The following is a 72,089-nucleotide window of genomic DNA, read 5'->3' on the forward strand; positions in this document are numbered from 1 at the left end:
TCAAGGCAAACTGGCTTTCTGCGGCGAAGAAGGTGGACAAGGTAACTGTACAAAATCTGATGGCAGGGGTCAAGCGTAAGGCCCGGCAATTCGGATTTGGAAAAGCGGAAGCCTAACTGAATATTTTTCCTGAATTTTATACTAATTGAACTTGAAAAAGAAATTTAATTTGATTTTTTAAATAAACGATTTCACCGATTTACACGCGTTTTCCCTTGACCAAATTTTGACCGTATCACCCTTTACGAACCTAGAAACCTACTAGCTGCACAAGCAAATCCGAAAAATAATACCTAACCACCATAAACATGCACTCATATAGGGCATCTTTAATTGATTAAATCTACACCTAACTCACCGCTTGTCATAGATTTTCTCAGAGATGCCTTTATGGAGTGTGTGAATTTGCTAGCGCTAGTGTACACTGAACCAATATGACATATTCCTGTTATGTGGAAGTCTTTTAAATTTGCGCTATAAGATAATCCAATGAAAATGATATGATTGAAAATGTGTCAGGTAAATTCTATATGAATATCTGATACATTTACAATGCTGATAATTTGGTAACTTTTATATGATCGTCATAAGACAAATGAAAATCGGTCAAATTATAATAATTAACTGAAATGGATTTGAAACCCATAAGCATAAGCTTTACTTTTCACCACAATATAATGTATGTGTCATAAATAAATCGAAGTAAAGTTTATGTGAAAATCACATTAAATTTACTTCTTCTTTTGGCACATATATTTAATCGATTTCTAAAAATTAATCGAAAAATAAACATCAGGCAGTGGGAGCTTTCACAGTTGTGTCTTTTTTATTGTAGCTGATTTGGGATTCGATCAAGAACTGTTGAGGTGTGATGCTTTCGGCGTCTGCGCTTGATTCCACTGGGCTACGGCTGACTTCAAGATTGAGCTCGTTCAATTAGCATGAAGTAAGAACAGCTCTCCCGACATGAAATGTAGTGCAACGTTATGCTCGTTTTGCTAGAGTGAAGAAAAATAGAACTGACAAATTTATGCTCCGTTTCGGTGGTGTCGTGTATTCAAATCTTGCTTAATGCTCCTGTGTGCAATAAAACAACGACTGCATTATTTGAGTTCATGGAACTAGTTCATGAAGTTCGAGTACTAGTGCTGGAATCTGAATCAGCCGTGTAGTAGGCTTACAATTAGAATCATGGCTAATAAATATTGCAGTAGAATCATTTTTTTTTTTCGATCTCAATACATTATTTTCCCCTTATCTTATGGAACAATAACAAACAAGGATTATTTCATGCAGTATCATTGTTGTTAGCAATATTTAGTTTCACTAATCATTTTAATTCAATAATTTATGAAGAACAATCATGTAAGATGTATTTTATTGGGAGCAATATTCATCCCAGAAAACCATGCCAATACAAATGTTTGCTGTTGGATTTCTTAAAAGAGCGGTTCCATATCATTAAAGCAACGAGTAATTTTCATCTTTTTTGATTTGCATGAAACCTTGCATACAAGTTTTTGGAGAAGAAAAACGCCGTTTTGCATACTTGGTTCGCCATTTTGAATCTAGCCTTACTTATGAGAAGGGCCTATGAAAAATGCACATGATATCTTCAAAAAATTGTATCTCGGAAACGGTTTGTCCGATTGGTTTGGTCTCTTGGGCGAAGTTTTAGACAATTGTTGGTGTTATATGGATAAAATATGCACGGTAAAAAAAAAGTTTGATATTTGTGTTTTGAACTAAAATATAAATTTTCCGTTTAAAGTGACATGTCAATAATTTTTTTATTATCCTTATGTTATAGCTGACTAAAAATGCTATCTAGTACACAGTAGTTTGTTCTGGAGAAAAATAGGTTACAATGAAAAAAATTGTTTTTAAAAAAAATACAATTTTCAAAAAAGCTATTAAGAAAAGTCAAAAAAGTTTGTCACCCTAATTTTATGAAAGTACATCAAATTTGCAAACAAAAAGTACTTCGGTAACATTTTTCTAAGATGCACCGTTTAGAAGATATTACTGATTTAATATTGTTTTTTTTTGATAACTTAATAAGTTTTGGCCCTTTTCGGATGTACTTCGTGTTTTTCCAGTTTCAAAAGTATTTTTTCGGAAAGATTGGCAAATTTTGAGTTAAAATGACACTGACAGCTTAAAGATTCGAGTGAAATTCTCTGCCTTAAAAGTATTTTGAAAAACAAGTTACAAAATCCCACTATCAGGAACAATGATTTCTTCAAGTGATTTTTGGTGCGTTGTGCTGAAAATGTGCATTCAACTCTTGCATATCGCCTAACAGTTTAATCCATTTAAACTGGATGTGTTTATACTGTGCATATTTTCTCTCTATTGCCGAACATCGCCACAGACATCAAACCGATGAGACAACTCGATTTCCAGATACACCTTTTTGAGAACTGCAAATGTAAGCTCCTCAATTAGCAAGATTCAAAAGAGCGAATTAAGCTTATTTTTCAGGGATGGTGATTGTGCGCAATAAAAAATAACATTATATGTTGGATATCATCAGTTTATTTTTATTCCTGTATTTTTATAAAATTATTGTTTACACAACTTTCTTAACAATATTGAATATTTTGGCATCATTGTCAGGACAGTTTGAATAAAGCTTTGCCTTTATTGTATTTTCTGATAGAGGAAGAAATGAGTGGAATTTTAGAGTTCCTTGAATTGTTTTTGCATTATTATATTGATTATTTAGCTGCAAAGACATATTTTCGTATTCTTCTGTAGTAGAATAACAAAATGACAACTTTGTAAGTTCTTCTTCTTTTCGTTTGTTTGCCCAATTAAACAACTCTCTTGCAGTCTTTATCGGGTGTTCGCGTTCTTTGGCTAAACTTGCTCTGGTAGCCATGCGTTTTATCGTACCTCCAATAGCATCGCATGGACCTTTCCGTGCGATGTTGCGAAGAAATGCCATTCAGCGTCAATACCATACTTTGACTTAAATTTACAAAGGCTAGAAAAGTTTTTTCGGTTTTTATACTGTGAAGCAGCACCATCTGACATAAAATATTTTTTTTTTATGTTTTTATTTTGATCAATTTGTAAAAAGTTTATCATTTTATCAATAAACAAATTGACAGCGACTGAATCATGTCTTAGTTCTTCAGAAATTATAATGAAGCTAAAATGTTTAATTTGCATATTTTCAGTATAATATATGAAAGGATGGATTGTGGCCTGTTGCACGTTCCAATGGTGTGATTGAACTTCATCCTGCAAAACGAAGCTGTAATTTTCAGAAAAGTCACAAATAGCTAAAAATTCACCATCTTGCATTTCTGTTTAAGCGTCTAATTTAAAAAGATTTCTTCGTACACCTTCGACGATTTCAGCGCACTTTTTTTCAGGATAGTGAACATTTTTAACCTTACCTAAATCTATAGGCGAAACACGAATAGCTGCTATTCCTCGGTTGAATATTTCGACGTCTACAGGCATCGTGAAGTCTTCATTTGATTTAATTGTGCTTAGCGTTGACTCTGATGGTATCGTGACCAAACTTTCATAGCTTTGCGAATCAGGTACATCAGGTATGGTCTGAACAGTTGGCATCCTTGAGCCGCCGGCTACGCTTTGTTCCTCGTTTTGGGTGAGGTGAGCTCTTGAATCAATATGTAGACGGCAAGACGAACAAACACGAAAATCCTTGGTGTTCAGTGTGGATACCTTGGAAAATCCAATTGATTTTAGTTTTTGGATGATACCATCCGTGAGATATCGCAGCTCTTTCGAACACTGAATGTCTTTGAATGGGCGAATACATCTTATTTTACTCATTTTGTAATCTGTAACATAGAAAATATTTTCCAATTGTTAGTTTTGTACGAAAATATCACAAAACATATAATTAAAATGTGTATTTAAAACTTACCTTTGCACCAAAACGTGTTACACTTTCCTTTACAATTATTATGTTATCAAACAACACTGGATCTCGTTCAAAAACACAGGATTATGAGCTGAAATTACTATAATCACTATGTTACTAGCAACCTTTCTGCATTTACTGTTTGGTTTTCCCTAGTAGATACTGGATGAATTCAGAACCGAGTCAGACATTATTATACAGCTCACGGGTAGAAATCATAGAATGCTGGGTAAAGACTGTTGGAAGATAGGTAGAGTTGAACGCTCAGGTATCGTCGAACCTTCAGGTACGAGTTTGGAGAGTTGGAGCGAGGTAGATTTGCTGGCGTAGGTATATTGTTATTGAAGAAGATTGTAAATTGTATATACCTGGAATGAATAAAGAGTGCGGCGGTTGTTGATTGAGGTATCAGTCGACAGCCCTCTAGTTTGATGGAAGGTGACTACTGCGTTCTTTTTATTTATTATTAAGGAACGGTCAACGACGGAGCTAGCCTCGTTATGGCCAGCGTGGCCATGGTGGACTAGTTCCAACAAAGACCATGTTTACAATCACCAACTGTACGTAGTACAGCTAACTGGTATCTGATTACCTGTATCTAATACTTGTTAGCACGTTTTCAGCACAACGCACCAAAAATCATTTGAAGAAATCATTGTTCCTGATAGTGGGATTTTGTAACTTGTTTTTCAAAATACTTTTAAGGCAGAGAATTTCACTCGAATCTTTAAGCTGTCAGTGTCATTTTAACTCAAAATTTTCCAATCTTTCCGAAAAAAATACTTTTGAAACTGGAAAAATACGGAGTACATCCGAAAAGGGCCAAAACTTATTAAGTTATCAAAAAAAAAAACAATATTAAATCAGTAATATCTTCTAAACGGTGCATCTTAGAAAAATGTTACCGAAGTACTTTTTGTTTGCAAATTTGATGTACTTTCATAAAATTAGGGTGACAAACTTTTTTGACTTTTCTTAATAGCTTTTTTGAAAATTGTATTTTTTTAAAAAACAATTTTTTTCATTGTAACCTATTTTTCTCCAGAACAACCTACTGTGCACTAGATAGCATTTTTAGTCAGCTATAACATAAGGATAATAAAAAAATTATTGACATGTCACTTTAAAGGGAAAATTTATATTTTAGTTCAAAACACAAATATCAAACTTTTTTTTTACCGTGCATATTTTCTCCATATAACACCAACAATTGTCTAAAACTTCGCCCAAGAGACCAAACCAATCGGACAAACCGTTTCCGAGATACAATTTTTTGAAGATATCATGTGCATTTTTCATAGGCCCTTCTCATAAGTAAGGCTAGATTCAAAATGGCGAACCAAGTATGCAAAACGGCGTTTTTCTTCCCCAAAAACTTGTATGCAAGGTTTCATGCAAATCAAAAAATACAAAAAATAAAAACTGGAAAAATTTCCCACTTGTTCGTGGAACCGCTCAAAAGGCAAATCTATATGACTATATAATGATTGGGATAGATCTGTTTACAATCTTTAAACGTCAAATTCAAAGGAACCTATTACAATGAGATATACATGTTTTCCTATACTGCAATGTTAAATGACTGTCCAATAGTTTCTACATGTCTGTTTACACGCGACATATCAACAAACGTCAAAAATCGTTAAAAGCAACTCCAATAAAATAAACATAATTATCTTATAAGATATATCTTTTAGTGAGCAATATTCATCATGAAAACAGGTATATTTTACTGAATTTTCTCATAGTGCAAACTTATATGATTTTCCATTAGTTTCTAGATGTCTGTTCCCACCCATTACATATCAGCAGTTTTTCACCATGAAATATAACAGACAATATTCATATACATCTTATCTATCGCTAACCACGCTCAAAGCAAAGTATTATCAAGTACTAAGTATGTGAAATTACGATAGAAATCATTCCATATCGCAGTCATAGTTTTTAAGTGATAATCCAATGGAATCTATCAATCATCACATAGAATGAATAAATCTGCTGACATTGCTATGTTATAAGATGGATCCAATAAACGGTACATGTTGATTTGTTTCAGTGTACTAGCACGAATTTCAGTTCATCCTGAAATCTTATGCAAGTAGAAGCGGGTGCCCTGTTTATATTATGCTGGTGAGCTTTGTTGCTAGCTGCTGGCTCATTAGCGCTAGTGAAATAGCATAAGTGAAAACACTTCATTAGCATTCCACCAACACCAGAACACCACATGTACCCACCGACCCTCAGGCTCTCCTTAATTTCCCGTACCCTGGGTCAGCTACTACACAGCTCTGCAGTCCACAACACAATAACGGAATATATCACCTCTATAGAATGCATCGTAGCAAACACATATCACTCGGTCAAGAAAAATAATAAAGCGCAGTTCACATTACCCGACAGAACTGCAGTGGCATCATAAAGTCAGTGAAAACAGCTGTCTCCCGCATACCATCGCATCGGTGCAATGTGTAGAGCCTTTAAAGATTAAAAAAGTGTTGTCAAACATTATGGACACACACTAGGAAAAACTTATTTTACACGGGACAGAATCCGACTTACATGTTTGCTAAAGTCTCATCCTTTATGTCAAAGATGGATTCCGTCACGTGTAAGATCAGTCGTGGAAGTGTGTTATTCACTCGAATTTATAAAACAGATGTGTACCGTGTAGACATCATACTTTGCGAAGTTCCTACACCCAACCGAGGGATGTAAGATTCGCTTACAATTATGTGGGATTCATCATCAGAGGATGTTAGTGGAGACCGCATGAACCAAGAATGTGATATACCTAGCTGCGGCCCAATGCAAAAAAATTGGAGACCGAAAAATGTAGAGTGTATTAGTGAGGTAAATAAGTTATGTCGATAAAAATAGGAATCCGATTGCCGACTGGACTCGAACCAAGAACGCTTCGATTATCAGACCTGTGCTTTCTCCACTGCTCTCTCCATGCTCCTGAATATGGATAGCCTAAAAGCAAACATGAAGCGCTCATTTTCTCGCATACTCGACTTCGTATGCTTTTTCTGCTGGAGAGATTCAAGGCAAGTGTGTGCGTCGTTCTACAATGTTCTACAATGTGCGTCGTTCTACAAGCTTACTGGTATAGTCGAAAGCGTAGATAGAACACGAAATGAAAAAGACAAAAAACCATTACATCGCCTGTAAGGTCAACTTCTAACATTCGCTGCGATGTTCATGAACAGAGGATGATAGGAAACGGAACTAACAATCATTGTAATAGATTTTTGGTTTGCGTGTAATGCGCAATCATACACACTACGGAAAAAGTCGTGTAAATTACGGTTCCCTGAGATCAACACACACACTTAGAAATAACAAATTTTACACGTGACGGAATCCATCTTTGACATAAAGGATCAGACGTAAACAAATATGTCATGTAAAATTTAGTGCTCCGAGACTGAAAAGTGCGTTACTCGACGAAAAGTACTTAATTACTTTTTGCACGTCTGCTTTGACTTAATTTTATGTCAAATTTGACGCTCGTATGTGTCAGTCTCAGAGCACCTAAATTTACATTATTTTTTTCTAAGTGTGCATGTAAGTGGCCCTTTTGACATGCACACTTAGAAAAAAAAATATTGTAAATTTAGGTGCTCTGAGACTGACATGTACGAGCGTCAATTTTGATAACGAACTTTTCTGTCTCGGAGCACTTAATTTTACATGACATATTTGTTTACGTCTGGATTCCGTTACGTGTAAAATTAGTTATTTCTAAGTGTGTAAGAATCAGTTGAAAGAAACGAGAAAATCAATTCAATCAAACGTTCTCTTCGTCGAGTTGCTTATGTTTCGGTTTGAGAACACCTAATTTCACATGAAAAGTTTTTTTTTTTACGCTTCATAATTTACGTCAAAGATGGATTACGTCTCAAGTAAAAATAGTTATTTCCAAGTGTGTAGTTGCAGTAGCAACATTTCAAAACTATTGATAGAAAAAATTTCAAAGTTCTCAGAATTATAATATTTGTTTCGTTCACGGTTCGCGTGTAATATTATATGTTATGATACTCCATGTATTTTCTATTTTTTATGGCTATCGAGATTTTTAGCCGCAGGCTATTTTATCTCCCAGTATTTCTATTCAAATTTCAAAACATTATAGCTTTTTGAACGAGTTTGCATACAATCGAACTGATTGTCAAGTACGTGGAATAATCCACCTTCACGATACAGTACATACCCTACACTTCCACCACTGCATCAAAACGATCAATCAGGAGAAAAAAGGAACACCGAGCGCACTTTTGAATGTTTTTGTATTTTTACAAATCAAAATTTTTGATTTTTGGAACGAACTAAAAGTGCTCTCTGTGTAAAACCACTTTAATCAATTGTCTGTCAAAAAATCTGGCTAGCTAGTTATAGACAATTATGCAAAAAACGGTTAAAAATACAGCTTTGAAATTTCCACCAGAACAAGATAATTTTGAGGCATAACATCTCTGATCACGCCTTCCTTCGGATGGGAAGTAAAGCCGTTGGTCCCCGGTTCATGAGTTGATGGGTCGATAGGTAGGGTCCAGATGTGGGAGCTGCCTTCCTGGCACGTCGGTAGCATTGGTGCTCAGCACGGAAAACAAGATCGACGGAAAAAACAAACCAAATGAAAAAAAAAGATAATCTTGTTTTAAATATGAATAAAATAGTTTTAAAAAATCATTAATAAAAAAATCCTGCATTTATTTGTGATTTGCATCCACGATGAAATTGTTCGTAAGAAACATTTTTCAGGTTATATTTTAAAGACTGGAACGCGCAAAAATTGGTCGGCAAAAAAATCGTTTCTTTCAGTCAAAATTCATATCACAAAAATCATCTTATTTTTCTTTTGGTAGCTCAATTCATATATTTAAAGGAAAAAATGTTCGTTTATTCTTTTGGTTTGCCAAATCCAAACTGCTGTGCCTAGTGCTTAACCCCTTCCATTAAATTTTGCACAGTGGTCTCATCGACGTTATTGGCCGCCGAACGCCAGTTAGATTTAAACTGCTGCTCGTTTTCCATGGATTTATTAGTTTTTTTGAGATTCCGTTTGACCAAGGCCCAATACCGTTCAATAAGGCTGAGTTCTGGGCTGTTGGGAGGGTTGTGGTCTTTGGGTCCCACAACCACATTGTTCGCATCGTACCACTCGATTGCCTTTTTCCCATAGTGGCAGCTCGCCATGTCCGGCCAGAACAGCACAGGTCTATTATGTTGCTTTAGGAATGGTAGCAGTCGCTTTTCCAGGCACTCCTGGACGTAGATCTCTTGATTGATGGTTTCCGTAGTAATGAAAATGCCGCTTTTTAGACCACATGTGCATATGGCCTGCCAGACGATACGATAGAAAACTTCGATAGTTTGACGGTTTTGAAAATTTCAGCCACCTTCCCTTTGCCAGATGCGGTATAAAACTCCTGTCCCGGAAGCTGTTTGAAATCCACCTTCACATAAGTTTCGTCGTGAGTCGGATTCTCTTGCTGCGCGAGCAAAATTTTGACACGCTGCTCCTCTTGCTTGGACGTAATTTTGAAAACTGGAGAGCAAACGGTGAAAACTCATCATAGCAACCATTGTATATACACTCAACTTCCAAATGCAGCATTTCCGGGTTTTTTATGCATTTTTAACAGAATTACACCAATTTCAAGTTGGCCAATTTTTGCGCGTTCCAGACTTCATATGGATTGCTGAGATAATTTCTCTACCATTTCATGAAATTTTTTCTACGATGTACGTATGTACGTAACTAAGCAAAGAAATGGTGCTTCAAAAATTTGCAAACTAATCCATTTCAACTGTGTATGAAATAGATGTGAACCGATGCTGTCGAATAATTAACTCATTGAAATGACATTTGTGACATAAAATTCAGTCTAAATAGAGGCAAAAGTCTATTAAAAATAATTTTTGCATTGTGTTATTGTGCATTTTGGACCAAAGTAGACTCCTGCGCTGAAAATAATCTTCTATCATACAAGAAAATAAATAATAATTAATGATTTTTTTAATTTTATACACACGACCATGTCAATATGCCACTCTTCTGTCAAATGTAGCATTTTTTTTACATTCAGAATGGTAAAATTATATTTTTAACGAGCTGAGCGAAAAAATTGGGGTTATTTTAACTCCAGAAGTCTACTTTTATGGAAAAGACTTTATTCGTTTTTTTGTTTCCTTTGAAAAGTCTACGTTGCAAAATGTAACGAAACAAAATTATTTGAATCCTAATTATTCTTGGCACCTATAGTGCACTACAATGGAATACTTATAAAAAGCAATAGAGAAGGGTTAGTAATTTCCTTTCTACCATAGTTTGTTATCCTAGACAGATACTTGTATTTCGTCTACAATGTGCAATTTTCATCAGTGTCTGTCGTATCTGTCAAGAGTAAGCAATCACGATAGTGGATTTAAATGTAAATTACTAACACTTCTCTCATTCTGTATAAGTTAGTATATACATTGTATCATTGCAATGAAAATCATGCAATAGACGTAAAGCAGACAATGAGCAGTACACGATTAAGATATGGGTACTGGCTGCCCTTAATATTTATTACTGATTGAAAATTTAAAACTGTCAAATTCTTGAGTTACCAAAACTCCGTAACAGCCATACAACACCACATCCATCAAAGAAGCAACCGCTCACGCGTTCAGATACAGGGTAAATAAGCTCGGGTATCAAATCCATGGACCATCGTCCCATTGAAACTTTGGGCATTCGCACAAGACATACAAGTGCAACTCCCTCGCTCGCATTACATCCAAGTGACTCCGCAAAAAATACATCATCCGGTTGATCAACCCTTCGTAAAACCAACAGAGAAATAAAATCGAATCACCACCAAGCACATGTCCCATCAACCACCGATCAAATCTCCCAACTATGCCGCCTCACACGATCGGAAGGAGTACGATTTACTACCTAGTAACATTGTGATTGCTTTTTAATTTAACCATGGACCGACCAAGCGCGACCATGCCAATTCGGAAGGCCAGCCTCTCTTCTTCGGTTAACCGGCCATCATCATCTTCGTTGGAGGATCGGAGCGGAGAGCATTCGAAGTGTTTAGATTTTTCATATAAATATTGGACCCAACTGGTCGAACTGTATCATTACTTCAGTTAACTTTAATTCGACTAAATCGTTTCGTTGCACGCATCCCAAGTGCAAGTTTCCTTCGACATAATGGCGTTTAAGGTGAGAACTAGGCAGCAAATTGTAGGAGATTAGTGCAGTGTTTTTGATTTGAAGTGATTGAATAATAGTGAAATTTTCAAAAATGGACTGTTCTGAAATATCAGAGGCTCAAAAATACCAATCAAAAAGTGTCAACCCAGACAGATGTTCAAAATTAAAGTGAAAAAGATTTGAAATTGACTGCATTACTCCCTCTGAAATGAACTATTGAATACTGTGTGCATTAGAAAATTCACGTAGATTCTCAACATGCAGTTTTATGAATCAATCATTCAATCAATGGTAACATGTATAGCAAACAATACTTAACTAAACTTCCTTTTATCTCAACCCAAAAGATGGTTGCCCTGTTTGCCACTCTGGCCTGTGCCAGCGCTGGCTACCTTGAAGCTGATCACCACTCGGCACACTACTCCCCAGCCTCGGCCGTCAGCTACAGCTCGATCACCCGTGAGCACCATCCAACTAAGATTGCAAAGACGGTGTCCTATGCCGAACCAGCTGTCCACTACGCTGCTCCAGTCACCAAGACCGTATCATACGCTGAACCAGCTGTCCACTACGCTGCCCCAATTACGAAGACCCTAGCATACGCCCAACCAGCTGTGCACTATGCCCAGCCATCGGTCCAGTACGTCCATGAGCCAACTTACACCAAGACTGTTGTTGCTGAACCAACCTACGTGCACCAGCAGCCATCCGTCTACGCTGCCAAGACTCTGGCCTACCAAGCCCCGATCGTCAAGAGTATCATTCCAGCAGCCAAGACCTACGTATCCGAGCCAATTTACGCCAATACCTATGCTTCTGCACCAGTCTATGCCAAGAACTACGCTTCGGAACCAGTCTATGCCAAGATCTATGCCTCCGAGCCCGTCTACACCAAGACCATTGTCCAACAGCCGACCTACGTCAAGACCGCCCAGTCTTTGTACGCCCATTCTGCTCCAGTTGTTGCCGCCAAAACTCTGAGCTATGCCCCAGAATCCTCGGTTTCGCACGTTAACTTCCAGGATTCCAGCGCACACTACGCTTGGTAAACACGAGGATTCTTCTCAATTTTCCATCACTCAGTTAGAAGGAGTTCCAAGCCGTCGTTCTGAACAAACTCAACCACCAACCGCCAAATATGTTACGTGATATTGTTGAATAAATCAATTTTTGTGACTGAACACGTTGTTTGCTTTTTTGTCACCTTTCGAAGTGGACTGCTTGATTTGCTCAGTCTATTATTGTTAGCTCGGCTAATTTATCATTATTTTCTTTTTTGTGACAAAAATCCTATTTTTAAAAGCAACAACACCCTGACAAACTTATATAGATCTAGTCTTGACGTTACTCAAATCCCTATGCAAGCATTACATTTATTTTACAGTCATGAAGAATTCTAAGTTTGGGTTATATTGAAGAAACATAACTCAAGTAAATCGATAATATAATCACCTAACCAGTCTCCAATGCGCCAGGACAATGCACTAGTTTATTACTAAAAAAAACTTCAATGTAATCCTAGCGGCAACCAGACTTGATATAAATAGGCTTACTCGCAAGCCTAAAATTAACCGAGCTTGCACACTTAGATTTTTTTACAGGAGTCAGTATTTTTTACTGGATTTTTGGATTACTGAAAAACTCGGTTAATATTCAAATGACTGTTATTAGAAAAGATTGGATAAAATTGACAAATTTTATTTTTCATCATTACACGGGGTTAACAGAAGTAAGTCTGTAAATTTTCGTAACACATTTTCTCAACTTTGAATTTTTCGCAGATTTTTTAAATTTTACCGAACAGTTCCGCAATTCAAAAACTCGGTAAAAATTACTGACTGGATAAGTGTGTGGCATTACTCTGAGCAGTAGACTCAGGAATTATTCCACCAAAATTTACAGCTTGTGAGCGAGAAGGCATAAAACGAGAATAAGGTTAATTGACATTGATGGTAGGCTCTACCAGGAAATCAAGCAATTTGACAGAAATTTGCCGTTGACCAAGGCAAAATTAAACATTCGCTCAGAATGGAAATTTTTTCCATTGACCTTATACACTGGAGGATGATGATACCCCATTTGGTATATGAACGTTTAGCTGAATGGAAGTTTTGCCAAATGGACATTTGGCCGAATTGAATAATATCGAAGACAACAAATCATGAAGACTGGCAACCTTGCCAGAATCCAAGCGACAGATACAATTGCGCTGCGCTTGAGTGAAGGAAGAAAAATTAGCAAATACACAAACCCTTCTTCTGAGGATGTAATCTTTGCTATCAAATTCGTTGGAAGCATTTACCTTTGAGCGGCAGATGACGCGATTGTACCTGTCTCATAGCGTTCGTATGAGAAAATGGAAGAGTTGCCAGTCTTCTTGATCGGTTGTCTTTGATAATATCCTTTATACATCTAATCTAATCTAATCTAATCGAACACCAACACAGCCAGTTCTTGAAAGCATCCTGGAAAATGATTGATATACGTCCATTTGTGAATATGACTTATGTTTCACATCGAAGATGCGTCACACATACCAAAACGGCCAGGCCTACTGTGCAGCATTTAAGGGGAAAGATGATTCAAAAAACGTTACGATGCTTCAGAATCCAATAAATGTTGAAACGTTGACGTTCCGTTTTTGATACACACTTAGAAATTACCATTATTACACGAGACGTAATTCAGCTTTGACGTAAATCATGGAACGTTAACAAACATGGCATATAAAATTAAGTGTTCGGAAACCGAAACACATGCAACTCGATGAAAAGTACGTTTGATTGAATTGATTTTCTCGTCCTTTTCAACTGATTCTTATGTCAAAAGGGCCGCTTGCATGTGTCGGTCTCAGGGCACTGAAATTTACATGTATTTTTCGTAGCGTGTCATTATATGATTGATTGGTCGGTGGAAGCATCTAAGCTGGTTGAGTGGTTAAGTGATTTTCCTTTTTTTTTTCCTCTGACTTTTGGGATATGAGCATTAACTATTGTCCTAGCTTTTTATGGCTTATGATTATAGCGCCATTACTCACTTTCTGAATAGAAAATGAAAAGAAAATATAAGTATACAGGTTATCTCAAAATTGAGCGTACAGTTGTCCGTACATTTCAGTAAAACAGCTGTACGAGCACAACTTTAAAGGATAGATTTCTAAATTGTTGGCTGCTGGCTCATCAACCATTTATTGGTTATCGGTATAGTATTGGACTTATTTGGATGAGTGTGTAAGAAGTTAGAGCTATTTTAGAAAAACTAGATTCCCTAAAAAAACACATTATCTTGGAATACAATGAGCCAATCATTTTGAAATTTTCCTCATTTGTAGTCATAATAAAGATCTTTAAAATGCCGCTAATTTTACTAAAATTCGCCTACTATGAGAAAAGTTGAAAATCGACCGTTTTACAGAAGTTACTCAAACTTCATACATACTCTGCCAATAAATTCCAAAGCTGTACTGGTAAATCAATAAATAGTTGTTCAACCACTAGCCAAGATTTCAAAAATCCATCTTCTTACAGTTTTTCAAAAAAATGAAGGTGTACGCTCACTTTTGAGATAAACTCTATGAACATAAACAATATTTTTGAATTGAAATATACACTTATGAATTTCTTTTCAAAAGAAACATCTTAAGAATAGTAAATTATCGTTCCACGATATATTCACTGTAAAGTCTAAACTTGAAGTGATCTGCTCGATCAACCTGTGACCATCTAACAACCTAACATCTATACTAAATTGATGCGGTCAGCTTGGAATAGTTGATGCCGCCGCGATGTCTTCCGTCTAATTGTCACGTACCAGGATTCCGGTTGCTAGTTGCGCTAAATTATGATGAGGTTGTAAGAGGGCTGAGTTCTTCTTCTGTTTTCCTTTATTTAACGTCAGTCTCTGTTCCACAATCTAGTGCCAATCACCGCGGACATCGATTGTTATCCATTAAAGGCAATCGAATGTGCAGGAAGGCAGCTTCCACACCTGCGTAGGATATCGCACCCATTCAACACACATGGGCCGGGACCAACGGCTTTACTTCCCTTCCGAAGGAAGACGTGACCAGAGATTTCTATGCCTCAGAAAAATACCACCGACCTCGGCTGGGATTGAACCCAGACCCATTGGGGTGTGAAAGCAGTCACGCTTACCACCGGCGCCGGCTAAAGAGGGCTGAGTTGGTTGGGATGATATCTCACCTGATGGAGGCACTGCGTGGGAACGCCAGCTTGGGATAATCTGGGTCATAGCTGTTGTCTTAGGATACCACACCGTTTAAAAAAATCATATAAATTTCTGCGAGATATAGCGCACATAAAATTAACGCTAGATTGGCATACATTAGCAATATTGTATGCAAGCTCAAAACGATTTAGTTGTTCATGCCAAGTATAGCTCAAAATTAAACGAAGGGAGGTTTTACGCCATAGTTAAAATTCAGATTTTTTTTCTGTGCATACGGTCACCGCCAGAGGCTTAAAAAATAACAAGGACCAAAATGTGTTCCATTGATTACTGAAAAATCCTGATCCCCTAGTTTGAAGTTATCAGAAAGGTGATCTACCAACGTTATTGGTTGGAATAATCTTCATTATACATTAAGATAAATTAAATGTACGTAAGAATTTTAGGACAACGTCCCTTTCTAACAATTGGGCGAATATATTAAATTATTAATTTCACCATAATCCCTTAAACTATTGGCATAATTACAATTATATACTCCTGACCAATTCCACCCTGGTTTTTGTTTGAATAAAATATATTGTTTGAGTCAAATCCAAATAGCTCAAATATATCTCAGTGTACCTCTGAGACATTTTGAGGAATTAATGTCTATTTGATGTAAACTTTGAATAATTAATGACACTTTGCGTTCACTTGCGCATTTTTTTAAAACTAAATGAGAAAATCCTGTTATTTTCTCAAAATTTAACTTGATTTATATTTTTTAGTACTCTAAAATGTATAGCCTTGATCTGACAAAGATTTAAATGATCAGGAAAAATCATAAAATTATGCCTTTGAAACTGAACCTTTGATTATTCAAAATTTAATACTAAAAACGTGAATTTTAGGCAAATTTTATAAAATTTCGTACATCTCAGTAGTTTAAAGATGAACAGCTTTTATGTTTTTCATAAAATTCTGCGTTCTACAAATTTGTTCAAGAGGATAAACCTCTATCTTGCAAAATAAAATAGGTTGTATCGCTGCCCCATATTTGTGGCCAAAACTTGAAATATTTTGTCCACCAAATTGTAGTCTTAATTAATTCAAGAAACTCCTGCTAGATTTAATTCCTGGCTCACTGTGCAATGTAATCAGACCAAACATGACACTACTGCTGACAGTGGACCCCTCCACAAAGTCAGCTGTCGACAATTTCTACGTCAAAACTGCGAAGTACCACAAACCACGACCACTGCTACTCAAACAAGTAAAACGAACCAAACATTCAAATATACCACGACTAGACAAGAACTCGTACAACCGACCACGCAACGAAAACGACACCCCTAACCTAAACGACCCGACAATATCGACGGATATCAAACGACTATAGATAGCATAGACAGTGAAGACAGCTTAGGGCACTCCCTTTTGGAGGGCCACCAATCCTTGGGATGGCCCTTCTGGACTCCCCAAATCACAAGGAAGGTCCCTTTCGGGCTCCTCAAGCCTCCTTTAAAAAAAAAAACTCTGCAACTTGGGAGTCCCCATCTGCATCGGCTGAAAGTCTCTTAAGGGGGGAAATACAAGTAACACGTCAAAACTCGACGATTTTCGGAATTTTTGTGAGCAAATGAAACAACGCAAACGTTTGGGGTTTTTGCATTAAATTTTTGAGTTATCTTTCACGCCAATATGGAAAACACCGTTTCGAGAAAAACGCGTTTAAAGTTTTGGGTTGTGTAAAAACATGATTTCTTGAACTTACGGTTAATCGGCGATACCAGGGCCAAAGATCACTCCTTCCTCGTGCTCGTATTTCCCCCCTTAAAAAAAAGAAACCCAACCAACCGACCCTACTATTTACCGTAGTTCGTTATCAATAACAATGTGCAATCTTCATCAGTATCGGTCGCATATTTCAAGAGCAAGCAATCGATAGTAGATTTAAATGTAAATTAATAACGCTTCTCTCTTTCTGTTTAATTTATTATAAACATTGAATCATTGCAATGAAAGTCTTTCAATAGAGGTACAGCAGAAAATGAGCAAAACACGACAAGGATATAAGTACTGGCTGCCCTCAACATTTATTACTGACTAAAAAATAAAATAAAATTGACGCCTTCTTGAGTCACCAAAACTCCGTCACAGCCATAGAACACCACATCTATCGCAGAAGTAACCGCTCACGCATTCAGATACAGCGCGAATGAACTCGGGTCCCATTGACATTTTGGGCATTCCAACAAAACTTCTGAGTGCAACTTCCTTGCTCGCATTACGTCCAAGTCACTCGCCACAAAAATACACCATCGGGTTGATCAACCCTTCGTAAAACAGATAACTGAACATGTCCCATCAACAGCCGATACCATATCGTCCAACTTTTCCACCTCGCACGATCGGGGGGAGTACGATTTACTACCTAGTAACATTGTGATTGCCTTTTATTTCAACCACGGACCGACCAAACGCGAGCGTGCCAATTCGGAAGGCCAGCCTCTCTTCTTCGGTTAACCGGTCATCATCATCGTCGTTGGATGATCGGAGCGGAGAGCATCTAAAGTGTTTAGATTTTTCATATAAATATTGGACCCAACCGGTCGAACTGTATCAGTGCTTCAGTTAACTTTAATTCGACTAAATCGTTTCGTTGCACGCATCCCAAGTGCAAGTTTCCTTCGACATAATGGCGTTTAAGGTGAGAACAAGGCAGCAAATTAGTAAAGATTAGTGCAGTGTTTTTGATTTGAAGTGATTGAAGAACCGTGAAATTTTCAAAAATGGGCTGTTCTGAAATATAAGAGGCACAATAATACCAATCAAAAAGTGTCAACCCAGGCAGATGTTCAAAATTAAAGTGACAAAGATTTGAAATCGACTGCATTACTCCCTCTTAAATTAACTATTGAATACTGTGTGTATTAGAAAATGCACGTAGATGCTCATCATTCATGTTTATCAATCAATCAATCATAAAATTGTATTAATATGGAATCAGTTTCCCGTAACCTTCGAATGTTCTATAAAGAAGAGCTTAACTTCCTTTCATCTCAACCCAACAGATGGTTGCCCTGTTTGCCACTCTGGCCTGTGCCAGCGCTGGCTACCTTGAAGCTGATCACCACTCGGCACACTACTCCCCAGCCTCGGCCGTCAGCTACAGCTCAATCACCCGTGAGCACCATCCAACTAAGATTGCCAAGACCGTATCCTATGCCGAACCAGCTGTTCACTACGCTGCTCCAGTCACCAAGACCGTATCATACGCTGAACCAGCTGTCCACTACGCTGCTCCAATTACGAAGACCCTAGCATACGCCCAACCAGCTGTGCACTATGCTCAGCCTTCGGTTCAGTACGTTCATGAGCCAACTTACACCAAGACTGTTGTTGCTGAACCAACATACGTGCACCAGCAGCCATCCGTCTACGCTGCCAAGACTCTGGCATACCAAGCCCCGATCGTCAAGAATATCATTCCAGCTTCCAAGACCTACGTATCCGAGCCTATTTACGCCAACACCTACGCTTCTGCACCAGTATATGCCAAGAACTACGCTTCGGAACCAGTCTACGCCAAGACCTATGCCTCTGAGCCCGTCTACGCCAAGACCTATGCTTCTGAGCCCGTCTACACCAAGACCATTGTCCAGCAGCCGACCTACGTCAAGACCGCCCCGTCTTTGTACGCCCATTCTGCTCCAGTTTTTGCCGCCAAGACTCTGAGCTACGCACCAGAATCCTCGGATTCTAGCGCTCACTACGCTTGGTAAACACAAGGATTGCCAGATTCCTCAGAACTTTCCATCACTCAGGTGGAGTTCGGAGTTCGAAACCGTCGATCTGAACCAACTCAATCACCAACCGCCAAATATGTTGACCGATATTGTTGAATAAATCTGTTTTTACGACTGAAGACGATGTTTGTATTTGTATTACCTTCCAATCTTTATTGGAACTGCTTTACGTGCTTAGTCTGCAATTTGTAGCCTGGCTAATTTGTTATTATGTTCTATTATGTGACATAAGCTATGAAGAACCGTTACAATCTTTTGAACGTTTTGTCGTTGACGTTAGGGGATTTGGTCGTCGATTTTCCCGCAAAACTTTAGTTAAAGGTTTCTGATTTTCCCGGTCATCTTGGTCTTTGAAAATTCATAACTCGTGAACCAAGCATTGTACATTAAAAGTTCCGTGAAAAATGGTAAGGAAACTATTTCAGCAATCCATATTAAATATAATTTGCATAATGTTTTAATTGGAAATTTTCACGCTGGAGGAAAGTCACAAAGAAAAGCAGGCAAACAATTATCTGAGTGATGAAAATTGTTTCAACTATTGTTTCATCCTTATAAAAAAAAATTACACTGGTGAAAATTACTAAATGGTGTCTCATGCCGGTTCTGAGTTATGAACAAAAAATAACTGCCAGGACACGTAATTTTAATTTTTTTTTTTCGAACATAAAATAATTTAAAAATTCATAACTCAAAAGGACAAGACATACCATTTGTAACCGTTTAGTTACAATGTCCTAGGCTTTAATTTGTGCATGTTGTTTTAGGAAACTGTAGTGTTTGTTTAGTGTCAGTGTTGGGTTAGTAGGATTTGTAGGATTGCAGGTAAAATTGCTGTTATTGAAAAATGTATAAATTTGTCTTAGTAGGTAGTTTGAAAATGATATTTGTTTAGCTTAATTGGATGTGACACGAAACGGTGTTATAATCAACTGTGGTAGAAAAACTCAATAGGCGAAGGAGATGATATGGATGGGTGGTGATAAGCTACAAGGAAGGAAAATGGAGGAAATAAGGAACGAATTGTAAACTGGATGGGAAAAGGAGGGCTTTTGATAGCTGGGATGGTCAACCATTGCCCAGAAGTAAACCGGCGTTTGTGCCTAGAAGACGTGAGTGGAGTGCAAAAGTGAACCAAAGTGCAGAGAACAACCTTTTTATGTTCCTGGTGTTCATTCAGGACCTTTTTTTGGTATTCCACGGATATCCTCACGATCGGCACTTTTCGACCAAGTCAGTCTCGACTGTCTTGGTCTTAATGTCAAGGACCTTCAACTCTCCGGCTTAATAATTGCCAGAAAGGAGAGCATCCTCGGACTCGGTAGTCCTAATTGTTAAGGAGGAAGACCCTTCTCGGCTCGACCAAGGTGGCCTTGTCACGGTTAGCTGATGTTCGCCAACGAAGGGAGACGCCGTTGACACCGAAAAGGCTACTTCAGTAGCTGAACAGGGATTGCTATATTCCCTGGTTGCGAACCGCCATCGCAACGCGCAAACCCAAGCCTCAAACCCGCCATTGTAGTGACCACAGCTACAGTCACCAGGCACCATCTTCCAGACCAGTTATAGACACCGATCCGCCATTGTCGACGGAGTGATCAAGCCACGGATCGCCATCGCGGTCAAACAACAGCTGCCCAATATAATCACCGCCATCGTCAAGCAAACACCACCGGTACGTACCAAGGAAGCAGAAACCCATAGAACACACCCCATAATAGCCCAATAAAACCATCCGCACCATAGTTCCATTTTAATAAACTTCTAAACTTTTTCCACCCACACTTTATCTTCCAATTAATTTCACTATCACTTAAGAAATCCCACAGTTTCTGCACAGTTTGTTTCACGTACCCCTCCGAATTACCAAGTAGCACAGGGCCACACAGTTCAGGGGTCTCATGCTACTGAGCTAGATATCCGGGAATCTTGGTTGAGCCACTAGGGTGAGTCTCATCTAGTCTCACATTCTGAAATATTCACCAGTAAAAGATAAAAAAAAACTTTCCAGCAATCAATACTATTTAGGAAAAATTTTATTATTCGGAAAATGATTTCTCCTGGATTTGTTTGTGGAAAAAAAAATTAAGATTGTATTTTGTATGGGTTGCTGATATAATATGCTCACGATTACACTGAAAGAAATTCTTGCAACGATACTTGTATAATGAGTTATTGAATTTTAAAATATTTGAAGACCGGGAGAATCTGAAAAGTTAGAATACATTTCCAAGGCATTTATTTTTTTTATCATCATTCAAAAACGATAAGAGACTTCACTTTGAAATTTTCACCAGTTCAAGATATTTCTTCTTAATCGTGAATAAAATAGTTCTAAAACTTTCCTAACTCAGAAAATGGTTTTTCCTGCTTTTTTGTGATTTTCCTCCGTGGTGAAAATTTTCATTTCTCTATAATTTTACAATTTTTTTTCCTCTGTTCGGGACATAACATCACTGCGACCAGTAATTTCATCTATTGGTTTAGTGCATGTCGCATTACTCCATCACTATTAAGAAATGCTGAAGTATTCGGTTTTGATACAGTCGTCATTTTTGCCTTCCTCGCAAGGAATCGACTCTAATTGAAAGGTCCCCCTATTTATACCCTTCGGAGTGTTGGAACACCCTCCAAAGGCGCGCCCTTTGTCTGTCAAAATTGGATTACTTAGCAACAAAAACAAGCAATGACACCGATAATTATCATGGATCAGAACCCTAGTCTTAACCACTTCAAACTAGGGAACAACGAATAGAAGATTGGGAATCACATAAGTGAAGACTAACTAACTCATATTTTCCTTGTTTCAAGATAATCCCCTGTCCAGGCAACCTGAGGGCTTATCACTATCAACAAGACATAAAAAGTAACAAGGACTAGGATGTGTTCCTTTGATGACTGAAAAATCCTATTCCCCTAGTTTGAAGTAGTGAGGACTAGGAATCGGTGGTAGATCTTACATAGATTAAAATAACTGCCCACGTTACCGGGTATCATTTTACTAAACAACATTTGTTGAGTTATAAATTTTCAAAATTTGTGATGCATGGGAAAATCCAAAAACCTCTACTAAAGTTTTCCCGGAAAATTTACCAATCCATTATTTCTTAATTTTTTATTCATTCATATGATCATAAAGTATACCTGTGGACAAAATGTCATGGCATTTTGAGAACCTTCCGCCTAAACTTGTCCGATAGTTAAGAAAATCCCCGTTACTCAAATTGTTATACAAGCATTTAAGTTATTTTGCAGTGATGAAAAGTTATAAGTTTGGATTGTAGTAATTATAAATAACTTCATTCAATCCATAATACAAATCAGTTTATGTTGTTCCTAGTCAAGCCAAAAATTTACTTCCTCGGACTTCAGGAAATTTCGTAAATCGAATAAATGAATGCCAAATGACTTAAAAATACATGAAACGAAGCGATCTACACTCTAAAAAATACAGAAAACTTCGTGAGCTTGAATTGATTTAAGATTAAATTTTGTAGTTATGTAGTTCAATAAAGATGAAAAAAAAAATGTTGACGCTTAATAATAAATACGACTAGATGCAAATTACCGTCATGTGATTCAATATTAGATCAACTGCTGAAAAATACGCAATTTATTTAAATTTAGGTGACAAAACATATGAAATAACATGACCGTAAGCATAACAGTAAATCAAAGACGGGTTCATATAGATGTAAAATTACATGAAGATTTTTTCCCGTCGATCTTGTTTTCCGTACTGAGTACCAATGCTACCAACGCCAGGGAGGCAGCTCCCACACCTGGACCCTACCTATCGACCCATCAACTCAAGAACCGGGGACCAACTTCCCTTCCGAAGGAATAAGAGGGAATCTCGCATACTAGGTACATCTTCACCGCCGGCGCCGCTGACATGAAGATTAATCAGTCAAGCTTCAATCGTCATCGGCAACGCATACCACAGTTTTAACACGTTCGATGCCTGGACCTAATCGACGGCTACAATAAAAGCCAGCAGAATGGTTTAGCGACTCATTGAAGCTATTGTCAGTGACTTCAAGTCTCGTCTGATAAGTGCACTCCACACGACAAAAGAATTGTGAACAGTTACATCAATATGTTCAACAATAGTTTTGATGGGTAATCAGTACAGTGCTGCTTATCATCAATAATTTTGTTTTAAGCCGATGGACTATTTCATGAAAAATTACAACATTCTTGACAAAATATGCCCAGCTGGTGTAGTAATATAACAAGGGTAAATCCGGGACGGGACTTGACAATCAAGCTTGTCACTCTTCTTAATGTTTTTGAAGAATGCCCTTCGGAAAGTTGTGCGTGGTGTTTGACGGAGTTTACCAATGATGCCAGGAATGTAAAATATTTCTTCTATTTTAATTTGTATTTTATTCGGAGTTTCAGTGAGCAGTGCACTCAATTTTTCAACATTCCTTTCGCAAATATTAACAAATAACAGCGCCATTGACGTCAACATTGATTCCGGCATCACTGCCAGCCAGATTGATGCGATCCCTCTGTCCTTTTTATTCCACAATTGCTACTGAACCAATCAGAAACTGGCTTGAATTTTATAGCAAATTGGCTCGAAATCGCTACGCGATTGTCAAGTCCCATCCCAGGGGTAAATGAGAATAATAAAAAATATTGAAAATAGAAAATATTGAGGCTCAAAATAATTTTTCTTTTTTTTTTCATTTTGGATGAATATGTTCCGTTGTCAATATTTTCATTAATACGATTGTCAATACTTTTGAGTTTTGATATATTTTCTGTCCGTGTGGTGCTTGCTATAAAAATATTTATTTACTGCACAGAGTTTTTTTTTCAGTGAATGACATTGTCATAACTAATTTGTTAGAAAACAACCCAACAAACAATCGCCTATTGAAGAAACGGCGTCTTACCGATGTTATACAACTGCATGCTTAATAATACTTGTACTATATTTAATAATAACTTCTATTCACTCAACGGTGAGTCGTGTGATTAAACGTTACTAAGAAACTCTGAGCATTGAACGGAAGGAGAAATGCGGTCCGAATGGATATTCTATTAGTGATCAGGATTACAAGCGTGTCGTGAAAGCGTTTAAGCGGAATCCCAATGCTTCGGTCAGGGATGTGGCTAAAAAGTTGAATCTGTCCAAGTCTTTCGTTCAGAGAGCCAAGGACCGGGAGGGACTGCATGCGTACAAAGTGCAGAAGGCTCCAAATCGTGACGACCGGCAAAATACGGTGGGAAAGTCACGGGCCCGGAAACTGTGCACCCAGATGCTGACGAAGCCTCATTGTCTCTTCACCGCCCAAGACAAGTTTGATGTTCCGGAGGAAGTAAGGAAGCAGAAACTTTCAAAGTTTGCCAAGAAATACATGATTTGGCAAGCGATCTGCTCATGTGGCAAACGGAGTGCGCCGTTCATGACAACCGGGACTGTAAACGGGGAGATCTACTTCAAGGAGTGTCTGCTTCCTCTGTTTGTTATTTCAACAGGGTCCTATGATCTTCTGGCCGGATCTAGCTTCGTGCCACTATTCAAATGTTGTCGTGGAGTGGTACGAAGCCAACGGGGTCACTTTCGTACCCAAAGACATGAAGCCCCATGGAGTTAAGCGTAAGGTGCGAGCGTACGGTTTTGGTATTGAAGTTGCATGAAAAAAATATGCCAAAAGCTTACTAATGGGTTATATTTTATTGGCTGAAAGTTTGAAAAGGATCGCTCATCCAGGTAATTTTGTACAGTGTTTTTTCCGTGATGCAATTTGATGTGGGATACCCTTTAGACTAATTCTACCACATCACACATAATTTCCAATGAAAAAAAAATGATGCTGGGCTATTTTTCAAACTACATCAGTGAATTCATTGTCGTGAATGATTTGATTTAACAAGGCAAAAACCACAAATAAAAAAAAGGATTTTTATGATCTGTCATTTGACGGAATCACAAACTTTTGCATTTTTTTTATCATGAGCTGTTCTTTGAGAATAATCTTAATCTTCTTTATGTATTAAAGTTATATGTTATTATCAGATGACAGCCAAATACTAGCTGGATTTTAATATGGGCAATTTTATGAAGAGTCATTTGGCCGAATCATAAAATTTCTTAATTTTTTGGGAATAGTCTTCTTTATTTTCTTTAACGAATAGTTTTATGCACGAAATAATTAAAACCCATGTTTTTCTTATCGACCTGTTACGATTTGCATGAAACTTTGTATAATTGTTTTTTTATTGGCTTTTTCACATTCTTGCTAAATTCGGCTATTTAAGATCTTCTAAAAATTTCAAAATGACGTCTTTGAAATTTTTCAAAAAAATTAGCGTGGAAACGGACTTTTAGATCAAAATGAAGAGAAAATTAATATTTTATAGGAAAATATACAAACAATATTGTTTAGAAATTTCAAATGAATATTTAAAAAAAATTAATCTTATACCTCTCAAAATGTCCTAGTTTGTTCTTTTTTTTTTAATTTTAATTTAAAACCTAACAAAAATTGCAAACTTTTGAAAAATTTAAACTTATGGGCACTTAAGATTTACAAAATTCGTAGCACAAGAACTTTTGGTCAAATTTGAAACTTTTTGTTAAACGTTTTTCACGTAATTCATACTCAGAAAACAATGTTCCCGACATTTTAAATAATTTCCTGTGATAAATTACACAAAAATGTGTGCTAACAAAATGATCAAAAATGTTACCACATGTTGTTGTTCTACGATTTGTGTTATTTTGTGGTTTTGGACATTTCATATGCGTTTTTCAAAAGATTTTTTTCGAAAATTGGACGAGGACATTTTGAGACATTTTAAATTTGAAATAAAAAATAAATTGTTTGTATATTTTTCAAAGAAAGACATAATTTTTTTCTAAAACTTTATCTCAGACATCATTTTGACCCACAGTTTCAGTGCGACAATTTTTTTAACACTCGCAAACAAAGCATAAATGCCTCGAAGAAAAAAAAGATGACAAGTGATCCAATTATCCAATCCCGCCATGATGCCAAATAAATAAAAATTTGTCATTTTTTGCAGCTCAAGCACCGAAGGCTTACATGACAAGAAACCCATCAATATACAAGACCGTTAAGTAAAAAATTAGAAATGCTAATTCAATAGTAAATCATGACTGCTAAGAAACTTATATGACCTTTTATCCTTCACCCTTTTGTCAAAGATTCCACAGACTGTTTCCTAGAGCTTCCATTTCTCGGTAGATTCCACCATCCCGGGATTCGGGAAATATTTATTTGATATCCCGGGAAATCCCGGGATCCCGGGAAGTGAACAAAGATAGTAAATTGTTTTAATATTCGTATGTTTCATCTCCTTCGAAGAAAGTATAAAAATGGAGATTCCTTCAATACTAGGGGCACCAGATTTAAAGACATATCTTCATTTTGAAGACATTTAAAATTCTGTGAAAGTATTTTTTGTTTATGAGAAAGTTTGAACATACTGAGAGGTAAGCACATATCATCGGTAAGAGACATGTGTTTGAGAAAATTTGCGGTATTTTTTGCATGCAGACATTTTGAAGACATCTCATGATTTGTGAAGTTGTTTCAAGACATGCGGAAGCTGAAGCAGGCTTCCGATGGATTTTTTAAATGTTAAGCTGGCATATGAAGATTTTTGTTAAATAAATGAAGTTTTTGACTTCATATTTTAAGCTTCTTCCTGAATATGTTGAATATGCATAATGTAACCAAAATCGGATAATTCAGAATAAAACTTGATCCAATTGAATATTCACAGGACTTCACTGAAATATTCGATTAGCTGGAGATCTTTTGAATACTTCCTGATCAACGTACAGTTTTGGGAAAATATCTTCACAATAATACTTGATCAACCTGAAGTCTTGAAAAATATCCAGAGGACTTAATTGTGATCTTCGATCAGCTGGAGATCTTTAAGTACTTCATAACCGGTCTGCCATCTTGAGAGAGCCAATTGAATGTTTGACTAGTTTAAGATCTTCAGATTTCCTGATTAACCTGAATTCACTAATATCTGACCAACCAGAAATCTTGAGAGACTATCTAGAGACGTTACTTGAATTTTATGAACAGTTGAATATCTTAAGAATAATAATTTATCAACCTGAAGTCTTGAAAAATATCCAGAGGTCTTTAAATCTCGGACCAATTGCATATCCTTTAAATACTCTCTAATCAAACTTCCATCTGGAAGGATGTCTGAAAGATGTCGTTTGAATTTTTGAACAGTTGTAGATCTTCAGAACATTACTTGATTAAGTTGAAAAGTCTTGAATAATATCGAGAGATATCATCGCAAATCCGTGAATATCAGTTATACGAAGATTCCAGTACTTACAATAAGTTTCTTGAACTTAAACTCAGTTCCATGAACTCAAAGCCTACATAAAGTTCTCAGAATATGTAGAATATTCGACGAAATCCCGGGATATTCCGTCAGCTTCTTCGAAATTCCCAGTACTTCAAGGATTTTTCCATAGCTTACATCTTTCAATTTTTCGATAGGTACAACTTAATTTCTGCCCAGCTTGCTGAACTTTCAAATAATTCATGCAATGTTCCGTAATCATCGTCCACGAAGTTGTTTAATATTCTACGAAGTATCCTGAAGATCTATGATGGTCCCTGAAGTTTCACGAACTTCTATGAAGTTCTCTGAAATCTAATGAATGTCTCTTACATCTAAGAAGTTCTCTAATGTGACGTGATGTCAGCCAAATTTCACAATAGTCCGTACAGATCATGAGGATTATGGTGGATGATTTCTCTCATGAATGTATTTGTAAAAACTATTTTGCCGTGCTTCAGGATTACATATAGATTATATACTTACGGGTAAAGGTAATGCATACCTTTGTGCGTAATAAATGACAGCGATGGAGAGCTATGGAAGCCAGGAAAGAAAACGGTGACATATAGAACTTCCTCCAGAAGGAGTAAGCATTTTACAATATTCAGCTCGCTAATCTAAGGAAGGACTCTGAAAACTGCAAATACTGAGTTTTTTCATCAGTTGAGACTAATACTACGTACTTCCAACCATCTTAACAATGCATTTCAATGATTTTTCGATCAACTATGAATGATGGAGATCTCACAACGCTCAACCTATATATTTCATAAGATGTGAAAGATGGATTCTGCTACAGATATTCCAAGATAGATTTGATGGAGTAAAAGAGTGAACTAGTGAAATTTCCCGGGATTCACTCAATCCCGGTATTTATAAATTTATTTCCCTGGATTCGGTAATCCCGGAAAATGTCACAATCCCGGGCATCCCGGGATGGAAGCTCTACTGTTTCCTTCTTTCAGAGAAGCATCTGCCCACAAACTCAGAAGCAAAAGGATTGCTTTCCCGAATCACACCCATCGTTCATTTACAACTTAAAATTCGCCGTCTATCGCATCTCTTCTACAAACATGCGATTCAACCGATGATCACGTCATCCAGCTGTAGTGCATCGCATTTTGTGCGGAGGGGGGGATTAGTTAGCCTATTTTGGTGTTAATTAGTAATTGTTTTATTTTTCCGCTTCAACTCCCGATCAACAACGATTGGAAGGCCAGCCTCTCTTCGTCGTTACGCCGGTCCTCGTCATCATCGTCGTCGGTTATTTGCTCGGAGCCGAGAGCATCAAAAGTGTTTCGATTTCTCATATAAATATTGGATCCAACCGGCTGAACTGTATCATTGCTTCAGTTAACTTTAATTCGACTAAATCGATTCACTGCAGACATCTCAAGTGCAATTTTAAATCGACATAATGGCGTTTAAGGTGAGAACTCGGTAGCAGATCAGAATAGAAAATCATAATATAAGTGACGAGTTTGAAGATTCGTGAAGTTTTGTGAAAACACATGAGCAGATGATCTCAAGTCAACTGAAATATATTCGATGAGAATACCAAAAAAAAAAATCCCTATGTGGTATTGTTTTTGAATTGCATTTGCATAGTTTGGTTTTGTAATGATATTGTGGGAACATATTTGTGGTATTATTTTTTGGTATTTTACCTTCTATGTCGACTAATCTTTACCAATTTAAGATCAGATCTATCAATCAATATCTAGACTCATCTAGAATGAAATGGATGTAATCCTTAGAACCATTCAATAACTGTATATATTTCTTTTCATCTCAACCCAACAGATGGTTGCCCTATTTGCCACTCTGGCCTGTGCCAGCGCTGGCTACCTTGAAGCTGATCACCACTCGGCACACTACTCCCCAGCCTCGGCCGTCAGCTATAGCTCGATCACCCGTGAGCACCATCCAACTAAAATTTCCAAGACCGTATCCTATGCCGAACCGGCTGTCCACTACGCCGCTCCAGTCACCAAGACCGTATCATACGCTGAACCAACTGTCCACTACGCTGCTCCAATTACGAAGACCCTGGCATACGCCCAACCTGCTGTGCACTACGCCGCCCCGGTTGCCCAGCCATCGGTCCAGTACGTCCATGAGCCAACTTACACCAAGACTGTTGTTGCTGAACCAACCTATGTGCACCAGCAGCCAACCGTATACAATGCCAAGACATTATCCTACCAAGCTCCACTCACCTACAGCGCCCCAGAAACCAAGACCTACGTATCCGAGCCAATCTACGCCAAGACCTATGCTTCTGCACCAGTCTATGCCAAAACCTATGCCTCCGAACCAGTCTACACCAAGGCCATTGTTCAGCAGCCGACCTACGTCAAAACCGCCCAGCCCTTGTACGCTCATTCCGCTCCAGTTGTTGCCGCCAAAACTCTGAGCTATGCTCCAGAATCCTCATCTGCTCACGTTAGCTTCCAGGATGCCAGTGCTCATCATGCTTGGTAAAAACAGAGAAGATACTTTTTCAGAACTCAGGTAGAAGTTAGCATGAGTGATCGATGTGTATGTGATACATATAACCAACAACCGCCGACTATGTTAAAAGATTTTGTTGAATAAATTTACGAATGCGAATGATTATGAATGTTGCTATATCCGAATACCCAGTAGACTGATCCAAAATTGCTGAGTGCAAAGTGCTGAAACAGTTTCATCGGATCCTGATTAGCCTCCCAAAATATGAACTCATTTTTTGAGAAATTGACTTGGCACAAACCATTTGAAGTTTACATGGAAATTACAATGGAAAAAACAAACATTTTATTAATTGTCTTCTAGCCTTTTTAAATATTGCACTGTCAAAAAGTTATATGGCTATTCTAATGGGAAATTCGTTTTTCAGCCAAACGTTAAATGAATTAGATATTAATTGTTTTAAACATTGATAATCTTAAAACATGATCATGCAGCTGTATTCTGTAGTGTCACATAGTAGCCATGATTTTGTGCTTTATTCTACGCGCCAGAAACACCAATGTTGCCTGCTGAACAGTTGATTAAGCATGACGATAAGACACCAGCGACTTGAATCATTAGTAACTTTTGTTCCTTTCATTTAATCGAAAAGTAGTTTTGAACAAAGTTGTCACTGAGAAAATTCCCTACAAGCACAGTTATCATTTTCTATAGCAGAGCGATATGGTGAATTGATAGATGTAGATGACCAAAAAAGTTAGATTCCCCATAGTAATTTCCATATAAACTTCAAATGGTTTGTGCCAAGTCAGTTTCTTATTAAATAAGTTTAAATTTTGGGAGGCTAATCAGGATCTGATTTGGAACCGTCTGAGCGTTGTGGAGCGAAAATTTCAACTTTTGCGTCAGTCTAATACCCAGCTATAGTACGAAGCAAACTTGAAACGCGTTTTCTCAGCTTGCTGATTTGTGCTATGGGTCGTACTTGTCGTGAGCAGCAGTGCAGGTATAGAATACCTATTTAAAATACTGAATAACCAAAGCAGGAACAATATAATCACACTTAGATATATATCATAACAACAAAGGCTGGAAAGTTCATCTAAAGGGTGTATTCGCTAAAAAAAAGGCACACCGAAAATCTTCTGTAACTTTTGAACCGTATGAGTAAACAACCTGAAAATTTGAGTAAATCTTATTCATAGTGTATTGTTCACATCTGTCAAATTTCAAAGTAATTCATACAGTAGTTCCAGTCATGCATTCGAAACAAGAAATTGTGTGCACTTACAATCAAAATCCTGAGGCGTCCCACCGATGGATCGCTGAAAAGCTTGGAATTGCAAACACAGCTTTTCCCCGAAGAAATCGTTACCCACTGAGTTGCACCCACCGCTTTGCCTCGATGGGTTTTCAACCAAGCGCTCTGATTTTCTGCGAGAGACTAGTTCTCTATTGACCCTACTCACATACAAAAAATCAGAACGACTGGTTGAAACCCCGCCGAGGAAAAGCGGTGGGTGTTTTTGTTTTTCTTCATCGGATCTAAATGAAGTCTGATAAAAAAAACAGGTAGCACAATCCTTCACGTGTACATTACATGGACAGCTACTCACCTTCTCAGGAGTCTGCGTTGAATACGGTGACGAAAGGTTTCCGCTGCACAGTTGAAGTTGAAAAACTCGTTGAAACGCCCAGACATGAACCGTATTGGGTCATGCAAGCTGTAGTTCGCAGCACGAGGTCCAAGATGCAGGAAACTCCTCGATCGAAGAACTCGTTCGGGTGCGTAGATTTCGAATTCAGCCAAGATTCCTGGAGAGTCGATATCACCAATAAGTACTTTCGCTGCGAACACGGCCTGACTAATCGTCCGCCTATGTTCTAGTGTTTCAAGACCCAGGAGTTGACAACGATCTTCGTACGGCGGAAGGTTCACAGGGTCATTCCAAGGAAGGTGACGAAAGGCATACCGAACAAATTTCCTTTGAACAGATTCAATCCTCGCTATCCAAACTGCTTGATACGGGCACCATACTACCGAGCTGAATTCCAAGCTCGATCGCACTAGAGAGCAGTATAGTGCTTTTAGACATAAAGGATCGCGAAACTCGTCAGTGATCTTGAAAATGAACCCGAGTTTCCTGTTAGCTTTCGCAACGATGCCCGAGTAATGAAGCTTGAATGTTAAGGCGCAGTCCAGCGTGATTCCTAGGTCACGAACATTGTCCACACGTTGCAGAAGTTGGTGATTTATCGTATAGTTGAATGCCACTGGTTTCTTTTTTTTTTTTTATAATTCGTTTATTTTTCCAGGCTCATTTGCTGTAGCTTTGCGGAGCCGATATTCATTGTTTAAATAACAAAATTACTTAAAACTAACGTTAGTAAAGCGGAGGCCGATTACTCGCGGCTATCTCGAGGTTAGGGGTAACAAATTGTAACAAATGGATGGCAGGGTAGGGATTGTGAACACAAGGTTTGTAGAGCAATGTGCTCTTGATCTCGAACTAGGCGACACTCTGATGAAAAAGACAAACATGGGGGTACACCGATGGGCAACTAACAACTTGGGAGAACACAAGATGACACTAACTACTAAATCCTCAAATCTATCCGTTTTAAAAACACATAAATTAAATTCAAATAGTCGAGGTCTCGGCTCGCCAAGACATCTCTAACGGGTATCGCGGGTTGTTTTCCTCGGGCCCTGAGGGATATGGATAACTCAGATCTGGCAACACGGTGTAAGGTACATGACCAAACAACGTGCTCGATATCGTGATAACCACTGCCACACGCACATAAATTGCTGCCTGAGAGCCCAATTCGATAGAAATGCGAGTCTAACGAGCAGTGATTGGACATAAGCCTTGATATAACGCGTATAAAGTCGCGGCTCATGTCCAACCCTTTGAACCATGGTTTGTTCGACACCTGTGGGAGAATCGAATGTAACCATCTTCCCAATTCACCATCATTCCATTTTTGTTGCCAACTGATGAGGACTTGCTGACGAGCAATGGAGAAAAATTCGTTGAAGGCGATTTGTCGCTCAAAAATATCGCCTTCCATAGCGCCCACCTTAGCCAATGAGTCCGCTTTCTCATTACCCGGAATTGAGCAATGAGATGGGACCCAAGCTAAGGTGATAGTATAGGAGCAGTTAGATAAAGCACTCAGTTTAGATCGTATTTCAGGCAGGAAATACGAGGAGTGCTTCATCGGCCTCATTGAACGAATAGCCTCCAATGAGCTAAGACTATCCGTAAAAATAAAATAATGGTCAGACGGTAGTGAGGCAATTCGCTCTACTGCGTAAAATATAGCTGCGAGTTCCGCAACGTATACTGAGCATGGTTTCTGCAGTTTATAAGAGGCGCTATGAAATTGATTAAATACACCAAATCCAGTGGAAGCATTTATGGTTGACCCATCTGTGAAAAATCTTTTATCGTTACTTACATGGTGGTACTTGATTGCAAAAATTGAGGGAACAACCATCGACCGATGGTGATCTGGTATTCCATGGATTTCTTGCATCATGGTTAGATCAAAATTTACAGAGGAACTATAGAAGGCTTGAAAGCAATCACGATTGGAGATTAATGAAGAAGGACCAACCTCCAGCGTCATGTACTCATAGTACAAACTCATGAATCTTGTTTGAGGATTTCTGTCGAGTAGCTTCTCAAAATTTTCTATTACCAATGGGTTCATTACTTCACAACGGATAAGAAACCGGAAGGACAGTTCCGCGAAACGATCTGTCAGTGGGAAAACACCCGCGAGTACTTCGAGGCTCATCGTATGCGTCGAGTGCATACAGCCAAGCGCGATTCGGAGGCAACGGTATTGAACCCGTTGCAGCTTCAGGATATGTGTTTTCGCCGCGGATTGAAAACAGAAGCTACCGTACTCTAGAACCGACAAGATGGTTGTTCGATACAACCTGATCAGATCTTCCGGGTGTGCTCCCCACCAAGTTCCAGTAATTGTACGAAGAAAATTAATTCTTTGCTGGCATTTTTGTTTCAGATACGCAATATGTTTTCCCCATGTGCATTTGGAATCGAACCAGACACCTAAATACTTAAAAGAAATACTTTGAGTGATTGTTTTACCCATTAGCTGAAGCTGTAACTGTGCAGGATGGTGCTTCCTAGAAAAAACAACCAACTCAGTTTTCTCCGGAGAGAATTCGATACCCAGCTTCATAGCCCAAGTAGACAAATTGTCTAAGGTATCTTGCAATGGTCCTTGCAGGTCCGGTGCACTTGGCCCTATAACGGACACAACGCCGTCATCTGCAAGCTGCCTTAGCGAGCAATTTTCATCAAGACAACCATCAATGTCTTTGACATAAAAATTATAAAGAAGGGGGCTTAAACATGAGCCCTGGGGGAGACCCATGTAACTAATTCGTGAAGTTGTCGAGTTTCCATGAGAAAAGCTCATATATTTCTCAGACAACAAGTTGCTCAAATAGTTGTTCATAATTGGTGAAAGCCCACTATCGTGGAGTTTATCCGAAAGGACGTCGATACAAACAGAATCAAAAGCCCCCTTAATATCCAAGAAAACTGAACCCATTTGCTGTTTTTGCGCATAGGCCAGTTGAATTTCAGTTGAAAGCAACGCAAGACAGTCGCTCGTTCCTTTGCCTCTCCGAAATCCAAATTGCGTATCTGAAAGTAAACCATTCGACTCGACCCATTTGTCTAGACGAAAAAGAATCATTTTCTCCAACAATTTCCGTATACAGGACAGCATCGCGATGGGACGGTACGAGTTATAATCCGACGCGGTTTTACCGGGTTTTCGAATGGCGATAACTCTTACTTGCCTCCAGTCATCCGGAACAATGTTGTGCTCCAGAAATTGATTGAATAAGTTCAACAAGCGTCTCTTCGCGACGTCTGGGAGATTTTTGAGCAAGTTAAACTTGATTCTATCCATTCCTGGAGCTGAGTTGTTACATGAGAGGAGCGCAAGTGAGAATTCCACCATCGAAAACGGGGAATCTATTTCGTTATTACCCGACGGACGATCACGAACGTTGGTTTGAACCGGCACCGAATCCGGACAAACTTTCCGCGCAAAGCTGAATATCCAACTGTCTGAGTACTCCTTGTCTTCGTTGACCGGTGATGACGCGTTTCGCATTCTCCTGCCGACATTCCAGAGTGTTCTCATGGAAGTCTCTCGCGACAAACCATCGACGAACCGACGCCAGTAACCGCGTTTCTTGGCTTTAATCAAGCCCTTGAAAGTTTTCTCGAGGTCGGTGTACCGCTCGAAATCCCCGACCTTACCGTGTTTGCGGAAGCGTTTAAACGCGGCGGACTTCTCGCTGTTCGCGTTGGTGCAATCCTTATCCCACCACGGAGTGAGAGGTCGTTTGCGAATGGAAACACCCGGAACGCGTTTCGTCTGTGCTTGAAGAGCGCAGTCAACGATAAGTCGCGATAAAAAGACGTACTCATCCAGCGGAGGGAGTATCTCAACCGATTCAATACCACCGAGAACCGTGGCCGCAAATTTTTTCCAGTCGATGTTTTTCGTGAGGTCGTACGCGATGTCAACCGAGCGAGTGGAAGATGAACCATTGGTAATAGAAATTTTGATTGGCAGATGATCACTACCGTAGGGATCTTGGATTACTTTCCACGAGCAATCCAACGATAGTGAACTCGAACAAAGTGAGAGGTCTAATCTGCTTACTCTTGCTGGAGGTTTGGCTACTCGTGTTGCTTCCCCGGTGTTCAGAATTGTCATTTTGAAGATGTCGCACATGTCGTATATCAAGGTTGAGCGGTTGTCGTCGTACAGTTCTCCCCAGCCTGTACCGTGAGAGTTAAAATCTCCTAAGATCAACCGAGGCTCAGATAAAACTGAGCAGATATCTGAGAGACCTTGGCGAGAAATCGCAGTTCTCGGAGGAACATATACTGAGGCAATACTGAGGCTTTTACCTCGAATATTTACCTGACACGCGACAACTTCAATGCCTGTCACGGAAGGCAGATCGATTCTATAAAAGGAATGGAGCTTATTAATCCCTAGAAGCACCCCTCCATACGAATCTGCTCGATCAAGGCGAATAATGTTAAAATCGTGGAAAGGGAGATCGGTGTCTGAAGAAAGCCATGTTTCACAAAGAGCAAATGCGTCACAAAGTGAGTTGTGAACTAAAAATTTGAATGCGTCAAGTTTCGGTATAAGACTTCTACAGTTCCACTGAAGAAGAGAGATCATATCTCCGACCTCATTCGGAAAATTATCCATCTAAAGATATGATCGATGCAAGGAAGGACCACCTAGAAGCTAGTTGCTTCAAAAGAGTTTTCACAAATGGAAGCACTAAATTAATAATGTTCCTAGTTGAGTCAGAGACGTTGAATATATTGAAGATGCTCTCCACAATTCCAGAAAACGTGAACATGGCATCATGTTCTTGCTGGTTATTCAGCTGTTTTTCTGGCTGAAAAACTGGGATATCTGGGGTTTTAGATGATCCCGGAAGTGGCGGAAAGTCTTTGTTAAAATTACAAACTTTAAATCCCGGTGGTGGGGGTTTTGCTACATTTCCGCTACCTCTTAAATTTGTCAAGGTAGGTTGAAAGTCCGTACGAGAGGCCTTACGAGGTTTTTGGGTGACGTTTGTTTTGGACCGCTTCCTCGTGTTGCCGTTAAAGACAAAAGGACTACTCTCACCAACCTCTGAGTCAGAGCCCTGATCATCATCTGGCAGGAGGTGGAATGTGTTGTTGCTTTTTGGGGTGGTTTGGGAAGATGAAGCGGTCGTTTTCAAAATTTCTGCTAACGAGCGCTTAGAGCGAGCTTGCAAGGACCGCTTTAGTTTTTCTCCCTGCTGTTTGTACTTCGGGCAAACACTCAGAGCATGCGGAGCATCCTTACAGTAAACGCATTTTGGTGTAGCATGACAAGGACCCTCCGTATGCTCCTCCCCACATTGATCGCACCGCGGTTTGTTGGAACAAAAGTCCGCGGTGTGACCTAGTTGTTTGCATTTCAAGCAATTCATTACCCTCGGTACAAACAAGCGTACAGGTAGTCGAACCTTCCCAATTGTGACGTAGTCAGGTAATGCCGATCCTGAAAAGGTCACACGAAACGAATCTGAGAGGGTATACTTTTTGTTTGTGCCTATGTGCGATACTGACTGCAGTTGAATGCAGTCCAGTATCTTGACTTTCGGGAGGGCACGGTTTTTGAAAATGCCGAAAGATTCGACTTGCAGGAAATCCTCACAAGTCAGACTCGAATCGGTGACCACTCCTTCAATTTCTACGTCACAACTGGGGACGTAGACTCGATATTCGATCGAAAAAAGCTCACAGGCAACAATTCGGTTTGCCTGTTTCAGGTTATCAACGGTAACGCGCAGTTTGTTTGGCGTCACCTTAAAGATATCGGTGACGGCCGAAAAATGTTTTGTCAGATCCTTCGAAATCCGAGAAATATTCAAAGGTTTTTGTTTGGGCCGGAAGAAAACAACCCACGGACCTTTCGAGTCATCAGGGTAAGCCTTGTGGCGGGGGGTCGCTGATATTTTCGGGGGAAGGAGTGGAGTAGGGGGCACAGAAGGACAAGGCGGCGATGGTGGACAAGGCGGCGATGGAGGAGAAGGGGGTTGTTGTAGAGATTTCACTTTTGGATAGGGGATAGTTTGATCAAGGTGCTCTTCGAGGGTATCCATTTCCTCAGAGCTATCAAGATTTTCAAATGAGGGAGACTTTATTGACTCATCATCAGAGATGTCAAGCGACAGACCCCCGCCTTTATTTGTATCATCCATTGCGGTGACTTAAGATACCACCGCAACGGAATTGGTTGCAATCTTAGCTATTAAATGTTTATATTTTCCACAAATTTCAAATATATGGATTGAAATTGGAAAGGAAACAACAAGAAAAGGAAGTCAACACTGTGAGTGAATCGCTCAGTGTTAAAAAAAATAAAAATAAAATAAAATATGTGCAAAAAAACTAAATAAGAATGAGAATGATAATAATAAAAATAATAATTTGTAAGAAAGGAAATTCAACGCTGCAGGGGGATTACTTAATATTAGCAAATCAAAAACCAAACAAACAAAAAAAAAATATTTACAAAAAAAAAAAAAAAAAAAGAAATAGGCTGAGAAAAAAAATTAACTTATCTCTATATGCCGGGATGGCGCGTTTACAAACTCCACTGTGCGGTGAAGCAGAGATGATAGCTCTATTGTTGCAGCACGTGGCTTAGCACAAAGGGCACCGTCCGGTCTGGATAGACCGTATCTGCAGTTCTGCTGCTTCGTTGTACGGTGTATACGGGTGATGACCTTTTGATGCCGTATGATGCGATGTCTAGGTGGTGGTTGATGGACCGTTGGACAATCCAATCTTCAGACTCGGCTGAGATAGTTGCTTCCTCCGGGGAACGTTTATGTCCGCCTGTGGCACTGCACACCAGAAGGTGTATAAAAAAAACTCCGATCGGGGAGAGAAAAAAAAATCCACTTTTTTTCCGAAAAACACTTTTGCGGCGGCGGGAGAGTAGCGTAAGCAAACTTGCTCTGTCGAACGTTCGACGAGGAATGCCACTGGTTTCAGCTTGCGACGAAATGAGATAATATTATATTTATGTACATTCAACGTGAGATAGTTTCTTGAGCATCACTCTTCGAAAGTATCGATTAGGTGCTGAAGCCGCAAGATTAGCTAGCAGTTTGGAGTGGTCAACCCGGTCGAATGCAGCCTTAAGATCTATACAACGTCCACCTGCGCTCCAACTTTCATACTCCGAAGACATAAAGAAATGAACGGAACTAGATTTGTTGAAACTGATCTCTTGGGATAAAAACCGTGTTGGTCAGGAGAAATGTAATTTCTGCAGCTAGAGAATAATGCGTCTTTGATGATGATTTCGAAAACTTTAGAGCAGGCACTGAGTGATGTGATCCCTCGGTAATTTTCGACGTTTCTCTTGTCTCCTTTCTTGTAGATCGGGAACATGAATGACGATTTCCAACGCGTAGGGAACTCCCCCTGCTGTAATGAAATATTGAACAGCTTCGAAAGCGCTTCAGGATGCTTGAGGGGATCCCGTCAGGGCCAGCAGCATTAGAAAATTTCAGCTTCTTGATGGCGGATTCGACGAGGTCTACTGTAACCGAAGTAATCGAAAAATTGAAAGCATCACTGGGAGTGTACCTCACCGCTTCAGCAACTTGGGATAGCTGTACAACTGTGTCTCGTGTGATAAGAACCTTCAAAGAGCGTCTGAGTGCCCGAAGGAAGGAAGGGAATGGCCGTAAAAGTGGCCCAATGGACAGTAAAATGGCCAGGAAAGTGATGCAACAGTTCAAGAACCGTCCAAACGTGTCATTTCGAGATGTCGCAAAAAAGTCCAAGGTATCAGTCGGTTTTCTGCAGAAAACCATGAAACGTGCTAAGTTACTTGCTACAAGGTGCAAAAAGCCCCAAACCGGAGTGAAAGGCAAAACATCACTGCGAAAACCCGCGCCCGGAAACTTTACACGAAATTGCTCACCAAATCGTGTTGCATCGTGATGGATGACGAAACTTTCGTCAAGGCCAACTCCGTCAACTTCCTTGGACAGAAAATTTCGTTTCCTAGTCTAAGTTCGATCCGGAGGATGTTCGGAAGAAGAAATTATCGAAATTGGCAAATAAGTTCCTGATCTGGCAGGCGATCTTAAGGCACTCTAGAAGCGCCTCTTGCCATTCACAAGGAAGCACAAAGGATCAACTCTGTTTTGGCCTGATCTAGCATCCTGCCACTACGCTCGAAACGAGTTGGAGTGGTACCGAGCCAACGGAGTCAATTTTGTGCCAAAAGATATGAACCCACCAAATTCACCGGAACTTCGCCCAATTGAAATATTCTGGGCAATTATGAAGGCGGGATTTCGCAAACATTCCAAAACTATTAGAACAGAGCTGGTGTTTCTTTTCTCCCACAGGTTTCGAACAAACCATGGTTCAAAGGGTTGGACATGAGCCACGACTTTATACGTGTTATATCAAGGCTTATATCCAATCACTGCTCGTTAGACTCGCACTTCTATCGAATTGGTCTCTCAGGCAGCAATTTATGTGCGTGTGGCAGTGGTTATCACGATATTGAGCATGTTGTTTGGTCATGTACCTTACACCGTGTTGCCAGATCTAAATTATCCACATCCCTCAGAGCCCAAGGAAAACAACCCGCGATACCCGTTAGAGATGTCTTGGCGAGCCGAGATCTTGACTATTTGAATTTAATTTATGTGTTTTTAAAACGGATAGATCTGAGGATTTAGTAGTTGTTATGTCATCTTGTGTTCTCCCAAGTTGTTAGCTGCCCATCGGTGTACCCCCATGTTTATCTTTTTCATCAGAGTGTCGCTTAGTTCGAGATCAAGAGCACATTGCTCTCCAAACCTTGTGTTCACAATCCCTACCCTGCCATCCATTTATTACAATTTGTTACCCCTAACCTCGAGGTAGCCGCGAGTAATCGGTCCTCGCTTTACTAACATTAGTTTTAAGTAATTTTGTAATCTAAAAAATGAATATCGGCTCCGTAAAGATACAGCAGATGAGCCTAGAAAAATAAACGTATTATAAAAAAAAGAACTGAAGTTGAAGAAAATTTGGGTTAAAAACAAAAACAAAACACTGGGAAAAGCGGTTGTACAAAATTTGATGAGTTGAGTGAATAGGAAGGTGCGGGCATTCGGGATGGGAGGCGAAATTGAATAAAACAAATTTTGTAAATCATAACTCATTAACAGTGTTTCATTCCCTAAAAAAAATTCAAGAAAATCCGATAATCGGTTTAATTTTGGTGAGTAAATATGTGTGTGCCATTTTTATCGTATACACCCTTTAGTAGCTGGAGCGCCTATATTAGAATTAAATGTAATTTAATTTGAATTTGAAACAAATAAAGAGTAAAAAGGGAGAGAAGGAATTGTAATTTCCATTTAATTCTACTAATGTAGTTTGTCATCCTAGACCGATACATAAATTTCCTCTACAATGTGCAATCTTCATTATTTTCTTTTTCCTCAAATTTCAAGCTTATTGCGTATCACATTTAAGCATATTGCGTGCTCTTAACTAAGTGTTCTAGATGCACTTTCACAGTTATTAATTGAGAGCTTTCGATGCCTGTACCATTTTTGCATTAGTATAATTGTGTGACAAGTACAATCATACTCTATGCTCAGGGAAGGCGAGAAATTTTCCAAAACGAAAAATTCCTAGACCGGACCGGGAATCGAACACAGCCACCTTCAGCATGGTCTTGCTTTGTAGCTGCGTCATTACATACTGAGCTAAGGGAGGCAATCTTCATCAGTGTCTGTCGTATCTGTCAAGAGTAAGCATTCACGATAGTGGATTTAAATGTACATTGCTAACGCTTCTCTCATTATGTGTAACTTACAATATAAAATGGATCATTGCAATGAAAATCTTACAATAGACGTAAAGCGGACAATTAGCAAAACACGATTAAGATATAAGTACTAATTGCCCTCAACATCCATCACAGAAGCAACCGCTCACGCGTTCAGATACAGGGTAAATGAGCTCGGGTATCAGATCTATCGAAAAACGTCCCATGAAAACTTTGGGCATTCGCACAAGACATACAAGTGCAACTTCCTCGCTCGCATTACATCCAAGTGACTCTCCAAAAAATACATCATCTCATCGGGTTGATCAACCCTTCGTAACAGAGAAATAAAATCGAATCACCACCACCCATCAACCACCGATCAAATCGTCCAACTATTCCACCTCGCACGATCGGAAGGAGTACGATTTACTACCTAGTAACAATGTGTTTGCTTTTTAATTTAACCATGGACCGACCAAGCGCGAGCGTGCCAATTCGGAAGGCCAGCCTCTCTTCTTCCGTTAACCGGTCATCATCATCGTCGTTGAATGATCGGAGCGGAGAGCATCCAAAGTGTTTAGATTTTTCATATAAATATTGGACCCAACCGGTCGAACTGTATCATTACTTCAGTTAACTTTAATTCAACTATATCGTTTCGTTGCACGCATCCCAAGAGCAAGTTTCCTTCGACATAATGGCGTTTAAGGTGAGAACTAGGCAGCAAATTATAAGAGATTATTGCAGTGTTTTTGATTTGAAGTGATTGAAGAATCGTGAAGTTTTCAAAAATGGACTGTTCTGAAACATCAAAGGCACAAGAATACCAATCAAAAAGTGTCAACAAAGACAGATGTTCAAAATTATAGTGAAAAAGATTTGAAGTTGACTGCAGTACTCCCTCTGAAATGACTTATTGAATACTGTGTGTATTAGAAAATGCACGTAGATGCGCATCATTCAGGTTTATCAATCAATCAATCAATCAATCATAAAATTGTATTAATATGAAATCAGTTTCCCGTAACCTATAAATGTTTTATAAAGAAAAGCTAAACTTCCTTTCATCTCAACCCAACAGATGGTTGTCCTGTTTGCCACTCTGGCCTGTGCCAGCGCTGGCTACCTTGAAGCTGATCACCACTCGGCACACTACTCCCCAGCCTCGGCCGTCAGCTACAGCTCGATCACCCGTGAGCATCATCCAACTAAGATTTCCAAGACGGTATCCTATGCCGAACCAGCTGTTCACTACGCTGCTCCAGTCACCAAGACGGTATCATACGCTGAACCAGCTGTCCACTACGCTGCTCCAATTACCAAGACCCTAGCATACGCCCAACCAGCTGTGCACTATGCTCAGCCTTCGGTCCAGTACGTTCATGAGCCAACTTACACCAAGACTGTTGTTGCTGAACCAACCTACGTGCACCAGCAGCCATTCGTCTACGCTGCCAAGACTCTGGCATACCAAGCCCCGATCGTCAAGAATATCATTCCAGCTTCCAAGACCTACGTATCCGAGCCAATTTACGCCAACACCTACGCTTCTGCACCAGTATATGCCAAGACCTACGCTTCTGAGCCAGTCTACGCCAAGACCTATGCCTCTGAGCCCGTCTACGCCAAGACCTATGCCTCCGAGCCCGTCTACACCAAGACCATTGTCCAGCAGCCGACCTACGTCAAGACCGCCCAGCCCTTGTACGCCCATTCTGCTCCAGTTGTTGCCGCCAAAACTCTGAGCTATGCACCAGAATCCTCGGTTTCGCACTTCCAGGATTCTAGCGCTCACCACGCTTGGTAAACACAAGGATTGCCAGATTACTCAGAAGTTTCCATCACTCAGGTGGAATAAGTTCGAAATGGTAGACCTGAACTAACTCAACCATCACCGCCAAATATGTTACACGATAATGTTGAATAAATCTGTTTTTGCGACTGAAGACGATGTTTATATTTGTATTACCTTCCGAACCGTATTGAAACTGCTTTATGTGTTAAGTCTGAAATTGTTAGCTTGGCTAATTCGTTATGGTTTTCTATTATGTTACACAAAGCAAATTTTTACAAGCAATGAAGAACCGTAACAATCTTTTGAACGTCTTGTCGTTGACGTTAAGCGATTCTGTTTTCTATCGGAAGGAAAGGAGCATTAGGTTCTCAGAATTGTTTTTCATCAACAGGTAGAGTTTATGATCATACGAGACGAAAAAAAATACAAAAAATAGGGTTGTACATTTTCCAAAGTTTTCCTAAAAAATTGACAATCCCATTTTTTATTAATTTTATTCAAGCTTTCGGATTTTCCCGGTTATCATGTACTTTCATAACCCATGAACCAAGTATATTCAAGATGGCATAATGTTCATATAGATGTATAATTACATGAAATTTAATCTCGACAACAACGCACCTAATCTAACGGTAGTAAAAAAGCAAGGAAATTGAGAGAAAATATTGACACCCACAATCAAACTTTGTCCAAGACGCATTTAAGCTAAATATGTATGTTGTATTTTATTAAATTTGACTAATTTTCAATTTCAGCCTCTCAAACTTCTTACTTTATTTACCCCGTAAGAGAAACACGGGAAAGTAAACGTTTTTTAATTCATTCGGTCCGTGGCAAGCCTTCATCGCACAGCTATGCTCAAAGCAATAAGCTGAAGGCTGATCAATTTCAAGAGCAAAATATAACTGAAGAAACCAAAGTATTTGTATTGCAATTCGATGATACAAGATGATGAAACTCAATCAATCGGTTCAATTTGTATGGATCAGGGCTGTCATCTGATCACTCAATGCGCGCAATGTACTGATTTTCTGAAACATACAAAGTGAGAATCAAGCAAACACAAAGTTGGCTTGTTTTTCACCCTGCGCAAGTGTAAAGCAGCGGAGAAGAGAAGACAAACACACACCCAGAAATAACGAAAGCTCAATGTGTAGCCATCGCTTCGACGGCTCCGACGCAAAGAGCGCCACTCTGTGTAGGGTTGCAAATGGGAAACCCAGCAAAAAGACAAAATTCTTCTACGTTATGCCCTTCTTCATCTCCTATGCATGCAGTCGTGGTAATCAAAGTCTACAAATAATTCAAAGAAGACATTAGCGCTTGTTGTATTATATTCGCTCGCTGCGCCGCACTGAGTGTACCGCTCAATGGGTGGATCGCTTTCTCACAGGTTAGTTAAAAAAGAGTGTGCGAAGTAAATGGGAAAACCACACACTCTTTGTCGAGTGTTGTGAGATTCATGCACAAAGTTGCATTGCTAACGCTCTTTCCAGTCCTGGTATGGATTTATTAATTTCACCACGAAAATTATAAATTCGCATTCTTGCCTGGTGTTTGACGTCCACACATGGTGAAACAAAAAGTTGATTTCCCATAGAGAAATACCGTTTTGTTGGTGAAGGACAATCCCTTTGTTTACGTTGTGTCGCGACATCTACGATTTGCTAATGGGTACGTGAAACTTAGGTTATCAGTCACCTTGTCGGGGACTTGGTTCAAACATTTAGAAATGTATCTTGTCAGTTTGAGAAGTACTTCACTTCGCAACCGATGAACTACTCTGATGGCCCACATTACCGTGATGGCCCACATTACGTCCATAGTTGGGCGTTGTTGAACTTGTGGTACTTGCGCAACATTTTATGTGAGTACCCAAGTAACCATATAATCACAAAATAACTTTAAATGTAGGTTTAGAGTGCGACAATGTCACTGAGATACGAGGGTAACCAACTGATTTTGGACCCCTAGAGGAAGTGAGATCACGTTTATGTCAAAATAATGTTATTTGTTTATTATTATTATGCAATTTACATGCGGTTGTGTTCGAAAGCTACTCATCTTGGATGTAAAATGTCACTAGATGTTTTATTTATTGATATATACTCGAAAAATAATTCTTTTCACATCATGATATTCACATATTTTGGACCCTTCCACTTGATTTTGGACAGTGTCCATAATATATTTTGGACACACTGAATGGGAACGAATATATTTTGGACATGCTGAAGTTCTTTCAACCTATGAGCCTAAAATTAATTACGACGGTCACTTCTTCCTATCTCGCATTTGTTAGGTCCGTCTAGGTGGGAAAATTTTCAAAGAAGGTGCCGTAAAACGGGGTGAAATTGATCAGCGGGGTGAATTTGATCGCTGAGTATACCCAATATTGTACTTATGCATAATATTTTTACAATGTATACAAAGATACATTCGAACGCTTAGTAACGAAAAACATGTTACACATGAAAAAATATCACGAGAAATTTCAGCGATCAATTTTGCCCCGCTGATCAATTACACCCCGTTTAACGGTATGCATAAAAGTTAACCCCCCGTTACTCGCGCTGTTGTACTTTGTACAACACATATGAGTTTTCCATTGCCATTTTGTTGCTGCCAATCGATCTGAAACCAACTTGTATTCCTCAAAAAACTTGTTTTTAACTAAAAAAGCTAAACTTTGATTACAATTAACCCCCAAAATGCGGATAATAGGGAAAATGTAAATGGAAACCGCGTAAACGGTGTCCATACTACGTGGGATTGACTTAATTGGTTACAACATGGAATATCTCGAGATCCTGACCAGATAGAAAGTTACTGTCTTGGGCAAAGTTGTTCAGGAGGTCAATGCCTATTTCTTAGTGTACAATAGTTCAGAATTATCTCACTTCGTGGTGCTAGTATACATGTGAAATTCTCGTGTATAAAATATCTCTAGATCCTGACCAGATAGAAAGTAAATGCCTTCAGCAAAGTTGTTCAGGAAGTCAAGCTCTTTTCATTGGTGGAGTAGTTCAGAAATTTCACACTACGAGGCGCTAGTATATACGTGTAATTCTCGCATATACAATAGCTCGAGTTCTTGACCAGCTAGAAAGTTACTGTATTGGGCAAACTTGTTCAGGGGGTCAAGACTTTTCGACTGGTAGACAGTAGTTCAGAATTTTCTCACCACGTGGCGTTTGTATACATATACACTTCTCGCATATGATATATCTCGAGATCCTGACCAAATAGAAAGTTACTGTCTTTGAAAAAGTTGTTCAGGAGGTCAAAGCCTATTGCTTGGTGTAGAATAGTTCAGAATTTTCTCACTATGTAGTTCTAGTATACACGTTAAATTCTCTCATATAAAATATCTAGAGAGCATGACAAGATAGAATATTACTGTTTTGGGCAAAATTGTTCAGGGGATCAAGGCCTTTTGGCTAATGGACGGTAGTTCAGAATATTTCACTTCATGGTACTAGTATATACGTGCAATTCTCGCATATGATATATCTCAAGACCTGCTAAAAATGTACTGTAATCGGCAAAGTTGTCCAGGAGATCAAACCCTATCGTTGGTGGAAAGTACATAATTTTCTCACTAAGTGACGTTGAAAGACATGTGAAATCCTTGCATATAAAATATCTCTGAATGACCCGCATACTAGTGCCACGTAAAGGGAAAATTCTGAATTACTGTACACCAACGAAAAGATCCTAACATCCTGAACAACTTTGCCGAAGACAGTAACTTTCTGTCTGGTCAGGATCTAGAGATATTTTATATGCGAGAATTCCTCATGTATACTAGCGTTGCAAAGTGAGAAAACTCTGAACTTAAGTCCACCAGCAAAAAGGCCTTGACTTCCTGAACAACTTTGCCGAAGACAGTAACTTTTTATATGATCAGGATTTCGAGATATTTTATATAAAAATTTCACGTATATACTAGCACCATATAGTGAAAAAATTCTGAACTATAGGCTTTGAACTCCTGAACAACTTTTTCGAAGACAGTAACTTTCTATCTGGTCAGGATTTCAAGATATATCACATGCGAGAACTTCACATGTATACTAGCGCTATGTAGTGAGTAAATTTTGAACTACTGTCCACCAGCAAAAAGGTTATGATCTCTAGAACTACTTTGGCAAAGACAGTAACTTTCTATCTGGTCAGGATCTCGAGATATTCCATGTTGTAACCAATTAAGTCAGAACCTTCGTAGTATGGACACCATTTACGCGGTTTCCATTTACATTTTCTCTATTATCCACATATTTTGGGGGTTGACTGTAATAAATATTTAGCTTGTTTAGTTAAAAACAAGTTTTTGAGGAATACTCGTTGATTTCAGATTGATTGGTAGCTCGGCTGCAAAATGGAAATGGAAAACTCACACTGTTGTACAAAGTACAACGCGTGAGTACTCGTGCTACAAAAGTTGGCGCGAGTAACGGAGGAAATATAATATAACATAAGGAAACAACTGATCATACCATAAAAAAAAATCATTCAGAAGTAAATCTTAATACGGAGACCTGACTCTATGCTTGCAGTCCATATTATTTTTTGTATGGGCTGTTCATAAACTACGTAGACGGTTTTTGAGAGATTTCAACCCCCCCCCCCCCTTCAGTAGAAGACAGTCTCAAACACAAAATTTAAAAAATTGTATGGACCGTAGACACCTGCCAAGCGCTCCCACCTCCCTAAAGCGTCTACGTAGTTTATGAACAGCCCCTTAGTTAAATGCGTTTGGGAGATAGGAAAACTTTTGTGGAAAACTAGGAACTAGGAAAACTAGGAAAACTCAGAGTGGACCACTCTACGTGTTTTGCCGTTTTTCCCATTTTGAATCGCCTGATAAACAAGAAATATATTTAAAAACAATGAATTCATATAATTTTGATTGATTTACTTACCAATTTAATCAGAAATCTGAGATAATAGCACGATCGACCAACTGGAATTTTTTTTGTCGCTCTTTTGATGATTCTCATTTGATAAGTGTCCAAAAAAAGTTGGTAACATTTTTTTACGATCTTTTTTGGACACTTTTTATTTTATACTTTTTAAGTAAAATCTTAAGGTGAAATCTTTATAAACACGTGAAATACATCTTCCAAAGTCAGATAAACTGATTTGATAAAAAAAATAATTGAATTGTATATTTTAGACCAAATTTAAAACAAGTACACTAACGCCGATTCCTCTTGACAAACGTCGAAACATGGAACTTTTTCGATAACATTTTCTAAAACTGCATAAATTGAGCAATTGTAAGCCATTTGAGGTGAACTAATGATCTTGAGACATAGCAAGTAATTGAAAGAATGTAATTACAACATCAACCCAGATGAATTTGAAGAAACTAGACAGTAAGCGAGGAAAATATATGAAAAGGGTCCAAAATATGTAGGGGTCCAATTCAAGTTGGTTACCCGATATGGTTAGTTGGGTATTCTGATGAAACTATTACTTTTAAAAAACTAATCCTGGTTATCACCCCTATTCTGTATTTCGTTTCGAACGAAATTCTCATACAAAAAAAAATTTTTGTATGAGAATTTCGTTCGAAACGAAATACAGAATAGGGGTGTATATCTCTTTTTCGTTTGCATGTAACACTATTTGATATTGCGAACCGCACCGAGCGTTCATTCCGGGTGGTGAGCGAACCTGAAGAAGAAAAAGATGACTAAACGGGATGAGTGTTGTTAATGGACCTGGTCTACGATTCAAAGTTGGCTTCTGTGATGATAAGTATCTCATAAAAGGTAAAATAAATAGCATCATCTTCATCGAAATTTCTTTTTTTCTTTATTACCGTAATTTTTAGCCGTAGGCTAGTTCATCACGTTATATAGCAGATGGTCAGGCTAGATCCTGCCTCAAAATATAGGTTTCAATTTGAAATTAACGTGTCGTATAGCTGGCTCTGATTACCCAACGAATGAGACAGACAGCATTTTAAAAACTTAATGTAAAGTGAGGATTACATCGGGGCTGTAGTGAGGACTGGGTGCGCGAACAAGGTAGAGCTCCACAGTAGGAGACAGTGCCCGGTCCAGTGGAGAAACCCCAACGACAGAAAAAAATAGAAAATTGAGGAAAACACGATCAGTGCAACCACCGACGGGGGGCTAGATTTGATAATATAAATGGGTGTCCTTCAGAAAGGCGATCAGCGCAGCCAACGTTGAGGGGTCGTAACCAAGCAGATTACTGACGTTCTCCGGGAGTCAATGTTGTTCGCGTAGCTTCTGGAACTCCGGGCAAACACACAGCACGTGTTCCACCGAGGCGGGGATGCTGCAAATCGGACAAACCTTGCGGAAAGGTGTCCTTTTGGCTGTCCATCCAGGAGCGTACGGTTTCCTTGATCTTCCTCGGGAAAGTGGTCCGTGACTGGAACCATTCCTGCTGCCAGGCTTCCATAATAGTATTCACAATCCAACGCCGGACGTCTAGGAGGGGTACGTTCCTAGTGTAGCGGGAACGGGATGCACCAGATCCCGCCAGTCTGTCCGTAGCCTCGTTTTCGGGAACACCGCAGTGTTCGGGGATCACGTAACGACGGTTGAAGGTGGGGCGTACCGTGTAATGGCTTGTATCCAGGGGTGGCTCGGGGCTTCAGCTTCCAGCGCTTGGATGACGCTGTGTGCGTCAGTTAACACAAGGATCGGTTGATCTGCCGGAGTGATTACTGCGTCTAGAATAGCTGCGGCTTCAGCGGAAAAGACGAAACACTCCTCCGGTAGACTTTGACTCGTTGCAGTGTGGAGGACACGCTTGGCTGCAGTGCGGAGGGCTCAGTTCCCCTCGTTGAGGAGAAATACCCTTTCGTTCCCGGATGTCTTAGCAGCGAGGGCAGCGGCTTTCGTAGCAATGGCTGCAGCAGATCCATAGCGGAAAGGGAGGATTCCGATTTCCACACATGCGGCGTCTGTAGGCGTGGAAGGGAGAAGGCCAGATACGATGCGTACGTAGGTATTGTATACCGGAGTGAGGATGTGGTTGAGCTTCTCGGTGGCTAAGTAGGTTATTTCGAGGCCGTAGAAAAGTCGACTGTCGATAGCACCCCGAGCGACACGAAGGCGGATCTCACGGTTACTGATGATGATCTTGGATGGTGATCGGTGGTCCTCGAATCAGATGGCCCGAGTGGCCGATATGGCACCGTACACTCTTCGGCGTGGAGAGCTGGAAACCAACCGAAAGCGCCCACCTGCTGACGGCGGAGATTGCTGCTTGAGCTATGTTCCTGGTCCGCTTAGTCGTTCGTCCCGTTACGACGATGAGTAAGTCGTCGGCATAAACGTTCTTGGGCAATCGGCTGAATACCCCGTTCATTGCCACCAAGAATAGTGTTACCGCTATGACAGATCCCTGGGGCACTCCAGTTTCGTCGGGGAACGCATCCGAGCTAGTGTTCCCGACAGTCACCTGGAAGGTACGATCAAAGAGGAAATTCCGTAAAAAATGTGTGGTGTGACCTTCCAGGCCCCAGCCGATGAGCTGCCTGATGACACCAAGTGTCCATGTCCTGTTGAACGCCTTTGAAATATCAAGGGACACTAACTCCGCAGGTGTGACCGTTGTCCTGGGCTTCCTTAAGTACTTTCCCGAGGGCTGCAAAGTAAGTGGAGGAGCCGTGTGCTTGTCGGAACGCATGCTGCCGTTCGTCAAGGAGACCGTTTGACTCCAGGAACTGCCTAAGACGACGATTTACCATTCTCTCTATCACTTTTGCCGCGCAGCAAGTGAGCGCAATCGGCCTAAAGGAGGAGGCTTCTTCACTCGCCGTGTTGTTCTTCGGAATGGGCACTACCAAGCTTTGTTTCCAGAGCAGTGTTGGGAAAATATCAAAAAATCAAATCCCACCAACGCCCAAGATCACGCTCGATTTTCGTAGACAAAAATCAACAAGCAAACAACTGCGGTTGATTTTGCAAGCTGTGATATCGCAGCTCAGAATATCAAGCTAACAAAACTCAACTGCAAACTGTGGTGAGATTGAGTTTAATGATTTTTGCTTTACTCCCGAATGCAACCGAAACTTCCCTAACGGCTTGCAGCAGTCCCTTCGTGTCTGCCATCGGTGAAGATTAAAAGGAGATAGCAAACTATGCTTTCTCTTTCTAAGAAAACGATGTGCAATGGAATCATTTTTGTGTCGAGTCAAATCTCAGCTTGATTTTAAACGTTGTAAATAGTCTCGCAATATCAAAGGAGCTTGTAAAATCAATATCAAGGATGATATTGTGTTCCAATATCGCGCGTGATATTGCGAGGGCATGAGGCATCAATTGATTTCTGATTTTGCCAACACTGTTCCAGAGGTCCGGATACTAGTCAGTGAGCCATAGATCGTTAAAGAGGGCGGGTAGCCTCGTTTTTTTAACGGCTTTTAACGGTTTTTTAACACCGGGTATCCAATCTCGTCCGGCCCGGCAGATTTACCACTACTGCTGCCGAGGGCAAACTGAAGCTTCCGGAAGGTAAGATCTTCGTTGATCTGGAGAGCAGGAACATTGGGTGGAATTCGCAAGTCACGAATGCTGACAGCAGACAGGCCAGCAAAATATTTTCCTAATACGTCGGCGATGTCCTTCGGTTCTGAGATCGAGGTACCATGAGCTTGGATAGTAGGTGGAGTAGACCACCGCTTGCCACTCAGAGCGATGACGCGATTCCACTACATCCAGCTAGATCACTTTGCGTCACGGATCACCTGTCTGCACAAGAGATGGCGTTCTCGGTTAAACTTCAGCGCTTCCTCCCTACCAGGGTCGTCTTAGGCGAGACGTTTAAGCCGGCGTAAAGCTTTGCGTCGCGCTTTCACCGCACATTTGGTATCCTCGTTTCGCCAACGTAGGGCTTTTCACCCAGGTACGCTACCCGTCCTTGGGATAGATACTGTTGCAGCTTCGTAGAGTACTTCCGTGAAGCTGGAGATGTCGTTCTGATTGCGTTGCTGAAGGAGAGCGTCCGATTTCTCCCTGACGGCGTCCCAGTTGGATTCCTCGTAGCGCCATCTCCGAGTCGTTGGAGGGGCCGCGCCTACGGAAAGCTGTATGCGGATCGGGTAATGGTCACTAACATGCAGGTCGTTACTGATATTCCACTGTGTCCTGTTCGCGATAGATCGACTGGCAGTGGCAATGTCGATCGCGGTGGTGTGCCGTCCTAAAAAAAAGGTGGGAGCGCCGTCGTTCAGCACCACCAGGTCCTCAGTCTCGAAGATGTTCGCCAGGGTAGAACCTCTGGGGTCTGGGCGAGAGCTGCCCCAGTCTGGATGGTGCCCATTGAAGTCGCCGACGAAATCGGAATGTAAGTATTATTGACAATAATCATAACAATCGACTCGCATCAGTGATGATTGAATATATAGGGGAAATGCAGGTAATGTCGGCCTAAGTGTCCCTAATTTGGGCCCATACATAAACTCAGCAATCAACTAAATTTTCAATAGCAACCAAAAATATCCATAAGTAACGTCCCAATAACGCGTTCATCTAGATAAAATTGATAAATAGCAGACTTTTAGCGATGGGCCCAAATTAGGGACATGTAGGCCAACATTACCTACATTTCCCCTATATATATATATAACATCTAGGGGAAATGGCTCTAATGTTGGCCAATGGATGTAAGATTGGGCCCATCGCTTAAAATCTGCTATTTATCAATTTAATCTAGATTAACGCGTCATTGAGACGGTACTAATGGATATTTTGATAGCTTTCGAAAATTTAGTCGATTGTAGAATTTATGTATGGGCCCATATTAGGGGCATTTAGGCCAACATAACATCCATTTCCCCTACATAAACATTTAAATACATATACAAAAGGGAAGGAGGGTCCAACAGGGCACTCGATTGTAGCGATTTGGACGGGGGAGAGTGGAAATGCCAACTCCCTGTTGATAACATTTCGTGGATAAAGGGCGGGTTTTTCTCCCCACTCATCGGAGCATCTTACTGTTTGGTGGCTCGTCTTTTTGACCAATTATGCGATCTTGCTGCAGGAAGAAGATTCTTTATTGTCCCGTAGATGTGTATATGTGACTTTTCCTATCGATCCACCCAATCCGTTTTTGGCCCTTCATACAGCGACGTGTTGAGGACAATCAGAAGTTATTAAGCTTGATCAAGACAAACAGAGAAGAGAGTCCACTGCTATCGGACTTAGTTTCCGTGCTACAATCAATGGGTGGTAAACCACTATCATGCATCATCATCATTAATTCACATTCAAAGTGTTCAATTTAAGCGAAAATTCACACATCCAAGGAGGAATTCGTTGTACTCGTGAGGATACATTTTTTTTTAATTAAAAAAAGTAGTTGAAAAATGTGTACGGCTAACCCCACTTGGAATTGATTTGTAGATCTATTGGGATTCTCTAACATTTCTGTTTGGATTATACTGAATTTTACTTCGTACAATTTATAATCTATGTCTTAGGGAGTTCTCCGATTTTTCGATATTTCCTAAATTTGCTCATTGATTCTTCAGAAATATCTGAGCTTCTTAAAGTACTTCGGAAATTCAAATGATGACGTTTTTCAAAATGTCTCTATGAATTCTCCAAGATTTCAAATAAGATAGATCTCTTCAATTTCTCGTGAAATTCTGCGGAATTCAATGTTATAATTTTTATAAGGATTCTCTTGCATCTTTCTTGCCGTTATTTAGAGTTCCTGTCTGAATTATAATACCACTTTGAATACTCTAAAATTCCGTTTGATGTTCTACAAAATCTCACTTATGGTTCATGGTTATACTTCTTGCAATTCTCTGAAACTCCACTTTGGTGCTGGGAATTTACGTGGATAAGCCTTTTATTTGTAAAAAATACGCATTAAGACCATTGCCTTTTGGTCCGTTGATCAACAAATGTCGCTTCTTGAAATTGAAACTTTAAATACTTGTCCTGTAAATACAGTTCAGTTATTCACCGTAGTTATCGAGTTCTCGGTAAGATAACAAGCAAAACATAAAGCGTTAGTGTACAAGTAGCGTAGAAAATAAGGTTAGTTATAGATTTTTTGTATGGATTGCATCCTGTATGGAGATACGTCATGATTGCATTCCAATGGCCAAAAGTTGGGTTCAATATTGCTCACAAAATTTCGAACAAAAAAGTGGATTTTGGTAATATTGGCTCTTACGTCAACTACACAATCATGGGCAGTATATCTAGAAAATAATGGAACCGTGACTTCAGGGTGAATTTAATCGCAAAGGCATTATCTCCCTCCCCAGATCCCCTTCCAAAATTTCCCAAATTCTACATTATATTTTATATATAGAAAAAAAGTTGTTCCAAACAAGTGGTTGACAAAAACATAACATCATTGTGTTTTAAGATTCTGAGCCTCAAACATTTGTGATTAAAAAAACTAATCTCGTACTCAGGCATACACAACGGCCTAAACACTTTCTTTATGACAAGCTATCTGAATTGGCCTTAACCTTAATTCAAAATACTCAAAGAACTTCAATTTACTGCATCTTTAGTTACAGAAAATTTGCTAAACGAACTCAAATAGTCTTCTGCACGATTGTAGAAAAAAAACATAAATTCTTCCATAACCAAAGCTCCAGCACAAACATGAAACACCACAGCTTCGCAAATCAAGCTTTATTTCATCCACTACGGAAACCACTGCACACATGTTTGGATACAGAAGAAAAGAGCTCGTGAATCCAAACAATCGACCATGCAATTTTAAGCACTCGTAAAAAAATCTTTCAGGTGACGTTTCCTCGCTCGCTCTCCTTCCAATTCTCTCGCCCATTGGATTGATCAGTTCCTTCGTAAATCCAACAGAGAACCAAAACCGAATCACCTCCATCATGTCGCATCGATCACCGATCATGTCATCCAACTGTTCCGCCCCATGCGATCGGGCGAGCGGTGCAATTTATTACCAAATAACTTTGTGATAGTTTGTATTTCTACCTTTGGCGGGATGAATGCGAGCGTAAGGTCAGCTCTCTTCCTCGCCGGTAATCGTCATCATCGTTTGCGGATCGGAGCGGAGAGCATCCAAAGAGTTTCGATTTTTCATATAAATATTGGACCCAACCGGTTGAACTGTATCATTGCTTCAGTTAACTTTAATTCAACTATATCGTTTCGTTGCACGCATCCAAAGTGCAAGTTTACTTCGACATAATGGCGTTTAAGGTAAGAACTAGGCAGAACATTACAGAAGATTACTGCAGTGAGTTTGATTTGTAGAGTTTGAAGTGATATTTTCAACAAATAGTTCTGTTCTGTAACAAAAAAAACACAAGCTATGAAAACAAATCATAAAGTCAACAAAACACAGGAACAGGGCACAACATAGAGTGAAGCAGATTTGAGCTGCATTACAATTTTAATGAAAAACATCTGAATTTTCCAAGTGTGCGAAAGTGATTACCTTCAGTTGAATCATTCAATTAAAACAAATTGATTGATTGACAGGCAGGCTCCATAAGGAACAAACCAAATCTCATACCTTTCTCATCTCAACCCAACAGATGGTTGCCCTGTTTGCCACTCTGGCCTGTGCCAGCGCTGGCTACCTGGAAGCTGATCACCACTCGGCACACTACTCCCCAGCCTCGGCCGTCAGCTATAGCTCGATCACCCGTGAGCACCACCCGACAAAGGTTGCCAAGACCGTAACCTACGCCGAACCGGATGTCCACTACGCCGCTCCAGTCACCAAGACCTTATCGTACGCTGAACCAGCTGTCCACTATGCTGCTCCAATTACGAAGACCCTGGCCTACGCCCAACCAGCTATGCACTATGCCCAGCCATCGGTCCAGTACGTCCATGAGCCAACTTACACCAAGACCGTTGTAGCTGAACCAGCCTACACCAAGACCTATGAACACCAGCAGCCAAACATGTACACTGCCAAGACTCTGACTTACCAAGCTCCTGTCACCTACAGCTCCCTTGCCGTCAAGAGTGTTGTCCCAGTTGCCAAGACCTACGTTTCCGAGCCAATCTACGCCAAGACCTATGCCTCCGAGCCAATCTACGCCAAGACCTATGCCTCCGAGCCAGTCTATGCCAAGACCTATGCCTCCGAGCCAGTCTACACCAAGACCGTTGTTCAGCAGCCAACCTACGTCAAGACCGCTCAGCCCTTATACGCTCATTCTGCTCCAGTTGTTGCCACCAAGACCCAGAGCTACGCACCAGAAGCTCAGGTGTCACACATTAGCTACCAGGATGCCAACGCTCATTACGCTTGGTAAATTCAGGTTTCGTCGGACTTCTCACAAATTGTCAGCACTTATGTGGAAGGAGTTCGAAGCCATTAACTGCCAAATATGTTGAACGATATTGTTGAATAAAATTGTTATTGCGACTGAACACACTGTATGCCGTCTAGTTTATTTGTATTCTGGAAGTGGAATAATTAGTCCATACCTGAGTCACAGATTGGGTGAACTATTCAGAACCACTTTGTCAGGGATCGCAAATAGAATCGAAGTCTGGGCAAAAAGCTATTAATCATTCACTTTTGGCCAAGTGTAGCACCTGTACCTATTTGACGATTGTGAGATCAGTTGTTCTGCATACCGGGTTCTGGTCCAGCTATATTATAAAATACTGACCGTACTTCAGTTCTCTCGTTCCGACGTTTCGGTCGCGGATTTGGACCTTCTTCAGGGATCTATAATTTATTATTTTTCATAATTCTAAATTACATTCAGTATGCCAATGACAACATTTCGTATGATTGATATCTAAGGACTAGAATTGACGTGGTGAAATGGAAATGTCTTTTGATAGCTAGTTTTGCGAGTGTCTGAAGCAAAGGCAACCGATTATCACACTGATCTAGATGTTACCATCAAAACTAGTGAACCTACCGTGGCATTACTTCGCTTAGCGCTGTTGCTAAATTGTTCGAACTCGTTGCTATGGAACCGTTACTCGCTCATTGTAAGCCGTATATTAGTATCGACCAGCATGGTTTCATGGCTGGTCGCTCCACTGCCACTAACTTGCTGTGCCTACTTCCTACATCTCTAACAGTATGTCGGATCGTGCTCAGACGGATGTCATTTATACTGACTTATCTGCTGCACCTCACCGATCGCTATCTTACTGTTGTCATTGGTGATCACCAGTCCCGTACCTTCGCTGCCACATCCGGCATACCTCAGGGTAGTCACCTGGGACCGCTGATTTTCCTGATTTATTTCAACGACGTGAATCTGGTAATTGAGGGACCACGATTATCTTACGCAGATGACCTTAAACTCTACCTCCGAATTCACTCAATTGAAGACTGTTGCTTTCTTCAACGTCAGCTGAATGCTTTTGCAAATTTGTGTATTCTGAATCGTATGGAGGTTAACCCGTCCAAATGCTCGGTTATCTCTTTTTCGCGCAAGAAAGAGACTATTATGTTCAAGTATGTTTTGTTAGGCACTGAAATTGAGCGCGTCAGCCAAATTAAGGACCTAGGCGTGATTCTGGATACAAAACTCTCTTTTAAGCAGCACATCTCGTACGCCGTCGACAAAGCTTCCAGAATTCTAGGGTTTATCTTCAGGATTGCCAAAGACTTCACGGATATCTACTGCCTTAAATCGTTGTACTGCTGCTTGTCTCGCTCCATATTAGAATACTGCTCGGTTGTCTGGACTCCTCACTACAACAACGGTGTCGAAAGAGTTGAGTCTGTCCAGCGACGGTTCCTGAGATATGCGCTACGTAAACTGCCGTGGACGGATCCCTTCCGATTGCCTAGCTACGAAAGTCGTTTGCAACTGATCCATCTGGAGCGCCTGTCGGTGATGCGGTGTATCTCGCAAGGGCATTGCAAATTGCGGATATTTTGCAAGGACGCACCGATTACCCTGTCCTCCTTGAGGAAATTGACGTCAATGTTCAACCCTACGGAATAATTCAATGCTGCGCCTGCCCATTAGAGTGATGCAAAATTTGAAATTTTCGCTCCACAATACTTAAACGATTCCAAATCGAATCCTGAGTAACCTCTCAAAATTTGAACCCATTTGGTGAGAAACTGAGATGGCACAAACCATTTGAAGTTTGTATGGGAATTACTATGGTAAAACCAAGATTTTTGTTCATGTCTATCTAATAATTCACCATATCGGTCTGCTTCAAAAGCTTTCAATTTTACTTGTAGGAAATTTTCCCAGCTACAACTTTGCTCAAGACCACTTTTTGATTGAATGCAAGGATCGAAAGTTATTAATGGTTCAATGCACTGATGTCTTATGATCATGCTCAATCAACTGCTCAGCAGGCAACATTGGTGTTTCTGGGGCGTTGAATAGGACACGAAAATTATGGCTACTATGTCACACTGCAAAATACAGTGTTGCCTACAGAGCAGCTGCTTGATCATGTCATAAGTTTACCAATCTCTTAAATAATTAATAACTATTTCCTGTCTTGTTTTACATAGAAACGATCTTTAGCAAAGTTGTAGCTGAGAAAATTTTCTATAAGAATAGCTATCGAGCTGTTTTGCTGCTCAATATGGAAAAAGACTAGAAGGTAATGAACAAAAAGTTGAGATTTCCCATAGTAATTTACATGTAAACTTCAAATGGTTTGTGCGAAGTCTGTTTCTAACCAAATGAGTTGTAACTTTTGGAGGCTAATCACGACCCGATTTGAAACCATTTAAGCACTGTGGAGCGAAAAAGTCAAATTTTGCATCAGTCTACTGCCCATACAGCGAACTAATTATAGCATGTTCGGTGCAATCGGTGGTTTACAGAGACTCTTCAATAGGGGTCTTCGCACTGTTTGATTTTGACCTGACTCACCAACCAGCTGCTTCACCGGAGCAGTGCTGCAAAATTTCGACAATACACGGTGATACTCAAAATTCTGCTTTGGTCACTCGTTTGAGCTAACAGTCATCGTCAAGGCAAACCATGTCAATTGTCAGTACCATTTTTGTCAGTGACGAACATGTGCTAATTTGTTTATTAGCTAAATTTGAAATGAAATTAAATGCCTTGAGCAAAACAATTACATGGAGCCATTAAAGTGAATAAGCATCTACGTCCTGAACCGCTTGGATAACAATAATGTGTTTCAGAATGCAAGAAATTACACTTTCTGTTACCAGGTGACTCTTTGTCATTGACGAAAATATGAATGAGATTTTGACAAAGATTTTTTTGAGGATCAATTCTATCATTGACTATGTGAAAAACAATTTTGTCAATATCGTGCAAAAGTCTGTCAATGACAATGACAAATCTCAGCACTGCACCGGAGGTTTAGTTCGTTTTTTTCTAGATCAGTTTAGTTTGTTTAGTAATATTCCTTTTTTTTACGAGATGACTATCTATGTACTTATTGATGTTTTCTTCTTTCCTTTATTTAACGTCGGTCTCTGTTCCGCAATCTAGTGCCAATCACCGACGGACATCGATTACCATCCATTGACGGCAATCGAATGTGCAGGAAGGCAGCTTCCACACCTGCGTAGGATATCGCACCCATTCATCAACACACATGGGCCGGGACCAACGGCTTTACTTCCCTTGCGAAGGAAGACGTGACCAGAGATTTTTATGCCTCAGAAAAATCCCACCGACCTCGGCTGGGATTGAACCCAGACCCATTGGGGTGTTAGAAAGCAGTCACGCTTACCACTACACCACCGGTGCCGGCTATATAGATGTTTTGTTTTAGTACTTTTCATGTTTAGTTTAAGTTACATCATTGGGGCAATTAACGCCTCTTGATGTTCAGTCATATAAATAAGTAAATAAATAAACAATTGGAGCAAAATGAGCGTACCAGGGCTGGGTGGTCTTAACGTAGGTTGGTTGCTGGACAACGGTCCTGGTATACACGGGTTTAGAGGAATCGGAATCGTAGGTCTGGTGTAAGTAGGTCTTGGCGTAGGTTGGCTCAGCTACAACAGCTTTGGTGTAAGTAGACGCATGGACATACTGGACCGCTGGCTGGGAAATGTGCACAGTTAGTTGGGCGTAGGACAGAGTCTTGATAGCTGGAGCAGGATAGTGGACACCTGGATGACCGTACGATACGGTCCTGGCAACCTTAGCCAGGTGATGCTCACGGGTGATCGAGCTGTAACCAGCTTCCACGTAGCCAGCGCTGGCACAGGCTAGAGTGGCAAAAAGGGCAACCGTCTGTTGAATGGAGAAAGAATTCTTGTTATTCTTTATTCTGCTCATCTAATCGAATTGTTAACGACTCGGGGAAGGGTTATCAATTTATTTAGATGAGCAGGTACGAGTTTAGGATCAGTTCATAATCTACGTAGCTGGTTGAGCAATTTTAATCCAGTAGTTCTTACAACTGTTGTAAGTACTGCTAAATCCCTCCTCAAAGCAATCTTTTTATATAGTTAATAAACTCCCAGACAACCAGAGTTCAAGTATATTCAAAGTTGGTTCTGTGATATACAAACAGATATACAAACAAACAAATCGTATTGAATGCAAAAAAGAGGCGTCTACGTACAAAAGTGGGGCCATATAGTGCATATTTCTTTTTAAACGAGTTGATTTCACATCATATACGATTTAATCTGTAATAAAAAATTCAATTTGAAAAGTCTTACGATGTAATCCAATGTAATTTGTGATACAGTAAGATGGAAAAAAAATATTCATCGCATATAAGTCTGAAATTTGGATTCTATACGATTTAACTAAAACATAAAGCGATGTATGTCATACTTATATACGATGTTGACATAAACTGTAGCTATTTACAATACTGTCTGAACATTTTTATACGACTTCTGGTTGTCTGGGCTGCGCCTTATTAGAATCACTTGTTATTCGAAAAAAAAACTGATCTGAAGCGTCTTCGTTCGTTTGAAAATGTGCATTCTATTATTAAGGAAAAAAGGATGAGTTCTGCACCCAACTCCACATTCAATTCACTTTACTTTAAAATTAGACGATCAGGGTTGCAAATTTGTATGACTTTTCAGATCAGAATTCAAACTCTTCAAACAGAAACGCTGCACTAAACTTCAGTAATTTCTTTCTGATTTGCCGACGAACCATTGTGTCGAAGTTATTTGCACTTGCGATGCGTGCAAAAAAACGATTTAGTCGAATTAAAGGCAATGATACAGTTCGACCGGTTTGGGCTCAATATTTATATGAAAAATCTAAGCACACGGCAATGACGATGATCAGCTCAACGAAGAAGAGACGCTGACCTTCCGGGCTTGCGCTCGTTTGGTCAATAAATAGCGGAAATAAAATCTATCATAAAGCCACTAGATAAGCAAATAATAAATCTTACTCTCCCCGTTTGCATGAGCCGGAACAGTCGGCTGGCATGGTCGGTGGTCGATGGGACATTATGTTAGTTTTACGAATGGGCGATCGGTTGGTGGTTGGTGGAGAGAGTTGAAACGACCGCTACCTAGGAAACGTCACTTTGAAGTTAAGTGCAAATGCCGAAAGTTGCTATGGATCGATCTTCGATGGATCTGATTCGCGAATTCATTCTCTTAATGTCGGTAAGCTCCAACTCAGATTAACCTTCAATACCATCCCTGTTTTGATTATCTGCAAAATGTTTTCTCTTTTATCGAGGGACTTTCTAGAGAACCCTCGATGACAACGCTTTAGAAAAAGGCTCGCTATATGCGAAATCGCTCATCTTCCAATGAGAGTGAAGAATACTCTTCCCAATGGATATTCGACTTCGCTAAAAAGGTTTGTCCAGATTCTGTTCCAGCACAACCAACTTTACGGGATACAGCCCGAAGTAACGGTTCTCTGGATGAACCATTCACAATACTGGAATTATTAATGGCACTTCTTTCATCGAATAACTCTGCTCCGGGAAGCGATATGATCAAATTCGAACTTCTAAAAAACCTCCCCGATATCGCTAAAAGACGATTACTTAACCTATATAATTCATTTATGGAATTCAATATAGTTCCACCAGCATGGCGACAGGTTAAAGTAATAGCTATTCAAAAGCCTGGGAAACCAGCGTCTGATCACAATTCTTACCGTCCGATCTCTATGTTATCATGCCTGAGGAAATTATTAGAAAAAAATGATCCTATTAAGACTTGACCATTGAGTTGAATCAAACAATCTACTTTCAAATACGCAATTTCGTTTCCGGAAGAGTAAAGGAACAAACGATTGTCTAGCGATGCTTTCATCTGATATTCAACTGGCCTTTGCGCACAAGGAGCAATTGGCTTCAGTCTTTTTGGATATTAAGGGTGCATTTGATTCGGTTTCCATAGACATACTGTCAGACAATTTGCACAGTAGTGGATTACCCGGTGTTTTAAATAATTTCTTGTATAATTTGCTGTCAGCAAAACAAATGACCTTCAATCTAGGTCAACTGACAACTTCTAGAATTAGCTACATGGGCTTACCCCAAGGTTCATGTTTAAGCCCCTTACTTTATAATTTCTATGTCAAAGATATTGATAACTGCTTAGATAATCTATGCACGCTTAGACAGCTTGCAGACGATACCGTGGTTTCCATGAGAGGTCCACGTGCGGAAATCTTGCAAAGACCATTGCAAAATTCCCTAAATAATCTGTCTCTCTGGGCAAGAATTTTAGGGATCGAGTTTTCACCGCAAAAAAACTGAATTGGTAGTGTTTACAAGGAAGCGGTTTCCAGCCCAACTGCGTCTAAACCTTTTGGGCAGAGACATTACCCAATCTTTAACCTTCAAATACCTTGGAGTCTGGTTTGATTTAAAATGCACTTGGGGTACCCACATTACGTGTTTGAAACAAAAGTGTCAACAAAGGATCAACTTTCTACGATCAATTTCCAGGACATGGTGGGGTGCTCACCCGGAAGACCTCATTAAACTATATAAAACGACTATTCTTTCAGTTCTTGAGTATGGCTCTTTTTGCATCCTCTCGGCAAGAAAAAGCCACCTAATCAAATTGGAACGTATTCAATATCGTTGTTTACGTATTGCCCTTGGCTGTATGCATTCAACACACAATATGAGCCTAGAGGTTCTAGCGGGAGTAAAACCCCTGCAGAACCGTTTCTGGGAGCTCTCATTTAGAATATTGATTAAATGTACTGTCAGTAACAACCTTGTGATTGAAAACTTTGAAGAAATGCTCGAATTGAGCATCCAATCTAGATTCGTGCGAATCTATCTTTATTATATGTCATCGGATATCAGTTCCCCTATTGACTATGATCTCTCCATGAAACAGGCTATTCAAGGAGTTCCAGATCAACTTCGACCTATCTCAATTCCCCGCATTTTTGCTGAAAAGTACCAACAAGTCAATTGCAATAGAAGATTTTTCACTGATGGATCACGCATTGATGGATCCACTGGCTTCGGCGTATTCAATGAATACTCAACCGCCTTTCGGAAACTTCAGAAACCTTGTTCCGTTTATGTTGTTGAGCTAGCAGCAATCAACTTCGCATTGGGAATGATTTCCGATGTGCCCATAGACCATTACTTCATCTTCTCGGATAGTCTCAGTTCGATGGAGGCTATTCGGTCGATGAAACAAGGTAGGCACTCATTTCCTTTCAAAGGTAAGGGAGCAGATGAGTTTGCTGGTCGAAAGATCATATATGATTACCTTTGTATGGGTCCCCTCACATTGCTCAATCCCAGGCAATGAGAAGGCAGACTCTCTCGCAAAGGTTGGCGCACAACAAGGCGAGATTTATGATAGAAGAATTTCACATGATGAATTTTTCCCATTAGTACGTCAGAGTTCTCTTTTAAGTTGGCAAAACGATTGGACAAGTAATTCTCTTGGGCGGTGGTTACAACTTTGCTGAAGACCACTTTTTGATTAAATGCAAGGATTGAAAGTTATCAATGGTTCAATGCGCTGATGTCTTATGATCATGCTCAATCAACTGCTCAGCAGGCAACATTGGTGTTTATGGGGCGTTGAATAGGACACAAAAATCATGGCTACTATGTCACACTGCAAAATACAGTGTTGCCTACAGAGCAGCTGCTTGATCATGTCATAAGTTTACCAATCTTTTAAATAATTAATAACTTTTTCATGTCTCGTTTTACATAGAAACGATCTTCAGCAAAGTTGTAGCTGAGAAAATTTTCTATAAGAATAGTTATCGAACTTTTTCGCAGCTTAATATGGAAAAAGACTAGAAGGTAATGAACAAAAAGTTGAGATTTCCCATAGTAATTTACATGTAAACTTCAAATGGCTTGTGCGAAGTCTGTTTCTAACCAAATGAGTTGTAACTTTGGGAGGCTTATCAGGACCCGATATGAAACCATTTAAGCACTGTGGAGCGAAAAAGTCAAATTTTGCATCAGTCTACTGCACAGCCATCGTACATTTTTTGGTGCTGAATATTTTTGAAAGATATAAGTGTTTGTGATTGATTAAATAAAAATAAAATGTGAAACTATTCAGGCCGTTTGCAATGCAGTGGTTCAAAATTCTTTCAAACTACCCGACAGATCTAATAATTGTCAAAAAACAAACTGCAACACGATCAGTGTAACACGCAGTTTCAAATGATGTTTTGGATTCATCCCTAAACATGTGTGTGAATGCAAATTCTGTTTGCTTCGATGATTCGCAATCCAGTATCAGGTAACGAGCTCGAACTACTAGAAGAGATACCGGACGATTCTGTTGTCGAAACATGTAAAGAAAGTTTGATTATTTATGGAGACCGGTGATCACCTGATGGTCTTTGAAACAATTTCTGAGCAACCTAGTATCGTGGGTTAGTATCTGAGAGAGGTAATTTAAATTGTTGAGCAGTTGAAGAACTTCAGAATACATATACCAAATCAACCTGACCCACACATCCAGAATGCACGTATATTCAAAGTTGTTTTCGTGATACACAAACATATATACAAACAAACAATTCGTATAGAATGCAAATAAATGGCTTATACGTACAAAAGTGGAGGCCATATACGTGTATATTTTAATTTATTTGTAAACGAGTTGATTTAACATCATATACGATTTAATCTGTAATAACAAATTCATTTTGAAAAGTCTTACGATGTAATCCGATTTAGTTTGTGATACAGTACGAAGAAAAAATGAGTCATCGCATATAGATCGTAAATTTGCATTCTATACGATTTAACTTAAACATAATGCGAGGTATGCCATGCTAATATGCGATTTTGACATAATCTGTAGCAATTGTCCGTACATTGTTATACGACTTCTGGTTGTCTGGGGAAGACATGAGAACGTCCTGAAAAGTTTTTGGAGATCTCTGATCACCTGAAGGTCTTTGAAATATTTTCTGAGTCATCTGGTATTATGAGAGAATATCTAGGAGATGCGATTTGAATTGTTGAATAGTATGATATCATATCATAGTATATGATCCACCTGAAGTCTTGAAAAAGCATCCAGAGGACTTTATAGAAATCTTAAAACACATGGATTAATTTCTAAGCGGCCTAGTATGAGAGGATAACGGAGATTTATTTATTTGTCTGCATCAACAGGCTGTGTAAAGCCCCAATGATGATTTAAGTAACTTATATAGGTAAGTCAAAAAATAAAAACTAAAAAATAAAATACATAAATAAAACACACAATCATTAACGGTAAACTGTGCCAGAAAAGAACGATGAGAAGTATCTTCGTAGCAGCTGTCGAGGCATATGGAAATCGAAGATGCCCTAGACTCGATTGAACACTCATTGCAGCCCACCTATTGCACCGTTCATGCCATAGTTTGTGTGCTGAAGTAGCAATCTCAGCATAACGTTGTTACGTAGCGCACGGGGTTGGACGTTAATGTTGACTTGCCCCAAGATTGCACTGCAATCAATTCTACCTTGTAAAGTGTCCGCAATGAACAGGGCCCTAGAGGTGTCTCTTCTAGTTCGGAGAGGCTCCAGATCAATCAGACTTTCATAGTTGGGCAGAAGAAATGGGTCTCTCCAAGGCCGCTTCCGCAGAGCGAATCGAAGAAAACGGCGTTGAACGAACTCAACTCTCTCAGCACCATTGTTGTAGTTTGGACTCCAGACCACAGAACAATATTCCAGAATGGATCGCACCAAGGAACAGTACAGTGACTTCAAACAGTAGATATCGGAGAAGTTCTTTGCTATCCTGAAGATAAATCCCAATGTCCTAGACGTCTTGTCGACAACGTACGAGATGAGCTGCTTGTACGTAAGTTGAGAATCCAGAATAACACCCACATCTTTCACATGGTTCACACGGTCGATTACAGTGCCGATAAGTTTGTATTCAAATGTGATTGGTTCTTTCTTCCGAGTAAAAGTGATCACTGAACACTTAGTGGGGTTAACCACCATTCGGTTCAAATTACACCAGCTGGCAAAGGCTTCGAACTGACGTTGAAGGAAGTGACAGTCATCAATCGAGCGGATTCGTAGGTAGATTTTAAGATCGTCTGCATACGATAGTCGTGGGCCTTCGATGACCAAGTTCACGTCATTGAAGTAGAGTAAGAAAATCAAAGGTCAAAGGTGACTTCCTTGAAGTATTCCTGACGTAGCTAGATCATCAGTTGCCGATCAGTGAGATGTGAACGAAACCATCGCAAGAGGTTGCCGCTGACCCCAAGTCTATGCAACTTGGCAATCGCGATGACATGGTTTAGCTTATCGAAGGCAGCTGACAAGTCGGTGTATATGACGTCTGTTTGAGTCCTCTCTGCCATGCTTTCCGTAAGATACGATGTCAAACACAGCAGATTTGTGGAAGTAGAACGACCGGAAGTGAAGCCGTGTTGAGAACCACTTAGATACTGCTTACAATGAGAGAGTAGAGGCTCCATGATAACTAACTCGAATAACTTCGAAACTGGACTCAACGACGTAATTCCACGATAATTGTCCACATCCCGTTTGCTGCACTTTTTGTGGATAGGAAACATATGTGCGAATTTCCAACAAGATGGAAATGTACCACTCGAGATGGACAATCGAAATAGGTGAAGCATGGGCATCAGCAAGCTGGGGATATGCTTTTTCAGGAATACGAGATATGATTTAGATTGTTGGATATTTTCAAAATGATACCTGATCAACCCAAAGTCTTGAAAAAGTATCTAAAGGACCTCTTAAAGAGCTTAGAGCACCTGAAGATCATTGGAATCATTTTTAAGCAGCCTGGTATAATATGATAGAATATCCATGAAGTTTTAAAATATACTATGACATTCTTAGAACTACTATAATGTTCCCCTATCTTTTATGAAATACCCCTCACTTCTTTGAAATTACCTAAACTTCAGTTGTACTCCTCTCTATGAAGATCTCTTATTTTTTGTGAAGCTCTACGTTATTAAAATGAAGTTCTCCAAACTTCTATAAAATATCCTTAAACTTCTTACAAGTTTCCAAAAAATGTGTAAAATTTGAAACAGGATTCCATTCGTGTTTCAAACCCGCTCTGAAATAAACCCGAATAGTCGAGCAGTGGCAAATCTGGTGCAAAATAGTGCTCGAATAATAAAGCTGCCACTCAGAATTGCCAGGGGTACGTTTTTGTTCTTGTTTCAAATTGAAACAGTTCATATAAAATACAACAGCATTGCGAACGGCCTCATTATGAATGATTATTTTTTGAAGAGAAGTAAAATCTTTTGATAACAACGTGCAAATTTGAAAAGATTTTTGTTTTGTTTATGCGGTTCACGATATTGTAATCCATCTTGCTTTTGTGAGCCTAAAGGGCGAACACGAAATTATTGCGACACATTCAACAGGGCATAAATTTTTTACCATTGGGTAAAAATCAACCAAATTTTGCACACTTTCTCATTGATGTGTATTGTGTACATGCGAGTTGAGAGAACAAATTCTTTCCAAACACCTGGAATTTCCTGACCTGTCGCACCGGCAGTTGGGAAAAATGCTGAACATTCACCATTCAACCGTCTCCAGAGTGTTGAAGCGGTTCCAGGAGCGCTTGACGTTGGACCACGGCAAAGGAGCTGGAAGAAAACCGGGACCGGAGAACAAAAAGACGGAGGGAAAGGTGAAGCGGATGATTAAAGCAAATCCCAACGTCTCAAGCCGTGATTTGGCTAAAAAGATCGGCATGTCGCAGAGCTACGTCCAGAATGCAAAGAAGAGAGCTGGACTACATACATACAAGGTACAGAACTTCCCAAACCGCGATGAGCGGCAACAATCGACGGCTAAAACTCGGGCACGGAAGCTCTACGAGAAGATGCTGACAAAATATGGCTGCTGTGTGATGGACGACGAAACGTATATAAAAGCCGATTTTAAGCAAATTCCGGGGTTGGAGTTTTTCACCGGCAAGAGCAAGTTCGATGTGGACGACAAATTTAAGAAGAAGAAAATGTCGAAGTTCGCCTCCAAATATCTCATTTGGCAGGCCATCTGCTCTTGCGGACTGAGGAGTGAGCCTTTCGTGACAAAGGGCACAGTAAATGGCGAGATCTACAAATCTGAGTGCCTCGAGAAGCGTCTTTTGCCGTTCTTGCAGCAGCACGACGAAGCTCCGCTATTTTGGCCAGATTTTACATCATGCCACTATTTTAAAAGTGTCCTGGAGTGGTATAAGGCCAATTCTGTCCATTTTGTTCCAAAGGACATGAATCCGCCAAACTGTCCGGAGCTGCGCCCGGTGGAGCAGTACTGGGCAATAATGAAGCGGGAACTTCGGAAGAGCAAGAAGACAGTCAAAGACGAGAAGGACATGTTAAGAAAATGGAAGAAAACTGAGAAACTGGTACCGGATGACACTGTAAAGACTTTGATGGAGGGCATCAAGCGAAAATGCGTTCAATTTTACACTCAAGGCTCCATCGATTAACTTTTCTTTTGATTTTTGAAGTAAATATATGTATAAAAATACCCTAAAATTTTGGTTTGATTCTAAACATCATAAGAAAATTGGCATGACATTTTCGGTGTCGCAATAATTTCGTGTTCGCCCTTTAAATCTACAGTTTTGTACAACATTTCAATATCGAAAATCGTCAGCCAAAAAAGTTAGAATTTTCAATTGTTGTCTCAATAAGCAATAGAGCATGGCTACTATGTCACACTGCAGAATACACTGTTGCCCTCAAAGCAGCTGCTTGATCATGCGATAAGATTATCAATCCCTTAAACAATTATTAACTAATTAATTTGACGTTTGGCTGAAATCCAATCTAAGGCAAAATTGAAGCTGAGAATATTTCCCATCAGAATAGCTACAGAACTTTTCCACATTGCAATATGGAAAAAGGTTAGAAGACAATGAACGCATTTTTTTAATTTTCCAGTACTAATTTCCATATAAACTTCAAATGGTTTGTGCCATGCCAGTTTTTACCAAATGTGTTCAATCATGGGGAGGCTAACCAGACCCCGATTTGGAACCGTGTGAGTACTGTGGAGCGAAAATTTCAAATTTTGCATTTGTCTAATGGTTATCATCAGTTGGAGAAACATAAAAGGCGCGAAGTACAATCATATAAATAAATTTATTCGACAAAATCGTTCAACATATGTGGTGGTTGCAGGTTGAGTACACTCCGGTCGATCACTTAAACTTTCAGCTAGCTAGACATCTGTTCGACAACTTCTGTGATTACCAAGCGTAGTGAGCGCTGGCATCCTGGAAGTTAACGTGAGAAACCGAGGACTCTGGTGCATAGCTAATGGTCTTGGCGGCAACAGCTGGACCAGAATGGACGTACAAGGGTTGGGCGGTCTTGACGTAGGTTGGCTGCTGGACAACGGACTTGGTGAAGACTGGTGCGGAGGCATAAGTCTTGGCGTAGACTGGTGCGGAGGCATAAGTCTTGGCGTAGACTGGTTCGGAGGCATATGTCTTGGCATAGACTGGTGCGGAAGCGTAGGTCTTGGCATAGACTGGCTCGGATGCATAAGTCTGGGCATAGACTGGTGCGGAAGCATAGGTCTTGGCGGCGTACACGGTTGGCTGCTGGTGCACATAGGTCTTGGCATAGGTTGGCTCAGAAACAACAGTCTTGGTGTAAGTTGGCTCATGGACGTACTGGACCGATGGCTGGGCATAGTGCACAGCTGGCTGGGCGTAGGCCAGGGTCTTGGTAACTGGAGCAGCATAATGTACAGCTGGTTCAGCGTACGATACGGTCTTGGTAAGTGGGGCTGCGTAGTGGACAGCTGGTTCGGCGTAGGTTACGGTCTTGGCAACCTTTGTCGGGTGGTGCTCACGGGTGATCGAGCTGTAGCTGACGGCCAAGGCTGGGGAGTAGTGCTCCGAGTGGTGACCAGCTTCAAGGTAGCCAGCGCTGGCACAGGCCAGAGTGGCAAACAAAACAACCATCTGTTGAGTAGAGTTGAAAAGAGAATGATGTTAACGATGTATCGTTATAAATTTACTTAGGATGACATTCTGGTGAAGCACAAGGTATAATGAATTTAAAATTTAATAATCGAATTTAATATGAAGCACCCTCGCACACTGTCGGATTCACTTGATTTTCGATAAAATTCCAACACAAAACTGGATTCTACCGTAAATCTGTTTCACTTCACATGAAATCTTCTGTCAGTGGGTCTTCACTTTTTTATGTCTTAGAAGAGTCTTTTTTAATAAACTTCTCAAATCTCCAAACTCTTCAACCCGAAACACTGATTCCTTTCTGATCCACCTCCAAGTTCTCACCTTAAATGCCATTATGTAGCAGGAGTGTTGCACTTGGGATGCGTATAGTGAAACGATTTGGTCGAACTAAAGTTAACTGAAGCAATGATACAGTTCCGTCGGTTGGGTTCAATATTTATATGATAAATCCAAACAATTCTGACGCTCTCTGAACTGACCAAATAACTGACAAAGATCGGATAAACGAAGGCTAACCTTCCGATCGCCGATGAACGGCAATATAAAAAAATACTACCGTAAAGGTAACTAATAAATCACACTCCCCCGGTTGTGTGACACGCATCAGCTGGACGGTGGTTGATGAGACTTCGATTTTTCATCTCTCTTGGTTTTACGAAGGGGTTGATCAACCCGATGGATGATCGGTTGGAAGAGACGCGAGCAGAGAGACTCATGCGGCAAATGCCCAAAGTTTTAATTGGACGGTGGATCTGATTCGCAAAATCAATCCTTCTGTCTCCGAGGCTGTAACCGGGTGCTTCTGTGATGCTAGGTTATGTTATGCAAACATGGTTGGGAAGGTAGTTGAAGAATTTAAGCATTTTGTGTGATGTTGTTTGGTATACCGTAGTAATTAGGAATAGTAGCGGTGGTGGAATTACTGGAAGAAATCTAGCATTAAATGCTCGCTTATAGCCGATTGGACATTGTAAATGAAAATATAAAAAATGTCTTCAACCTCCGATTTACCACAAATGACAATACATACACGTATATTAACTACACCATCTGATAGAATAAACTTCGTCTACCAGATGCTGCTGTTGGTTTGAATGAAATCATCAACCCTTTTCACACGTGCGTCTAGATATTATCCCAAGCAACACGGCTTGTCATAAAGAAGTTGAAAATACTTTGTAATGACTAACGCAAAGAATCACTAATACTTTAATATACATCATTTAATACATTTATACAACCTAAAAAGCGCAAGACGCAGAGCTTATACAACTAAATACTGGTCTTATAACATGTTTTGGAAACATCATAAAAAACCAGCGACAAAAAAAAAACAATAAAAAAAACTTGAGCATGGGATTCGATCACTGGTCCTTTGAGGGGTAGACTTGTTACTACCTAACTAGACCAACACCGCTTGATGAAAAGTTTGTTATAAGTATCTATCATGTTCTTGCCAATGGCATGAACATTATTTTCTCGTTCAACACGCTTTCGATCCGTCATGAAGACGTTTTGTTATAGTAGCGAAGCGTACATCTAATTGCCAGAATGTTTTATAAACGTATTTTCAACTCCTTATAAGACAACCTGCACATTTTCAGTTGTATTAGT

The 72,089-nt window shown here is 39.9% G+C and overlaps 6 protein-coding genes and 1 long non-coding RNA gene across 7 annotated transcripts; 5 read left to right on the top strand and 2 right to left on the bottom strand.

Annotated features, from left to right (window-relative positions):
* Positions 1–11,049: 11,049 nt before the first annotated feature.
* Positions 11,050–12,172, top strand: LOC135704489 (cuticle protein-like). The gene is made up of 2 exons (XM_065225976.1): positions 11,050–11,132; positions 11,471–12,172. The coding sequence occupies exons 1-2, from the start codon at positions 11,121–11,123 to the stop codon at positions 12,170–12,172; spliced, it is 714 nt and encodes a 237-aa protein (XP_065082048.1). The 5' UTR covers positions 11,050–11,120.
* Positions 12,173–17,920: 5,748 nt separating this feature from the next.
* On the top strand, positions 17,921–19,185 carry LOC135704488 (adhesive plaque matrix protein-like). Its single transcript, XM_065225975.1, has 2 exons — positions 17,921–18,003; positions 18,368–19,185. Exons 1-2 carry the CDS (start codon positions 17,992–17,994, stop codon positions 19,076–19,078), a joined length of 723 nt encoding a protein of 240 aa, XP_065082047.1. The 5' UTR covers positions 17,921–17,991; the 3' UTR covers positions 19,079–19,185.
* LOC135704495 (uncharacterized) lies at positions 18,882–43,018 on the bottom strand. The gene is made up of 3 exons (XR_010517790.1): positions 42,938–43,018; positions 29,737–29,766; positions 18,882–18,918 (listed from the first exon to the last, which is right to left on the bottom strand). It is a non-coding gene; the product is annotated as an uncharacterized LOC135704495 (long non-coding RNA).
* LOC135704490 (cuticle protein-like) lies at positions 28,822–29,975 on the top strand. The gene is made up of 2 exons (XM_065225977.1): positions 28,822–28,892; positions 29,267–29,975. The coding sequence occupies exons 1-2, from the start codon at positions 28,881–28,883 to the stop codon at positions 29,945–29,947; spliced, it is 693 nt and encodes a 230-aa protein (XP_065082049.1). The 5' UTR covers positions 28,822–28,880; the 3' UTR covers positions 29,948–29,975.
* On the top strand, positions 41,958–43,142 carry LOC135704487 (adhesive plaque matrix protein-like). The gene is made up of 2 exons (XM_065225974.1): positions 41,958–42,044; positions 42,417–43,142. Exons 1-2 carry the CDS (start codon positions 42,033–42,035, stop codon positions 43,140–43,142), a joined length of 738 nt encoding a protein of 245 aa, XP_065082046.1. The 5' UTR covers positions 41,958–42,032.
* A 12,108-nt stretch (positions 43,143–55,250) lies between these two features.
* LOC135704486 (larval/pupal cuticle protein H1C-like) lies at positions 55,251–56,414 on the top strand. Its single transcript, XM_065225973.1, has 2 exons — positions 55,251–55,333; positions 55,672–56,414. Exons 1-2 carry the CDS (start codon positions 55,322–55,324, stop codon positions 56,401–56,403), a joined length of 744 nt encoding a protein of 247 aa, XP_065082045.1. The 5' UTR covers positions 55,251–55,321; the 3' UTR covers positions 56,404–56,414.
* Positions 56,415–69,731: 13,317 nt separating this feature from the next.
* LOC135704468 (adhesive plaque matrix protein-like) lies at positions 69,732–70,861 on the bottom strand. The gene is made up of 2 exons (XM_065225944.1): positions 70,797–70,861; positions 69,732–70,454 (listed from the first exon to the last, which is right to left on the bottom strand). The coding sequence occupies exons 1-2, from the start codon at positions 70,806–70,808 to the stop codon at positions 69,732–69,734; spliced, it is 735 nt and encodes a 244-aa protein (XP_065082016.1). The 5' UTR covers positions 70,809–70,861.
* Between the last annotated feature and the right edge of the window lie 1,228 nt (positions 70,862–72,089).

Source organism: Ochlerotatus camptorhynchus, unplaced genomic scaffold (genome assembly GCF_037179485.1).
Source record: "Ochlerotatus camptorhynchus isolate MF236.1 unplaced genomic scaffold, CSIRO-AGI_Acam_v1.1 ptg000242l, whole genome shotgun sequence".
Lineage (NCBI taxonomy): Eukaryota > Metazoa > Arthropoda > Insecta > Diptera > Culicidae > Ochlerotatus > Ochlerotatus camptorhynchus.